Source organism: Gobius niger, assembly GCF_951799975.1.
Source record: "Gobius niger genome assembly, chromosome: 20".
NCBI classification, from domain to species: Eukaryota; Metazoa; Chordata; class Actinopteri; order Gobiiformes; family Gobiidae; genus Gobius; species Gobius niger.
Window position 1 is genome coordinate 28,264,094 of NC_136871.1, and position 72,089 is coordinate 28,336,182.

The 72,089-nt window shown below is 42.2% G+C and overlaps 1 protein-coding gene across 1 annotated transcript; it reads left to right on the forward strand.

Annotated features, from left to right (window-relative positions):
- Positions 1-4,945: 4,945 nt before the first annotated feature.
- slc6a11b (solute carrier family 6 member 11b) lies at positions 4,946-33,061 on the forward strand. The gene is made up of 15 exons (XM_079578870.1): positions 4,946-5,222; positions 6,430-6,657; positions 8,275-8,409; positions 8,522-8,662; positions 9,079-9,160; positions 11,278-11,410; positions 15,293-15,427; positions 22,334-22,437; positions 22,765-22,889; positions 24,317-24,429; positions 24,581-24,718; positions 27,846-27,948; positions 28,566-28,666; positions 30,329-30,499; positions 32,571-33,061. Exons 2-15 carry the CDS (start codon positions 6,444-6,446, stop codon positions 32,712-32,714), a joined length of 1,839 nt encoding a protein of 612 aa, XP_079434996.1. The 5' UTR covers positions 4,946-5,222; positions 6,430-6,443; the 3' UTR covers positions 32,715-33,061.
- Positions 33,062-72,089: the final 39,028 nt, after the last annotated feature.

Consider the following 72,089-nt stretch of genomic DNA (forward strand, 5'->3'; position numbering starts at 1 on the left):
TAAAGGGTATTTACTTTTTAGTTAATCTGGGTATAGTGCCTTTAATTATTTTGTGCTGATACATATTTTCCTGAATTAGACACAAAACAGTCTTTCTGCGCCACAGCTGACTTGAGATAAGGCTGAGACAGGGTCTTTATTTATTTTATCTCCCAAAGTACAACCTACAAAATAAAAGCTGAAATAATTTGAAAAAAGTCCTCCCACGCTCCTGCTTTGTCAGGCCACTGTCACGGACTAGTACTTGTCCTGATTCTATCAAACTCATCTGCTCTGACCCTGAACTGACTGCTCTATGATTACCTGCAGCTCTCTGTCTGTCTCGCTCTCCTCCTCCTCTTCCTCCTCCTCCTCCTCCTCCTCCTCCTCCTCGCTGCACACACTCTTTCGCAGGTGTCAGATGAAGTTGATTGATTGAAAGTGGTGGGTGCTGCCTCTGTCCGGATCAAACTGTCCCTGAGGTAATAGAAGTAGCCATTGACCCCACCCTCCTTCACAGATTGTGTTTTTGACACATTGTACTCGATTCCTTCATAAATAATCTGCAGGTTTAGATAATTGAGAATTGAGAAGATATTGTGGCACGTTTTTGCTTCAGTCACGCAGCTCACGCCCGCCTCAAAGCCTGCTCTGGTTCTGAAAGTCAAACAGCCAATGATTTTTCATGTACACTTTTCTAAAAAGGCAACTATTAAAGTTCAAAGGCTCCACAGAGGCTCTGTAAATAAAGACCAACGTGACATTTGTAATGAAAGCAAAGCATCTGCAAATACAGTGGGTTGCAAAAGTATCAGTGTGTGTCGTTAAGTGAAATGAAATTTACACATGACTTTAATTTTTTATTTTATATGAATAAACAACTGTAGTATCTAACCCCTGAGTTAATACTTAGTGGAACGGCCTTTTGCTGCAATCACAGCTGCAAGTCTGTTGAGGTTTGTCTCTACCAGTCCTGCACATCTTCAGACTGGATTTTTTACCCAGCATTCTTTGCAAAACAGCTCAAGTTCAGTTAGATTGGATGGAGAGCGCTTGTGAACCGCAGTTTTCAGATCTTTCCACAGATTCTCGATTGTATTTAGGTCTGGCTTTGACTTGGCCTTTCTCACACATGGATATTTTCTGTTTTCAGCCATTCCTTTGTTGCCCTGGTTTTATGTTTAGGGTTGTTGTGTCTTGCTGGAAGTTGCACCTGCACCAAAGTTTCAAGTCTTTTGCAGTTTCCAACATGTTTTTGTCCAAGACTGCCCTGTATTTGGCCTCATCCGTCTTCCATCAACTCAAAGCATCTTCCCTGTCCCTGCTGAAGAAAAGCACCCCCAAAGCATGATGCTACCACTATGTTTGGCAGTGGGGATGGTGTTTTTAGGGTTTTGTGCAGTGTTACTTTTACGCCAAAAAGTTCTGATGTGGTCTCATCAGACCAAAGAACTTTCTTCCACATTTTTGCTGTATCCCCCATGTGGCCTCTGGCAAACAGCAAACGGGACTTCTTATAGTTTTCTTTTAAAAATGCCACTCTGCCATAAGGCCAGATTTGTGCAGTGGACGACTAATAGTTGTTCTGTGGACAGTTTCCCTCACCTGAGCTGTCGCTCTCTGCAGTTCATCCAGGGACATCATAGGTTTGGTCAGTAAGTTTAGGACGGCCGGGTCTTGGTAGGTTTGCAGAGATGCAGATGCCTTTCCATTCCTGGATGGTGTTTTTAACTGTACTTTGAGAGATGTTCAAAGCTTTGGAAATCTTTTTATAACCCAATCCAGCTTTATACTTCTCAATAGCTTTATCCCGGACCTGTCAGGTGTGTTCTTGGACTTCATGATGCTTCTGCTCCCCAATAGTCTCTTAACAGACCTCTGAGACCCTCACAGAGCAGCTGTTTTGAACTGACATTAGATTACACACAGGTAGACTCCATTTAGTCATTGGGTTAAGGTGATCATTCAGAAATCATCAGGCAACTTCTGAAGGCAATTGGTTGCACTAAAAGGAAAGGGGTATAGATACTTTTGCAAACCCTACTTTTCAGATTTTATTCATAAAGCAAGGTTCAAAATCATGTATAAATTGAATTTCACAGTGAACATCAAAATCAATATCACATAAAATTCCAATTATATATATTTATCTTTATGGTCCATAGCGTGGCAGAATGTCAAAAAGTTAACGGGGGGGCCATACTTATGCATACCACTGTAAGTGATCAATGGAAATATTAAAATGAAACCCATACAGCTCCTTCCCCTATTCTTCATTCATTTCATGACCCGTCGGTTTTAGAGGACAGCCCAGGGAGAAAGGGAGTGAAGAGAGGGCAGAGAGATATCCAGTTTTTTTTTGTCTATTGGGAAAATGATTGAGAATGTTTTATTCGCTCTTGACATTTGTAATATTTAAGTACAACACGTTCTCCTTATGTGTCATTTCGTTTTGCCCATGTTGCAATGTTAACATGTGAGAAACACTGGAGTTGTGTTTTGCTTCTTTGACGCGTGTTGAAGTAAATCTTCATATACAGCCCATCTCAAGTACTTCTACTGCAAAATATTCCTTTTCCACCTGATGGCACCTAATATTTTACAACTTTATTCCAACTATTTCACCCCACTGCTACAGAAGAGAATTCACCTATTTAGTTATTGGGACTAAATTCCTACTGTACCTGTTTTCTCTTAGGCAATGTGTAGTTATGTTTAAGTAACCACACAAAGTACTTTACAAAGGCAGAAATAGAGTGCTATGGAATGGGAGAAGTTAGACACGCCACTTTGTTGTGTATTAACCCCAACAGTGTAATTGTAAAAGAGACTCTGGTAAATGAATCTACAGTAAATAGCAGCGATGTGAGTGTGAACATGCATATTAGCGGTGATCTCCTCCCCTCTGGTGTCTGTTGTAGCATAAATACAGACTTGACTTGTTTGAATGGCGCGCTGCTGAGGTGCTGCCAGCCTCTTTGGGTGGCCACACTTCTCATGCGGGACGCTTCCTCCTCTCTCTCACTGACGGGTGACCCCAGAGTAAAGGCTTTCCGAGGCTTTCACTGCGCTGGAGACGACAAAACGCGCACCCCAAAAGAAGACATTAGGAAGAAGTTGTTTGAGGAAAATCAACATGGGTTATTTGTTGGTGGTTATGATGTGCCATCGTTCATCATTGGGAGGTGACAGGTGTGATACAGTCTGAATGGGGGCACTTTTTTTTTTTTGGTGATGGAGTGACTTCTGCAGCATACAAAAGCACAGAGTTTGTATTCACCAAAGTCGTCCCAAAGCCACAAAGGAGTCGGACCTCAATAATAAGTCGCTCCGGGTCACGGCTTTTCACCAACTTCCCACCAACAGTAGACAACAAGGGGATACAGGACACTATTTGACTTAAGGACTCAATAATGAAATGTGTGGAAAAGGGATTTTAAAGGTGCAGTTTTTGGTGATTAGGAACATTTGTGATTCCGATTTTTAAGTTAGTGTAACTCCAGCACATCCCAAAGATTCTTAATGGAATTAAGATCTGGACTCTGTGACGGCCAATGTGTGAGAATGATATCACACCATCCCTGTCTCTTTAACAATGTGAGCCCCATGAATCCTGGCATTGTCGTTCTGGAATACACCCATGGCATCAGGGAAGAAAAAATCCATTGATGGAATAACCTGGTCATTCAGGATGTTCAGGTCGTCAGCTGATCTCATCCTTTGGGCACTTTGTGTTGCTGAACAACTGCAGTAACACCAGATCAGAACAGTTCAATCCAGTGCACGTTTGTTTTGGGTCGAGCAGTGTAGTTCCAAATATGAATGTAAATGAGCAATATGGTATGAGCTTAACTGTCCTATAGTCTTATAGGGTGAACGGTAGACTGTGTGTTTTTGTACTTACGACATTGTGAGGACCAGTTTCAGCTTTTAACCAACAGAGTGAGGACATTTTTGCAAAGTGAGTACATTTTGGGTGGTCCTCACTTATTTGAAGGACTGTTTGAGGGTCAAGATGTGGTTTTAGGGTTAGGGTTAGAATTGGATTAAGATTAGGGTTAGGATTAAGGATAGGGTAATAGGGGCTTGGGGTTAGGGTCTGGGTAATACATTATGTCTATTAGTGTCCTCACTAAGATCGAAGTACAAGATTGTATGTTTGTGTGTATTTCAATAGTTAAGACATTTTGTAAATTTTCATTTTGTGTAGTTCACCTGCTGAGAGATTGCAGATGGTTGAACCTATATCTCATGCAACACTACTATAATTTATAACAAGAACGTTTTACAGCCCCCTTTGCCTCACTAGATTTTTAGATTTTGTTTTTTGAGACGAATATCCAATCAGAAAGCAGAATAAGTTCCACATTTTGGCTTGATCCTATTGCTCTATCTAGCTCCACCTTTCCTCTGTCCAGTTCGAATTGGTTTGTGTGCAGGTCTCAAGTAAAAGCGGCTGATTTATTAAGATTGAGCCTGAGGTGGGACTCATAAACTCGCACTTGTGTCCGCTCAGGTTAAGTGGTGATTAAAACATACACTGCCTTTAACCAAATGACATCAAAACTACACATCTTACACCGGAGCACAGTGCCATCTGGTGGATTTATTCTACAATTCAGGAGTGTGCAGCTGTTGCAGCAAGTTTTCTGTTGGCAGATCAATGTGGTTATTTGGCCTAAATCGATTAACGTGACATCAAATGTTCCAAAGCCAAGGATTTGTTAACTTCACCTATGCTGAGGCACTTTACGCACCAGTATCGTTACGCACGTCTTTCTCTTTATATCCCACTTCACGTGATCAAATAAATGAATGGATTCACTTAAAGCAAACCCCTTTAAAAGTTGAATTTGGAGAAGTTGAATCTCTCCAAATGTGTGGGTCTGCTGGTGTCCGCGCGCTGTGCGCCGTCAGTACGCATTGGTCGCCACATGGCGCGTATCCAACTTCAAGCGCTTGAGTGGTGCGCGCAAGCGGGTTTGGAGCGCAGTCGTGTTCTCCATCGGCCCACACAGGATCTCCTCCCTCCGGCTCACACAGGACCTCATCCCTCCAGCTCTTTCTTTTGATGTTTCAAAGACATCCAAACGTCTAGACCATTACGCACAGACGGGTTTTTGGTTGTCGTCGTTTGGACCCTGGTTTCTTTTGACCTCCTGTTGAGCCTCAACCGTCCCGTGGGCTGGAAAAACATTGTTGGTGGGAGTTAAAAGACCTGTCTCTCTAGGACTAGGACACTGGTGAGTACAGAGTATGACTTACAGACTCGGTGAAGTAGCCTAGCTGTCTTCCAATGCTACTTGTTTTCAATCTGTCTTAGTGTGCGCTTATAGGCTTCTATATGACTTTTTAAAGTGAATATAAGGCTATTAAATCAAGCTCTACGTTTTACGTTTATCAGCCACTTATACCTATTTTAAAAGTAACTATCTCCAATTTGGCATGCAGGTTTACACTAAAAACACAGTTTTGATGCAATGTATATAAATCTTTATCTAATTTGAATGTGATGGTGGGATGGTTAAGCAGCTTGTTTGCTTCTTAAAATACGTGTATTTTGCTGTAATGATCAAACTCGTTGTGAGGTAAAAATATATTGCATAATAACATGTTTTTCCTTGACAAATGCATTATTAATGCGCTCTCCAGATGTCGTCTACTGCACAGGTGGCAGAACAGCACATTTATTATTGTTCGAGTAGAAGGGAGACATTTGAGGTGGTTTCTCGTCTGTTTTTCCCTTAGTCGACAAGGTTTCTAACTAAATGTTGATGTAAAAGTACTAAAAGGCTCTTTAGCAATTGATAATATAATTTAACCACTCCTGAATATTGTGTGCAGCCCGACTTATCTTCCCCATTTGACTTTTTCTTTTAAATATTTTAGTTATTCACTTATTATTGTTCTTGGACCCATTTTGTACATGAACATTTTGTAGATTTTGTGGCATTTTTAGGAACAAAAACACATTTCCATACGAGTGAGTGGTCAAGAACTTTATAAGTACATTTCTCGGAACGCCCACAGAACTTCACTTTATAATTCTGACGGGACTTTATACCTTTATTCCTCATCGTGCACATTCACAATGAGGAATAAATACAACTGTGTGTGGAGTCCATCAACAATGGAGAACAAGTGAAACACTCAACATAACTCAAAGGTTTGCTTGAGTTATTTTTCATCTGTGTTGTTGCACTTCACATGGTTGACACTGCCAGTCTGGCCACAGCTGCCCTGGGGTAGACCGTCGAAATCGAGGCTGTTTATCACGCCATCACACACCCCATTCATAACAATGTCTTTCCTATGAACACAATATCGGTTTTCACCAGTTGGAGCCAGGATTTGAAACCACTGACCTTGAAGACCTGTGGGCAAAGGCTCTAACCGCTAAGCCACTGTTTACGAGCCTGAAGTGTGTGTGTGTGTGTGTGTTTTTGTCAGTGCGCGCAGGAGTCATGACGGCTGAGAAGAGCGGCCCGGTGATAAACGGTAAACCCGAGGACTCGAAGGATGGGGACAGTTCCAGCTGCAGCTCTCAGAATCAGAATGTCGGCTACGAGAGAGGCCAGTGGAGCAACAAGATCGAATTCATCCTGTCCGTGGCCGGAGAGATCATCGGCCTCGGCAACGTGTGGCGCTTCCCCTACCTCTGCTACAAGAACGGTGGAGGTAGGACCCAAGACAGGAAGAGTTGTGCATAAGGGCATGTCCACTATAGAAAAATCTAGCACTGCACCCTCATGGTAAATCCTGAAAAGCCTGGAGTAAGGTACATTACCCTGATTTGACTTGATTTTCTCCACTGTAAAGGTAAAAAGGAATCGGTCGTTCTTCGGTCGGCGCTACTGGCCTCAAGAACGTTGTGCGTCTTTCCTTACAAGTTTCGTCTTTAGTTGTCAATTGTTTAGCCAGCGCCTCGTACTGTCTTTTTGCTCACAGTGTCTGGCAGTCTGAAAGTCTTCCTTGTTTTCTTGTTTGTTACTATGCTACAATCTGAAAAACTGTCTGTGATTATGGCAGAATGACCATACTATCATTACCGTTGACTTGCTTACTCCATGTAGTAAGCAAGTCAACAATCCGAAACATGTGAAGACTGTTTCATGCATTTGTGCAGCATGTTTTATGCTGTGTCTGATGGCAGTGATCCCTCCTGTATTTTGCAGGTGTCAGTCAGGTGTCATTACTGCTCAGTGTGGGGTCGGTTCGAAAGGTTAGTTGCGTTGAAAGATGGAGGGAGAGCTGTACCTTAACTTCTTAACTCCCCCCTTAACCGAGTGCATTTTCTCCAGAAAAGCTGACAGCCTATAGGCTATATAACGCCTCATTTAAAAGCTAAGACCTACAAAACTAATCAAAATGGATGGCGTTGTTGCCTTGTTGTAATCAATGTTATTTTCACTTTTTCATCGCTTTTTTGTCACTCTTTTGTTGTTGTTTTTGGGGCTCTTTGATTTGTTGTTACCTTTTTGTCACTTTTTTGTTGCGTTTTTGTAATTTTTTCATAGTTTTTTGTCACCTTAATTGCCACTTTTTGTTGCGTTTTCATCCTGGTTTTTCTTTTTTCAAGGAGTTTTCATATTGGGGTAAAGCCAAACAAGAGAAAATGTGCTCGGTTAAGGTGGGGGTTAAGAGATTAAAAGGCATTTACTTTTTCACCAAAATATATCTTGCAAAATTCTCGTTAGGATTCTGTTTAAAAACAACGACCAATTTCCCCTCTGGTTTGACCTTTTTGTGATGTTATTAATTTCACCTCTTTATTGGACGTAGACGTGACTGTTGCCAAGTTTCTGTTCCATTTAACCTTCCCTCTCCCCCAGTGCTGCATTTCAGACGAATGATGAAAGGTGGATTATTTCCATCTAGGAAGTTTAGAATTCCTTTAGAATTCAAGACATTAAAGCTATGCATCTATGTAAACAACATCCTTATATTAACCAAATGTTTCTTTACACCAGATAGAATTAAAAACATGCTGGTTGAAATCTGGTAGACTGTGGCCAATAACAAATGCTCACATCACTGATGCAGTGAAGTAAAAGTTTTACCATTCCGAAGTATCTGAAGTTGAACCTCTCTGTTTATCCAAGTTAGCAAGTAGTTATTACAAGCTGGAGCAGCGTTCCCATTCATTTGACCCCGTCAAAGCCTGAGTTCCCAGTTGTCAGGGACGGGACATGGTTTTAGCGATCTCAAGTGGAGGTTTTGTAGAGACTGTAGAGATCACAAACTCAAGTTCTTCTATACTAAGATCAATTTAAATCTCTCTTTCTCTTTACTCAGGTGCGTTCTTTGTGCCATACGTGATCTTCTTCATCTGCTGCGGTATCCCCGTCTTTTTCCTGGAGACTGCGCTGGGACAGTTCACCAGTGAAGGAGGCATTACCTGCTGGATGAAAATCTGCCCTTTGTTTGAAGGTATAGGACCTACTGTACAGGTGTACAATCTCGATGAGTTCAGCTTCCTGTTAACTCTTGACTCTATTTACCCGAGTGTTTAAGTAAATAGTAACCAGTAATGTCTGTCTAGGCATTGGATATGCGACGCAGGTGATCGAGGCTTATCTAAACGTCTATTACATCGTGATTTTGTCGTGGGCCATTTTCTACCTCTTCCAATGCTTCACCACTGAGCTGCCCTGGGCCGGCTGCGGACACTACTGGAACACAGGTGGGAAGTGCTACTGCAGCATAGAGCTAAGACTTCAAACGATTTCATGACAAATCATCATCCAATTTAGATCTACTACTATGGAATGTATAAATATAATTTATTTAACTTTTGCCATGTACCAATGGGCAAGTGCCAGTACTCTCCTTCAAACACGGACTGACTTTTATGGAACACGAACAACAATCGAACAATAAAACTATGACTGATACAACAATGGGTTGTCTGATAACTGGAAGCTTTGTTGTGTCCTTGGACAAGACACCTCACCCACTTTGCCTGTTTATAAATGTAGTGTTTGAGTGAGAGTTTAATGGCGGCTGGAGGGGCAGTTAACAGAGCACTGATTGTCTGAGATTAGCTTCATTTACCTGGAAACGTTGCAGTGATTCTATGCAATTCTGTTTTTTCCCCAGAGTACTGTGTGGACTACTATGGAGAAAACGCTACCAACATCACCAACACCAACGCCAGCTCTCCGGTCATCGAGTTCTGGGAGTGAGTACAACTTTTTTTTATACCTGACTCTTATCTGACTCTAAAACTGCAATGCAAATATTATTCCAAAATTCTGCTGCCCCGCATTGCAACCCTGGTACACTTGCTGCAAAGTCAAGTGACAAATGATCTCAGCTTCTGTTCATTATGATCAAAGAGGGCCTTTGTGCTTGCTGATGGCTTATTGGTGTGCTCCAAATGTTGTTATGTAAAACCTGTCGGGCCGCCGCAGACACTTGCCCTGACCCGCCGACCGCTCCATTCTAAACACTCGGCTCTTTCAGATGAGATGGTACTGGCCGGGAGAACAGCTGTCGCCCAGTGAGAGGCACTTCCTCCAGAGCGGCCTGAGTCAGATTACTGGCTCGTGGACCATCGATGATCTCACTATATTCAATACACCATGAACGTTACATATTTAGATACGTGGCTAGTGGTCTTGTATGGATCCGAGCCATGGCACGGCTGGCAAATCTAGATATTGGCTGGGTCTTGGTCAGTCTTTGCCAATTCATGTTTTGGCTGGAATCAGTAGAGTAACACACTGTGCTGAATAAGCAAAAATACTGTAATAAGCTACAATCGGGAACTTTGCAAAGAAGGAGTCTTAATTCAGTTAAAGGTGCATTATGCGTCTTTTTGTATTTGTATGAGTGGTCAGCATGGTGCCTTTACTTTCCATCCCAGTGGTTTCTATGACACTCCAGGATCAATTGATTGGAATGTTTTCACTGCAGACTTGCCAAAAAACCTACAAAACAATTGATCCTGGAGCATTGCAGAGACACGTCATCGAAAGTAAAGGTGCTATGCTGACCATTCAAACAGCCATCGGGTCACTACAAGGGCAACCATGCACAAATATAAACTTTTTTTCCCACATAAAAAGTTGCATAATGCACCTTTAGGTATGCTATTTGTTTTTACATGTCATTTGTGCTATGCTAACACAGATGAACAAAATCCATTCAAACACGACTCTCTTTTGTTTTGCCAGACAGAAGTTCAAGGTTAACCTCTTTACCCCAGTTTGGCATTACCCAAATCTGAAAGCTCCTTGGAAAAAAACGTCAAAATAGCGACGACTAAAACGTGACAAAAAAGAGACAAAAACATGCCGGAAAAGCAACAACAAAAACCTACGAAAACACAACAGAAAAACAACAGAAAAAGAGACAAAAAAAAACCCATGGCAAAAAAACGCTTCTAACATGTGACAAAACCGCGCCAACAACACGACAAAATGAGGCTGTTGCTCTCCAGTCGAGGAGTTTTTAGATTTGGGTAAAGCCGAACTGAAGACAATGCAATAAATGTTAAGGCGGTGGGTAAGAGGTTAAATATTACTATTCTTCTTGATCATTTCAGCCCATACAGTCAGAGGAGGTGAGCCATGTCATCCATTAGCTCCATGTTGCTAATAACTGCGCTAATAAAGCTACGTCTCAAATCTCAGGGAACATTCGTAGATTCTCCACCAAAGTCAAAACTGAATCATCAAGTGCACAATGCATCAAGTCGATGTGCTTATCAAGTGATTTAAGCGAGGTTAGCAACACCCCTACCCAGTAGAACCTGTTTACACCGCTCCTCTCAAAATGTCCTTGATGTTTTTAAGAATCTGTACAAAAGTCGCTCTGACCCAGCGTAGAGGGGACGAGATGGACTACGTAGTTGGACTGATTTTGTGTGTGGCCTCTCACCAAGAACATGTCACAATGATCAATGTCCCTCTGAGCTCGGGGCGAAGGAGGTGAACATTTGGCAGATCCTGAGCTTTGTGCTTTCTCCTGAACTCGAACACACTTTAAAACCATTGTTTCACAGGCGCCATGCTGCGATTCCTCCGTAATATCAAAGTGCAGGAGGGAATTAGGTTTTTGCTGCGTGCACCTGCTCTCACACAGGGCGAGGAGAGGGGGCATTTCTTCACTCTTTCCGTCACCTCGAGAGCAGCATTGCATTTTTTACTACATAAGAAACAGTGGCTAAAAGGCTATGGAAATTGTGACGAGACGTGGTGATCACTTCTGTATCCAAACATGTCCCATGAGCAATAGAAATGTGCTAGGTTAGATTTACCGCAGCTTCTTCTGAGCCTGTGTTTTCTGTCGTAGGCGCCGGGTGCTGAAGATCTCGGACGGGATCGAACACATGGGCGGTGTGCGCTGGGAGTTGGCCATGTGCCTGGCTCTGGCCTGGTTCATCTGCTACTTCTGCATCTGGAAAGGCCCCAAGTCCACTGGCAAGGTACTATGATTCTTTATATGGTTTTATTAGCCAAAATATGCAAGTGAATTGGATCGGAAATCTCAAAAAACACTAAAGAGTTGTTGTTTCTTATTAGTTAACATGGTTAGTAGCAGCAACCTCCCTCTCTTGGTGCAGCTACGTTGTTTGCCTTTTCCTGCGAACTGCATTTGTGGTTTCTGTGCTCCAATCTGTTTTACTGGATGCTTTAGTACGTCTTTGCCGTGTCTTGTGGAGGTTCCATTGATTTTTTTATTGCAAAGAGTTCATAATGGTCCTGAAGAAGCAGCTTTTTAAAAGTAAACAAACAGCTAGCTTAAAAGACATTTGAGACCGACAAATGTCTTCTTCTGAAACACTGAAGAGGCACCAAGAGCCCCCAGACCTGCAGCACAGCGGGAAACAAGGAAGGGACAAACGAGGAGGTATCCGGGCAAGACTCACAGCTAAGACACATAAGCCTCTGTCCCTACTATTGTTCTGGCTAATGGACGTTCACTGGAGAATGAAATGAACTGCTAAGCGCTTCTCAGAAGATGGTGAAAGACTGTTGTGGAACGTAGGGAGCTGCGCAGGAAGAAGAGGAAGGTAGAGGTGGAGCTGACCAGTGCAGGACACCACGCTCTGAAACAGGAACAAACACAGGAGTCAGTTTCAGAGGATCAGAGGAGACTGAATGCTGTTCTCCAGTTTCCCCTATCTCCCGAAACATTCTGGTCAGGTCGGCCCACAGCGGCTCAGGACTAACACCTGAACACAATTGTACACTGTTGTACAATGACAAATAAAGCACTTACTTAGACTTACTTACTGGCACTGAAATATAATACCATGTTGCTTTCAAATATGCTTTCTGTGTGTACATGCAAAAAAAACCATAGATCTCCTGACTGGTAGCCCAGATGGAAGGAGGAAACGCGTGTGGAATTGTATCTGGGACTTTCTTGCTGTGAGGCAGGATTGCTGCCGACCGTGCTACCACAAATTGGTTCTTTTCATTTCATGCATTTTCATGTCAATTAAAATGGTGTAGAGTGAGAAACGTCGATCGATGAAGATAACCTGGAGCATTTGCAACTCTTCAGTGACGTCCTTCTCTTCTCTCTGGTTCTTATAGTAAAAGACACAAAGTTGTTTGCTCCCTCCGCCGCCATCTTACCCTCCCATTGCTCTGCCCTCTGTCAGTGTTGTCTAGCAGCCGCTCTCAGCACCTTCACCAACTCCGCAAACTCCTCACATATTCACCGCACGGGGAGAGGACAGGGGAGAGGAGAGACGGAGAGTCAAAATTAATGGCCCCGGCATTGTACATGACGCTGACAAAACAACTAACGCCTATATTTCTTTGAAGTGCTTTTTGTGGCGGAGCTGAAGTAAAGTGGTGGGAGAAAGCTTCTTCATGGCTCCGATTTAAGATTGATTTGCGCATTCAGGAGAGGAAAGCAGCGCGATCATGAGGCGCATGCAGAGTACCCCCTCTCTCTCTCTCCCTCTCCCTCTCTCTCTGTCTTTGAGAATGAAGCAGAGAAGCCCATTCAGTTGCGCTAAGCTGTTTGCTCGTTGGCCCCTGTTTTTGCAGCCATTCTCACATTCAGGCTCCTCTCTCGGGTGAAATTTACGGCGAGGCAGGGGCCGCGCTTCGACCAGTAAATTTGTGCCGGCTTAAACGTTTGCCCGCGGTGAGCTGGAAGTGAGCACACCAGTTCATGGGGGGAATGAATATTGGGGGTCTTTATCTTCTCGATGGGGAGAAGGATTTGGAGATGTAATGATTTGGGGGTTGACAAATGAAATAAGGGAGATGACTATGAGATCATTGCTTCCGCTTCCCAGGTGGTTCTGAAATCTTTCTTTCAGCGTTTCAAAATTTGATGAAAATCATGATTCCAAAATCATGATTCCACAAGATTCACTCATACGGCCTTTTGTACCATAAATGCACATGTGTGAAACATTATCTGTGTTACCAGTGGAGGGAGCTAATTTTATCCCACGCCTAAGTGTCTGACTTTGGAACAGATATTGCCGTGTTCATAGACAGACAGACGGACACATTGGAGTCACCAACTTGAACTAGTGTGGAGGAGCATTGTGTTTTTTCTTTCTGATTCCAGTAGACATCAGTCATTATCACAGATTATCATTAAATCTACCTATTATAGGGTAGTTTTATGTGAGAAATGGTTGTGTTGTCAACAATAAAGTCTATTAAGCCCAGACTGCGGCTCAGTTCTGTGCCTGTCGGCCTGATAGCCCAAAAGGGAGAGCCCTCAGTCCATTATTGATTTGTTTTTGTTTCCGTACAGCTTTGCAAGACAAAAACGTGAATCAGGACGAACCGCATAGTCTAGACTTATTCAACATCCGCGACTGAGGACAAAAGCACGTGTAACCATTTTCTGCATGTCTAATATAGGAACATGTTGGATAAAAAAAACAAAATCAAAGATCTAAATTGGCAACTGTTTCTTTTCAATGAAGCCGGTAAAGTAATTGTGCCATTATCATCTCTGTAAATGTAATGCTGAGAGTAACGCGCGCTTCAATGGCCGTAGTATGTATTGTGAATGAACTGGTGTGTGGGCTTGTGCTGCTTCAAATAGGGGCACATTTTCCCACAGTGCCACCCCTCTCCTCCGGGACGTCCTGTTTAAGACTCCCCTCTTTTCTCCCCTCACTCCTGCGCTGGCTCCGCTCCGCTCGTTCTGTCCTCAATTGGACTTTGACGGCGTGCCAGCGTAGCAAGGCATGTATGTTACCGCCTCTGCCTTCCAACGGGTCCAAAGCTTTGTTCGGGATGTTTTCTAAGAGTCTTCTTGAGATGGTGCGACACAGCTTCACTAACTTCAGTGTCCGTCCCAAAAAAAAGACAGTTGTGTTGGTTTGATCACCGGTTAAAGCAGATACAGTGGATTGTATTTACGTTAGTACTGCAACATTTATTACAATTGAATCAAAATCGTGATATCACTATTCACAATTAGGAAATCGCTAAGACTGCAGTTATTCGGTTACATAATATATCTCCACGGGGTCTTATTCAGGGCACAGTGAAACAGAAAGCACTGTTTTGTTTACACCAATAGTTTCTTCTCACAGATTGTCGTCCTCCCACACTGATCAAAGGTCAGTGGGTTATCCTAAACTGACCTTAATGACCCAATGTATATAACGGCTAACACTTGGTTGCCTCAACGTGACATAATTACAAAGGGCCTGCGCTAGATTTTATGATAGAATTTACTACTAAACTTTTGCAATATGTGCACCTATGGGTACTATCTCAGTAATTAATGAGCTATCCACATTAAACAAAAACTGTCACAAAGGTGAAACATTTTTCTCACTATAGTAATAGAAATGAATTACTTAATAGAAATAATAGAAAGAGATGATTATTTGATTTTGACCAAAATACAAAATACAGTGATTCCTTTAGTCATGTCAGGTCTTCTAAATTATGATTTTTCTGTGTCATGAATCGGGATTGTCCAAATTTACCCAGACACCAAACCAACACTTTCCAAGAAATACTGCTGCAATTTTGTTTTTGAAAATACTCATGAACAATATTAGTTCTGAATTGTCCCTGTGCTCAAGAAGACGAGAATAGTTAGCAGTGATTGTGATTTCCTAAACTGTTTGATTCAATAGCTGTTATTAGTGTACAAGTGCTATTATGTTCTGTAAGACTTTACAAAGCCCAAAAAGTACAATATAAATATCTGCCTATTTAATTCCTTAAAAATCCAAATACCGTATTCTTAGTCCTGGTGTTTATTCAGCTGCTCATCTCCAGAGTCACAGCCTCGACTCACATTCGTTACATAAGACTTGTGCTCAGAGACTGTCTAAATAAACTGCTGTGTGTGTTTGGTGCAGGTGGTGTATGTGACAGCCACGTTCCCCTATGTGATGCTGCTGGTCTTGTTGATCCGAGGAGTCACGCTGCCCGGAGCCTTCGATGGGATCAAGTTCTACCTCTACCCCGACATCTCCCGCCTCTCCGACCCGCAGGTACGGCCCGGGTGGGATCTGATACAGTGTCTGGTGAGAAAGACCCCGCACCTGTCCCTCCTTTTGGTTCAACTGCCCATCCATTTCAGAAGAAACCTTTTCATTGTGATGCTGATAGCTTTAGTTAATACGATTTAAATGTACTCCTGTGTTCTACATCTTTGATTTGTTTTTAAGGAAGGGAATTTGTCATATTTAGCAGACATTGTACATTCTTATCAGGAAACGGTAATGTCATCTCACAAGTGTGGAATTATCTGCCGAAAACCTTTCTATCGACGTCAACTCTTGCGCGGTCATTTCTCACAACTTTTCTCCTCTTTTGTGAAAACATCAAACCTCCTCGCTCTGTCCGTGGCAGATGCGTGACCTCTGACCCACACACAGCTGAAGAAAGAGACTTACATGGGAAAATGTCCCATCGAAGTCAGCAGGATGTGAGAGGCATCGTGGTCATCCATTATCTCCTGTGTTCTGTACAGGGAAAGCTTTAGCTGCAGAAGTAGGACTACTGGTGGTGTTTGTAGTAGTAGTAGTAGTAGTAGTAGTAGTAGTAGTAGTAGTAGTAGTAGTAGTAGTAGTGATACATCACGCATAGTTCCCGCCGCTATTTTGAATACTGATGTAGAATTATGCAGTGCTACAATATGTAACAATGTCTTTACTCAGGATGAAAATGAAAGACAACTGATTGGCAGTGGCATTTTTATGTACTCATAATCGTTGCTCATGAAGATAACAGTTAAAACACAGCCCCAGAGACACACGTTTACGTGATATAACCAGCAAATGTGGCACAGACGTAACAGCTCTGTCTGTCGAGCTACCACAGGATTTACTAAAGATCTGCTTCACTCCTCAGACTAAATTGACAAAGAGGAAACAGAAAACCTTTCTCTGTGATTCAACAGTTTATCATGTCAACAGAGTCTCAGTCTGAGTCAGTCTTTAAGCTACTCAAGATTTTAGCATGCTACTGGTTAGCAACTGTCAACCATTAACAGGCTTCAACACGATAAACACGAGTGGCTCACATCTATGAACACTGAGGAAATACTGCAGTAACAGCTCAGCTCTGACCTCTGTCATGAGGTATCCAAGGCTAGATGTTAGCTAAATGCTAACCGGTAGCATGCTAACGACTTGAGCAGCTTAAACACTGACTCACTCATTCTTCACATAATACTTTGGTATTCAAAATGGCCACCATGATAATAAAAGTCACATGACTGAAAGGCATGTTATACATGCAATAGTCAAAGCACTTTGTGGGTTTAATAATAGTAGGTGAAATAGTTGGTTTTGTAGTTTTAGTAATGGCGGTGAAATGTTTGATTTGATTAATGGTTGTTGGGTTCAAGAGAAGTAGATTATTTACAGCTTTACAGTCCTTTGTCTGACAGAAGCAAAGGAGGGTAGCAATTAGGGCTGGGCAATAAATCGAATTAATTCAATTAATTCATGCTTTTAAAAACAGATGATTTGGGAAATGGGCTAAATCGTACCATCGAGTCCGCCGCTCCATGACCCCCCAACATGCCACGTGCGGCCAATTTAGTAGCGTTTTAGACGCTCTGTAGCGAAATGACACCAGCGGAGAAGCTAGAGACTTTCTGACGATCTCTGCTGTTGTGCTGTGTTTGAAGAGGACGCGTGGAGTTTTCCGCTGCTAAAACAGAGTTTCTCACTTTCCTCTGGTGAGCTCCTGTGCCTTTCTCTCACTCAGCTCTGACCATTTAACTCCGCCCCTTTCCTTTGAGTCTCCCTGGAGACGGTTGTCTCAGAGAGGCATAAAGACGATAAAACTAAAACACTTTTGAATACTCCATACCTTATAAAGAGGTTTTACTTTTGAGAGCAGACAAGTGATATCTAAAACAGAAATAACACTTTTTAAATAAAGGGTTATGTTATCTTAATGGGCCTAACTGTAGCTACATTATGAAATATTAATGAGCAGAACTCTGAGCAGTTTTGTTCATATGAAAGATCAGGAGACTTTTCAAAGTTTGTTTCAAATAAAATTGATTAAAATTGTAATTGTCCAAACTGAGTAAAAAAAATCTAGATTTTATTTTTTGGCCATTTCGCCCAGCCCTACTAGCAATCATTCAAGTACATGTTTCTGTTGAACTTTTTCAGGTAGCTGTCCATGGAGTTAAGGCTGCACGATCTTGAGAAAAACCTATTTGCAATTAGGGATTTCTATATTTGATATGTTTTACCTCCGACAAACTTTTATGTGTTGCATCTGAACCTGAAATCAGAGGCTCCACAATTCTGATTGATAAACAGCTATCACTCAAATGCCAGAGACAGAAGGAAAAAGAAAAGGTTAGGTTAGGTTATTGCAGTAGTCAAAACCTCGATTGCGATTCGATATCGATAAACCCTGCAGCCCTACATTGACTGCAGTGTGGAGTACAGAACTTTTGAACTTGGAATATCAATTCGAGGTAACCGTACTCTTACATGAGTTAAACATTGGGTTATTACTCTTTACTTCAACTGGAGTGACATTTCTACTTCAATCCATATCCTGGCTCCTTGACCCATCCCTGAACAGAAGGTCGAACCTGGAGCAGAGCAGGAGTTGAATTGTTTTTTTGAGGCTGTCACAGGTGCAGCATTACAATAATAATGTAATACTGGATGAAAGGGCACACTGACAAACTAAAAGTCTCCCTGACCTCAGTTCCAAAAGGCAGACAGTCTCCAGGCAACAGAACATTGGTTTTGTAACATGAAGATATGAGACAGGATATTGCAATTCATAGAGATTATAATGCAATATCAATATTTTTTGTTCACGGTTTGTTGTAATTGAACTGCACTGTGATTTGCGATCTTTGGGGAGCTCCAATTTGAAACTTGTTTTGCTGCGCATTACCCAGATGTAAAGCAGATGCAGTTTGTCTTAGACCAGGGGTAAGCGATTGTCCTTGCACGAAATACAGACCCAATCAGTCTTTGATCGTTATTTGTCACTTTACTGTCCTCTTATGGCTAAAATTTTACCTTTTTTGCGGCGCAATATTACTCGCACAATGTCAGTGTATTGATGCTCGTTTCTCACAATGCTTTCTGATTGAAATGTGGGCAAAATAGCTGTGAAATAATGATGAATCACATATTGCCAATATTTTCCCATGCTTTTTTAAAGGAATACTACAGCTACATCCTGCTTTGTGAATATTTGTCTTGCTTTCTGTGTGTTTTCTTCATTTCTTTATTTTTTCGTTCACATGTTGCGGATCTGTTTGCACCTCTCTTGGCAGCGGGACTTATTTGACACGGTGTGAAAGCGATAATAAGAACAAGTTGTGCCACAGAGAAGTTCATTTGCCACAGTCACTCATGGAGAATATATACCGTAATGGTTGTATAGTATATGCATATTAGTGTTCAAGGGATTTATTACAATGAAAAATTAAAGTAAAACTCTTTAAAAAAAAAAATCTGTTATCAACAAAATATTAAGTCTTAACCTGCTGTTGTTTAGACTTCTTGCAATAATGTTCTAAAATGATTCCTATTTTGGTTTAGCATTTTAAAGCAGCACTAAGTAACTCACACCCCTAGAGGCCACTGCAGGTCTAGCATGTTACGATTTTTTACTCATTAATTGTGCATTTTCACTCAAACTTGGCTGTAAATACTGTTTAAGTGTCTTTAGCCCACAGTTAGCTTCGCCTGCTAGCCTGTTAGCTTCTTCTTTGTGATTCCATTAGTGTGTATTGGGGCCTCCGACCCGTAGGCAGCGAAGTTGCAATTATGGTTTTCTGGCCGAGTCATTTGCACAGTGTGGTTGTGTCTGAATTTTGATTCTTTAAGTCTTTGGTAATGAGTGAGCTTTTTCTGAATCGCTTATTCATACCGGTGTTTTATTAGCTTGGACTATGTGCCAAAAACATTTGACCATTACAATGATTTTAGTTTGTTGTTTTTTATTTCTTTCTTTAAATAAATAAAAAATCCGAGTGCTTGATTCATCTTGTATAGTGGTGAGAAAGCCCCTGTTGACAGAGATGCTGGTAACTGGAGGTGATAAAAGTGCTGTTTGAGGAGGAAGACATTACTCCTGACACTGGTGTTAAATGGGCTTCCCTCGGGACAATCAAACCTCTGTTCTGCAGCCGTCCCGAGCGAGTCCCCCCCTCTTGCACTGTCCCATAACTTTACCCTGCCCTGGGGCTGTCTCGAGCGCCACTCTGCTCCACTGAAGCGCCATACAAACTATACCCGCCCTCTGTAGACAGCGCTCTGAAGCCTGTGACTATACTGTACTCCCTCTGTGTGCCAGTGTGTGGGGAATCAGAGGAGCATGGCTGCATTACGTAAGGCTTTGATGGTGACAAAGGCTAATTAGAAACTTCCTCAGTGCGCTTGCAAGTATAAGTAGCAACACTTAATTGGAGAGAGCTGTAAAGAGAAATAATTGTCAAGAATTCACAAAACCGAGCTTGTGGATACTCAAAGAACAAGAGTACCCAGTGTTTTGTAGAATGAATTGTCTCCAAAAGGATCATTGTCTTTTGGATTTGACCCACCATTCAAGTTAATCACACAACAATAGTGTTCAGTTGTGTCAATTTATTGGACTTTAAACCTTCCTGGATGACTGAAAATGTGGCTTGCCAATGTTACGAAGATAACTTGAAATAACCTGTTTCGCCAGAGTTCTTTTTGCACCTTTATAGACACCTTAGAATAGACAAGACAATGGCAGGCCAGTCAATGCCATCCTGCTGTCAAACTCTGCTGCACAGTCCCAAACAAACATAACCAAACACGGTTCCCTGGTTCCTGGGCCTTTAAGTTCTGCCCTGCTCTGGACGGGCCCGCTCCAGCTCAGGGCGACCCCAAGGGAACATTAGCGAACATTAGCAGAGAAAAGGCTCCTTCTTCCTGCGTAAAGTCCTGTGTTTTGGGGGTCACAGAAGTTACCCCGGTTACTGCAGCAGGGAGACAAGACCGTGCGTTTGTCCATTGTTCCTCGTGGGGAAATGAGATTAGTGCCTGAATGGTGATGTGAGAGCGTTTTCAAAGAGCCATGCTGCATTAGGGCCAGCTCCCCATGCAACCCCTGTGAGCCCTGAGGTGCGGCTACTTCACTCCACTACCAATTTACCTCTGTATTTTACATTTTACTACTAGCTTGGCTCAAAGGGCCAAAATCGAGGTTTTTTTTTAGCCAATGTTGTGTTATATCCTCGTCAAAAAACATACCTGCACTGGTGCTTTGTTTCATTCTTATGAAATTCGTATGTTTCAGTAGTGTCACACATTTAGTCTGTCTCCCTGTCCTACTCTAAAAAAAACGCCAGCCCACATTCCGATATATGTCATACAGAGGCCACTGAGTTTTAGAGTTGAGACACCTTCACCACTTGTTCTGATCCTTCCCATGTAAACGCGCCACACCGGATTGTAGCCTTGAGCTAATTTCCATCCGTCATCCCACACTCTCATTCATCCTGGCCTATTGTACATGTTTTTCGTGGTAGGGAAAAACGGAATACCTGGAGGAAACCTATGCAGACACGGGGGAGAACATGCAAACTCCACACAGAAAGGCCTTATCCAGGTGGGAATCGAACCTGGGACCTTCTAGCTGTGATGCATGAGCAGCACGGTAGCACATTTTGAACTAGATTTTTACCCTCTGCTAATGTTTTATAGAACTAATAAGTTTCAACAAAATACTTAATAAGGGCATTCTAGTTGGTAATGTATCTAAATTATGCTTTCCGAAAGCATAAATGAAACCTCTAAATAAATGAATAAAGTCTAACTTTGCAGGTGACCCTGAGTTTCACCTGAAGACCAAGTGTCAACGGTGGTACACATACCACCGTTTGAGAACCGCTGTTCTAGACACGTAAAATCTCTTAGCTGTTGCCAAAATGCGCTTCTAGCTCTCACAGACCCTCCACACATCCCCATTGTTCGTTGAGTTAATTAGAAGCTATAATTATTTCGAGTTTATAGTGAGACAGAGTTGAGGCGTGAACAGGGCGGACCGCTAATGCTAACACTGTGCTAATTAGCCTCTGACTTCCTGGTTCAGGCTGGGGGGAAATGCGCTATGGGTGTTTACAGTGTGGATCTATGAAGTTTTCTGTACTACAAGAAAATAATTTGATTACCACAGCTTTAAAGGCTACTACAAAAATACCATTGTTTTTGGAGACAAACTGCCAACTGCCCATGTGATGTGTATCATGTACCTGTCTCCGCAGCTACTGTAAAACAACTGCTAAAGTCCAGCTGTTCTACAATATGTAGATCTATAGTTTACATTTTCCTACAGGCTTTGTTTTGAAGTACATAATCACATTCAAAGCAGCTAAACACATGCCACCTCTGTGAGCCCTGTTTACTTCACAGAAAAGGGAATGTGCAGACCTCAGTTGAGTGGTAATTGGATATGCAAAGTAAAGTAGTGAACTAAACCTGAATGTATACAGTGAAGATGGCAAAGAGTAGGCGGTAGAACATTGATGACTGAATATGAATCTACACATTCTGATTGGGCAGTGTGACCGTTTTGGGGTTAGGTTTTCAATGTGCAGCCTGTATAATGAGTGCACTTGCTAATTTACGGTTGCACCTGCATTCAGAGGGCACTCCACGCTGAACTTGTGCCAGATTCTCCCCATATAATCCAGCCCTCTCCTCAGACAAAGAGAACAGTTAGCACTTGAGGAGCTTTACTCGTGAGACTAAAAAGGGAAGGCCCTTACGCAAACTGCACCGAAAATACACCATAATGTATCATTTTTGTTGCAACTCTGGCCCATAAACAAAGAAGGGAAGGCCTAATAAGTTTTGGGATAAAACAGGGCAAATTCCTCTTTTTTATTCTGCTTTCACCCAGACCTTCTCACCCTTTTTGGTCCCCAGGTGTGGGTGGATGCCGGCACTCAGATCTTCTTCTCTTATGCCATCTGTCTGGGCTGTCTCACTGCTCTGGGGAGTTACAACGCCTATGACAACAACTGCTACAGGTGAGGTGCACTGAGTGTGGGATTTCTTAAACAATCGATAGTTTGACATCATGGGCTCATCAATTTGCCTGCTGTCTGTCGATGATGATGATGATGATGATGATGATGATGATGATGATGATGATGATGATGATGATGGTGATGATGATGATGATGATTCCACAGCTTTCAGGGAACAGATCAGAACAGTATTGTTTACAACTAAAGCCTGCAAACAAATGTCTGCAAACACAAGATACTGAATCAGGGGCTCCAGAGTGCGAATAAGTGAATAGCCTATTAACTATTTTACTGGTACGACTAAATGATTATGCTTTCTGTCCATAGGGATTGCATTATGCTGTGTTGCCTGAACAGCGGCACCAGTTTTTTGGCCGGGTTCGCCATCTTCTCTGTGCTGGGATTCATGGCCTTTGAGCAGAATGTGCCCATCGAGGCTGTGGCGGAGTCAGGTACGAGACATACCAGCAGTTTATATGTTTGTCTATATCTTTCCCGAGTTTTATTCAAGAAATGTCAGTGAAGTCTCTTGGATCTGCCGGGGAATGTGTTGAATGATATAGTTTGTCTCTGTTTTCTAATATTGCAACAATGTTAGTATGTAGAGAAAAATCATGATACAAAGGAACTGATTTTATCATTTGAAATGAAAACGGCAGAACCTATTGTGATTTCAGTTGTATAAAACAACACTAATCTCTAAGCTGAAAAATAAAAATGTGATATTTTGTGGGCGTGCTGCACCTCTGATTTAACATTTGAAATGACGTGTATTAAAGTAATAGTGCCACAAATCAAATAAGAAAATGCTGCGTGAGTAAACAATGCACAAATGACTGTGCTGCTGCTGCACTTTTGCACATGCTACTTGTTTTGCACACCTGTCAATCACCCAGTGGCCACACCGCCTTTGCTCTGCCCGATCCTGTCAGATCCTTGGAAGCTAAGCAGGGAAGGGCTTGGTCGGTACTTGGATGGGAGACCATTTGGGACCAGGAAGCCTTGCAAATGTGTGAGTGAGTGGTTGGTGGTGGTCGGAGGAGCCAATGGCGCAGACTGGTTGCCTCACTTCCATCAGGGCAGCTGTGGCTACAATAGTAGCTCACCACTACCAAGTATGGAGTGAATGAATAGTGCAATGTAAAACGTATTTGAATGTGCAAAAAAAAGCGCTATATAAAGCCGATGCATTATTATTATTAGTTAACTAGACAACTTGTCCAATGATTCTTTTCTTGGAGATAGAGGGGGTCCCATCTGTAAATGCATTGTGTATATATAAAAATAAAAGGGTAAACATCAGTAGTTATATAAGTGTGCTGTCATCTTCACCTCCACTCAGAGACCACCCGATCCATGTTTTATTCAAAACTATAAATGTTTCAGAGAAAGCTGGCGAGCAGGAGACTGGGATGTTTGTCTGGCAGTGAAGTGTGCTGAGGGCAGGCTGAATCTTTTATAATTTTGCACCAGCTGTAAGTGCTCTCAGCCTCTGGCACTTAACTCTGTTAAGTTTACAATTACTAAGCATATGATACAATGTGTTATAGGAGATCAATATTAGTTTGATATATGTTCTTGGAGTAGCTACTGTGCTGCTTGAAGGTTCTCAACATGCAATGCTTGTCTAAATTATTTTATCACTGTTCCCTCAACTAATTTACAATCCACTTCATTTGAACAACTTTTGTGTTATTAGCGACTTTAAAATGTTACTACATGAGTGGAAAAGCTTTGTATGTTTGTGTCAGTACCAATAGTAAAAACGATTATAGGCATTTGAATCAGGAAGAGCATTTGGCCTTTTGCCATTTTTCCCACCAACCACCACAGACTCTTCTACCTGATTTGCTCACGTAAATCTATCCCTTTGTCCCAGGTCCTGGTCTTGCGTTCATAGCGTACCCCAAAGCTGTGACCATGATGCCTCTGGCGCCGCTCTGGGCCTGCCTCTTCTTCATGATGCTCATCTTTTTGGGGCTGGACAGTCAGGTAAGACACAAACTATTTTGGTTTGGGAGTTAAATCAGAATCACCCAAGTCCTATTAATCTCTAGTTGACTTCAGCTTTAGTCTTTCTTCAGCCTTGGCTCAGTTCCTTTTCTTCCTTAGACTCACATAAGATCTCTTTCCCTGTGCTCAGTTCGTGTGCGTGGAGAGCTTGGTGACCGCCGTGGTGGACATGTATCCGGAGACGTTCAGGAGAGGATACCGCAGAGAGTGGCTGATCCTGGGCATGTCTGTGGTCTCCTTCCTCATCGGACTCATCATGTGTACAGAAGTAAGAACACAACAAAGTTTAACACCTTTTATTGTCATGAAACAAGCCCGTCTAGCCATTTATTTTACTCTGGCATGTCGTCCTAATTAACAGCCCATGCTCTTCTCCATTACAGTCCACTGTGTAATTTAGGATAGAAAGTCCTTGCAATCATGATAACCCGGACTGTGTATTTGACTTTTGCAGCTTTTAATGATGTTGTAATGGCGTTTCCTTGCCAAAACTGCTTTTCACTTATTTATCAGCTTAGAGGCCGGACACTTTATGGCAGTAAACATTTTCTGTTCAGTAGATCACAGAAGGGTTGCCCACACTAAGACCTACAAATGTGTTTGTAGCTTTTTTGTCACGTTTTCGGCACATTTTTGTGTCACTTTTTGTGTCACGTTTTTTGTTGCTTTTTCATTGCTTTTTGTCGCGTCATTGCCATGTTTTTGTTGCTTTTCCGGCACATTTTTTGTCCCTTTTTCGTTTTGTTTTCATCCTCTTTTTTGTTGCAATTTTGATGGTTTGTTTATGAAGCTTTTAGATTGGGGTAAAGCCAAACTTGAGAAAATGTGCTCGTTTTTAAGGCACTATACGGAGTTTGTTAAATGAGTTAAATGTTAAAATTATGTATTTTCCTCCCCCTACATGTTCCAGCCATGTCCTAATGTGTAGAACGAGCTCAGACCTGTTCACCACAACGGCCTCTAAAATCCTGCACTGTCGCTCAAAAAGTTGTTACTTCGGGTCTGAAGTGCCGTCATGCACGAGCTTAATATAGAACCTGCAGTTACACGTATGACCTGAGGTGGCAGTAGTGAGTATAAAATGACCGACTTGCATCTAGTCCCTTTAAGATAACTTTGTGCTGTTAGCTGGATCTGAATCTTCAATGAAATCCATCTCGGAAACGCTCATATCAGACCAATCATTACACAGTATTGCCATGAGTGGATGGGTTTCTCATTGGTTAATAACAACAGGCACTTTTACCAAAAGCTAGTTAACAGCACGGCGAAAACCGAAACACATGCTGCTATAAGATAAAAACGCTAATAATATTTTAGAATCCTCATTTTCATCATTCGAGGCACACGGAACCACAAGGTCCATTTTGTGTTTCATTCCTGTGTCGTCTTTCTGTCTGTCTTCATCATCTGATTTCTGGTGTGCGCTTGTCTCCAGTGTATCCTCTTTCAAACAACCGTCTTAAATGTATTGCCACAGCAGACTCAGAGTAGAGTAAATCACTGCTCTTTAGGCTTTTCTGGACAGGACAGTGGCATTCCTGTTGGAGACAGTGCTTCTGAGATAGCAGCACTGAAAGATTCATCTGATATTCTCCGGATATTCTGAGGCCATGGACGTAATGTAACCTACTCTCAGATTTATGTGTGGCTTTATTTATGAAGCGCTTTCTCCGGGAGCGGGAGCGGGAAAAGTGGTGTCCTCTGTGGAGACGGAGGTGATAACACACAGGGTCAAAAAGAAGCATATTAGTCTAAAATGTCTGCCAGGCTGCCAGTGCTGAGAATAGCTGCAGAGTATGTGGCTAATGTTTGGTTATATCAGCAAACAGAGGGGGAAAAAATCGCATTAATCTCCCATCTGAAAAAAAAGAATGTATTTATTTAGGTAAGACTCTAATCACTTAAAGGGGCTGGATGCAAGTTCGCTATTTGATACTCACTACTGCCACCTCAGGCCACATGTGTAACTGCACCTTCTATATTAAAGGAATAGGCCACCGTTTTTACATACTGAGATATGTTCTTACCTAACCGTAGCCGAGTTAATATATCCCCGTCTGGTCTTTGTCCGTGCGCTCACACATACGCAGCCTCTCCCACATGTCGCATAGCTCCAAAAAAGCTCACGATAGAAGCTACCAAGCTCTTCCACGTGTTCCCTATTTAAATAAAGTTACGTGAAGTGTTTTCATGCAAAGTATATTTACACAGAAATGTAAAATGTTGATTTTATAAGCAGATAAAAAGGGGTACTATATTGTGAGGCGTAATGATACGAGGAGCAAAACGTCCGCGCAGTAACTCCTAAAGACTTCCCCCGCTCACTTCCGTCAATAGAAGCTGTGTGACTGTGTGTACAGAGCCTTTTACAACAAGCAGAAAATATATTTTGGTATGTGCTCCGTTTGCGTGACAGAGCGCACGGACAAAGACCAGACGGGTATATATTAACTGGTCTAAGGTTAGGTAAGAACATATCTCAGTATGTAAAAACGGTGGCCTATTCCTTTAAGCTCGTGCATGACGGCAATTCGGACCGAAGTGACACCTTTTTGAGTGACAGTGCAGGATTTTAGAGGCACTTGTGGTGAACAGGTCTGAGCTCATTCTACACATTAGGACATGGCTGGAACATGTAGGGGGAGGAAAATACATAATTTTAACATTTCTAAACTCCCTATAGTCCCTTTAAAGTACATATGACTCTTTCACCTGAAAAGGTAGAATTTTCCTTAATGGTTGTTGTGAAACCAGACTTTAACATTAGGACATGAGCAAGTCCTACTTTCTGTCCTTGGAATGTTGCATTCTCCCTTTATCTATGACAAGTCTTACTCTTTTAATTTAATTTGTACTTTTATTCAACTATACTCACCTTTTTTCCAACTTTCCAATCTTTATAAAAATGTCACTAGGGCTATTAATAGTGTTAACTATGATTAACACTATTAATAATATGAAACAACACAAAAGCTTGTCATGTACACTTTAAGTCTGAACATTTTCTATTAAACAGAAAACAGTTCAAAGTGCATTAGGTCCAGTTCGGCTTTACCCAAATGTAAAAGCTTCTCCACTGGAGTTTACAGCATGTCTGATGCCTCATTTGAAAGCCAAGGTCTACAAAATTGGTCATAAGTTTTTGTTGCGTTGTTGCTGCTTTTCATTCCCCCACATTTTTGAAGCGTTTGTCGTGTTTTTGTCACTTTTTGGTTGCGTTTTCGTCACTATTTTCACCATTTATCCAAGAAGCCTTTAGATTCAGGTAAAGTCAAACTGGAGAAAATGGCGGGCTAGTTGTTTATTAGTTTGGTGCTTGTTGTTCAGCTCTAGTCCTGGGTTATTGTATGTGTGATGCTTCTAACTGTGATATAACTGTGTGCTTCTCACAGGGCGGGATGTACGTATTCCAGCTGTTTGATGCATACGCTGCCAGTGGGATGTGTCTGCTGTTTGTGGCTATATTTGAGTCGATATGTATCGGCTGGATCTACGGTAAGAACAAAATCAACCTCTAGTTACACCTTTAGGCTGAACGACCCCCTCAAAAACGGTCTAGATGCTGCAGGTGTTTTGGTGAAGTCATCATGTTCTGTCAAAGGGGAACATTGCATAACACTCTTCAGTTAATTTCTTTTTCTTGTGTGCCCTCTGCTGGAGATGAGGGTTAAGCACATACAGTGTAAATAATATTTCTGAGAAGCCAAACACCCAAAGTCAAATGTTTTAGTATCATCTTGGGACACAGAAAAGTCATGTTCATGAAATATATGGAAGGAGTTGACCAAAAAAACAAAAAAACAAAAACATGACTCAACTGCATAACAAAAGCATCAATGAGATGGTCTCTAATCACAATACATAAATAAATAGTAAAATGACAGATGATCTTGAAGAAACCCAAGTACCGCCACAGTCTGAGCACCGCTGTGTCTATAATTATTACTTTCATGACATATCTATCAGTCTGTTTTCAGCCCACCTAACTGAGTCGTCTCCTCCTTTCTGCAGCTCTGATTATCTCCTCAAACTCTGTCAGGAAACATCTGCCTCTTCATTATTTCGCCTCGTCCTGTTCCTCTGATGGCTGACGTTTGTTTTTGGGATTTCAGGAAGTGACAGATTCTACATGAATATCGAGGACATGATCGGATACAAGCCCATCTTCTTCATCAAATGGTGCTGGATGTTCCTGACCCCCGGCATCTGTGCTGTGAGTGCCCTCAACACTGATCAACAACACGGAGATTAGAATAATTCAGATTACATTCCATTATCTGGAGATTATATCTGACACCTAATGCCAAGAATAATTAGGGTGCTGTGCCGCAGTTGTCATTGACAATCAAGTTACCTCAAGCCACCTGGATTTTTTTTCCCTCCCGGTCAAAAATATAAACAGTTTATCTTCTTACTGAATGTGGATATGGTTTGTAGATCAGTGTATTGTCCTGTCCTTGCCAAATAGAGAGTATATCTCTCCTATTTGGGCTTCTCTGTTGTTGTTATTCAGTTTACATTTGCAGAGACATAACCCACTTGACTTAAAGCCAAACCACGTAACATTTCATTCAATAAATGGAATAACATACAATCATTTATTTTATTACAGATATATTCATCGTTGAAAAATGCCTTTTAAAAAAAGCGTGTGTGTTTGCTGGGAGTGGCTCACCTCTCCTGAGACCTGACTGTAGCATTCCTGAGAGCGGGACGTCTCCAGCTCGTCTCCATGGAGATGTTGGCTAAAGGCCAAAGATGAGATTTCAATAGGTTAGGTTTTGTGTTGCTGGCAGTGTAATCCAGAACTTTACGCAGTGTGCCTTTAAAGCAGTACTAAGTAACTCATTTACCTTAATAAATCCTTTCCGTCGTCCCTGTGGGGGTAATACAAGTGTTTATGGGATGATTGGAGGGTCTTTCATCGCCCCCTGGTGTCTCTGGCCAGAAAACCATGTTTGCAACTTGACTGCCCCCGGTGCGGAGAAAGCAATACACACTAATGTAATCACGAAGAAGAAGCTAACATGCTAACGGGCAAAGCTAACTGCGGGCTAACGTCACTTTAAACAGTATTTACAGCCAAGTTTGAGTGAAAAAAAATATTTCTATTGTATAATTGGATGTACAGTAACCCTCTGTCCCTTCGCCTTTTCCTGTCAGCGTACTATAGTATTTACTCTCCAAGACAATTAATAAATTAAAAAATCGCAACCTGCAGTTGCGCTTATGGCCTCTAGGGGGAAGAGTTACTTAGTACTGCTTTAAAGGAGACGCACCATGAAAAAATGTACTAGGAAAAAAAGCTTGTTCCCTCATCCAAAATATTTCCTCAGTTTTGAGTTATTGGCTTCTTCCTCTGTTGAAGCTCTCCAATCTGTACTTCCTTCATTGTGTCGTTTGCGGATAGCTTCAATCCAAAACTGTCTCCCACATTTTTAAGCCCATAATCCAACATTGTATTGGTTCTGAGCATTTCTGCGCTCAAAGTGTGTCCACAATGGCGCCATGGAGGGGCTAACACACTGTTACCTGAAACTGTATTATGTTCCCACTGCTGCCAGCAGATGGAGCTCCAAGCGAGATCCTGACCAGACATGACTACTGTGTCTCATTGTCATCATCACATTTTGTAACATTGAAGTAACACATATATGCTGAGATACAAAAGAATGTTTTGGCTCTCATGATGATGCGTCCACTTTAATGGTTTCATGGTTTTGAGATGTCTATGGTGAGGATTCTTTCAAGGCTCACCGATTTAGTTCCAGTGATTCTTGTTGCCCATGGTTTTGGTTATAACCCCAGGACCTTTAATCCTCTCTTTTATGATGTGGGTAACATTTTCAACCCAAATGCCGCTGTGTGTTGACAGGGGATTTTCCTGTTCTTCCTGATTAAATACAAGCCTCTGAAGTACAACAACGTCTACACCTATCCCGACTGGGGCTACGGCATCGGCTGGTTTATGGCCATGTCCTCCATGGTCTGCATCCCTGTGGGTATGATCATTAAGATCTGGAAGACCCCCGGGACCTTCTCTGAGGTAACAGCCACACGGGACACGATAATCTACACTTACATCGATACATGAGTGTGAAGGTCTGGCAGCTGATGTGTCTCTGAGCTTTGTCACAGTCTGTGGCTTCACATTTACTCCGAGATGTCGTGGGACTGGTGTCAGCTGTGGGGGTGGGCTGGGGGTTGGTGATCCGGTTTTGTTGTAAGGGTTTCAGCAGCATCTGTTGACTGTTAGAAAAAAGCTATATAGTGTTCATGCAAATCTTTTATACAGGTGCTCGTCATATAATTAGAATATTGTGGAAAAAGTTCACTTATTTCTATTATTCAACTTCAAATGTGGAACTAATGATATAGTGATATGAATGATATAGACTCATTACATGCAAAGTGACATATGTCAAGCCTTTGTTTGTTATAATGATTATGTCTTACAGTCCATTTTCAAAATATTCTAAATTTCATGAGATTATTTTTACAAGCTGAGCCATAATCATCAAAATGATAACAAATAAAGGCATATCTCGCTTTGCATGTAATGAGTCTATTATATTAGTTTCACAGTTTAAGTTGAAGAACAGAAGTGAATGCACTTTCTCATGGTATTCTAATATATGACGAGCACCTGTAATTACAAAGGGCACTTTCATGGAGATCATGATAAACTAATGAGTTCATATTTGCTCGTAAGTTTATACGAAGGTAAGTTTACACAAAGGTCCTTGCTCACATATGTACCTACATCATAAATTATGCTTCATTCATGTAGCTTGATTACCGGATAAAGCGTTACTGCCCCTAATGATAATGATAATGTTTTGAGATGGGTTAGGTATAGGTAACGCTTTATATTAAGGTGTGTTTGTTATGTGTTAATGTCAACATACTAATAGGCCATTAATAATTGGCTTATTATAGCCAACCCTTAACCTAACCCTGACCTTAAAGGGGCTAGATGCAAGTTGGCCATTATATACTCACTACTGCCACCTCAGGTCATACGTGTAACTGCACCTTCTATATTAAGCTCGTGCATGACGGCACTTCGGACCCAAAGTTACAACTTTTTGAGTGACTGCAGGATTTTAGAGGCAGTTTTAGTGAACAGGTCTGAGCTCATTCTACACCTTAGAACATGGCTGGAACATGAAGGGGGAGGAATTTTAGCATTTTTAGACTCTGTATAGTCCCTTTAACCCTTACCCTAACCCTAAAATGATTACTAATGCGTATTAATACTTAATGAGCACACCTTAATCTAAAGCAATACCAGATTATATTGCTAGGTAGAAGAATTCAATATTTTATTCCCTCCTTCGGTAACTTGTAAATGTTGGCGCCTGTTGCCTGCATTATTGTGACGATGCCATGAAACGTGCTTCTAAACCCTGTGAAGAATTATTATTATAATGTGATAGGAAAGTCTTTAGACAAAACTAAATATAGGAACTTAAAGTCATCATCTTAAAAGTGCATGTGACAGGTTTTAATGCTTTTGAAAATATGACTTATTTAGAAAGATAGCATCAGTTACATAATTATCATTTTATTTCAATGAAGCAGCAAATTTAGTGTTGGGCAGAAAAGTTATTTTTATTTTGAAGCTGCTCACAGGAAGTGACATAGATAAAGAAGTTCCATTTGACTCATTTCCCATTGACTTAACATGGTTGGCATGGCAACAGTTTAAAATTGTTTGCCTTCATCTATGTCACTTCCTGTCGGTGTCCAATAAGGAAGTGAAATTATAAACTACACAAGAATGGCCAAGCTAAAGAAAGCAGGGTACAATCTTCAGCAAAATCTTAAATATGTGTTATTTATATATATTGTGTTAACTATGTTTTAGCAAAAAATGTGTCTTATGCATCATATATGCACGTTAATAGTTGTTTAGAGTAGTGGAGGTTTGGAAGGCTTTGTCAACACTGAAAGATTGGTTGGGTTGAACTTCATCCTGCTACTTGGAATTTCAGTCTTTGTGGTGAAAGGCTGAATAACCAATACAGACGACAACTTAGATACTCTCTCTTCTCACCTCACTCCTGCCTGTCCCTGATCTGCCTGTACCTGTGTGTCCCCATGTGCTTTTGCAGAGGATAAAGAAGCTGACCACCCCCAGCCCCGACCTGAAGATGAGAGGGAAACTGGCCGCTCTCAGCCCATACGCCTCCAACGACGCCAAGACCAAAGGCGACGGCAAAATCTCCACCATCTCAGAGAAGGAATCACATTTCTAACCCTCAACCGCCCCCCCGTGCTTCTCTCTCCGATTCATGCAAAAAAAAAAAAAAAAAGTAAAAATATATTGACAGCCAACCAGCAACGGTGTCCCCATCATCAGTGCATAAACCCGGAGTGAAAGCAGAACCCACCTGTGTCACAGGGGTGTGCGATTTGGCAAAAACATTCATATCATGATTTTCACACTTTTTACTTGCATCTGTTTAGTGGCTTTTTAACCTCTTTAAGCCCACGCGAACCGAGCACATTTTCTCCACTTCAGCTTTGCCCAAATCCGTAAGGCCTATGCGCCAGTGTAACGCCTCATTTGAAAGCTAAGACCTACAAAATTCATCTAAATGGATCTTTTCCTCACGTTGTTGTCAGTTGTTTTTTTTTGATAACCTATTTTTTTTTCCAGTCACTGTTCTGTTGCTATTTTTTGGCTTTTTTTGTTGCATTTTCATACTTGTTTTCGTCTTATTTTTATTGCTATTCTGACACTTTAAGATTTGATTAAAGCAGAACTGCAGAAAATGTGCTCGGTTCAGGTGGAGATTAAAGGGTTAAGTAGTGAGTACTGTACCATTTTTTTTCCTCCCATGAGCCACATTTATATATAAATAAAACATGTTCCAGATCTATGTCTTGCTTTGTGGACTCTGGAACTAAGATAGTGGCCATAAATATGACATTTCAACACAGAGAAAGAAGGCTAAGTCTTTGCACACTATACGTTTATTAGAAACAAACTGCCACCGGGTCACACTGCGATTCCACTTCCCTTTGTCAGACCGCACACCCCTTACTGTGCGATTTTGTCTTTTGTAAAATATGATGAAAAGTTTATCGCAGGTATGTAGGTTTTGTCTGGCATATTTTGATAACATCTTTATTGTGGTCTTTTTCTGATAACCCTGTGACTTAAGTGGTCGTGGTTTCGTTTCTAATCACTAATGTTTTCCCTGTCTGCTGTTTGTTTTAAAGAGTGAGTATCGGTCGCACTAGTGTCTGTGCCTTTCTCGGTGCAAAAGGTTCACATGTACATTTGCAAAGTACGTGCAAAGTCCTGAAAACGGGATCCACAATGTCGCACCTACAGGGCGCTGTCCACTGGAGCAACATGACACAGGCCAGAGACGCTTTTATTGAGTGAGGTGTTTGTTTCCAGTTTGGCCTTTAAGTGTAATGCCTCATTTATACTTAACGTATAAATGTATTTAACCCCTGAACCCTCGCCTTCAACAAGCACATTTTCTCCAGTTCAGCTTCACTCAAATCTAAAAGCTGCTTGAATGGAGAGTTCACAGCCCATTGGCCTATCATTTGAAAGCTAAGACCGCTTTGTGTTTAGTGTTTGTGTTTAGTTACCGCGACGTCACTTTTTAGTTGCATCTTTGCCGCTTTTTTGTCGTGTTGTTTTTTTGTGTTTTTATTGCTTTTTGTCGCTTTTTGTCAAATGTTTTTATTGTTTTTTAATTGCATTTTTGTTGTGTTTTTGTTGTTTTTTGTTGCTTTTTTGTTACTTTTTTGTTTTCTTATGCTTTTTTGTTTTCTTATGCTTTTTTGTTGTTTTTGTTGCTTTTTTGTTGTTTTTGCTTTTTGTCAAATTTTTTATTGTTTTTTTATTGCATTTTTGTTTTGTTTTTGTTGTTTTGTGTCGCTTTTTTGTTGCATTTTGTCTCTTTTTTGTTGCTTTTTTGCCTCTTTTTTGTTGCGTTTTTTATTTTAATTTTTTGTTTCTTTTTTGTTTTTTTATGCTTTTTTGTTGGTTTTGCTTTTTTGTTGTTGTCGCTTTTTTGTTTTTTATGCTTTTTTGTTGTTTTTGTTGCTTTTTTGTTGTTTTTGCTTTTTGTTGTTTTTTGTTGCGTTTTGTGTTGCATTTTTTATTTTTTGTCGCTTTTTTGTTGCGTTTTCATCCTCTTCACGTTTTCATCTTTTAGAAGAATCCAAACTGGAGCAAATGCGCCCGGTTCAGTCGAGGGTTAAACGGTTCATATTCCAACAAAACTAAAGGAATGACTTTATCTTCCACTTAACCCTTCACTGCATTCACCTTAAATGTCTGCAGTCGAGTTTATGTTTTGTTTAGGACAAAAAGAAAAGTATCTAAAATGGTTTGAGATCCCTGACATACAGGAAGTTGTTTCACCACATGACTCCAGATGACGACGCACAACAAATCGGATGAGGGAACGAAACGCATGTCCGGACTTTGTCTCGATGCCTTTCTTTTATTTCCTTCTTCAGAATCTGCCATACTGCCCTGGTGGACGTGTGCCCTGTACGTAACGTAGCATTTTGGGGGCCTCTCTGAATAGCTGTGTGTAAAATGTTGTTAATCTTAGCCGCGGACAGTAGAGGGCACTGTTAAAGAAGTCAAACTTGTAAATATGAAGCCGTCCCACTATAATCACTCTGAATGTGCTCATGTGGCTGTGAGGGCTGTACACTTAGTCACTTTAGTTTGTCTGCGTTTAGTCACGTCGTGTCCCGAGGGGCTGTCTGAGCCTCATGCCTTGTGATTCTGCGGCAATGCACTGTTACTGCTTTGGGAGAATAACATCATCATGAGGAAAGTCTCTGAAATTTGGAGGGGGGCGGCTCAGTGACGGCAAATGAGGTGCAAAATCTAATGTTCAATCGTGCTTTGTGTGAATTCCAAGTCAAGTAAAACAATTCTTTGGCCTTATTTCGTGATCAACCAATTCTCGATCATCCCCAAGTTATTATTGTTTGAAAAAATAAAATATCTACTTCCAGGTTACTATTTACAAGTGCACTTTGCCTCAAAACGCTGGTCTTCAGTGCCTCATTGTACCCCAGCCCCTGAGCTGTCCCCATGGAAATAACACACAGTACTGTAAAGTCGTGCTATTTTTACACGTGTACCGCTTCAGAGGTACAGTCATGACGTCTTGCTGGCTCGAGTCCGCTCTCACCTCTGCTTCCTTCCTCCACTTCGCCTCCGTCTGAAAAATCCTAGATCTGTGTCATTTCACAGTAATTATGCTGAGCCTAACGCACCCTGACAGACAGACTGCTCCTCCACTGTGCTAACTCGCTCGCTCGCTCGCTCTCCCCTCCTCTGCAGCACAAGATGGACGTCTCTCACACACGACCATTTCAAAAGCACGGGTTTTGGATCCTGTGCAGAGTCAGTGCTATTGATTGAAATTATTGCTCGAAGGGGGAAAGATTGCCTCAGTTCTAGGGATATCCAACTCTCGCAATATTAGGGTGATGTCACAGTGTTCATCGCACGCTGTGATATTATGGTGATATTGTGGGGAGACTGAACGCCAGACAAAAGGCCAGATGTGTATTTTGTGCTGTCACTATATTCCTAAGAACAGAAATGAATGAATGATGCAAATGGAGCAATGGACCGACATTTCATTTCATTTTTTTCATATAATTCATGAATATACAGTCACATCCCTGTTCTAGTTGGTGGCTTTTTCTTGCTTGCGCATATCCGTTCAAAATCTAGAAAGGACTAACAAAATAAATCCTTTTGAAGCTCCTACACTTTTTTTTTTTTACATGTTTTCCAGCACAAAAGTTTGGAGTCACTTAAAATGTCCTTCTTTTTGAAGAAAAGCACTGTTTTTTTCAATGAGGACAACATTAAAGTAATCAGAAATACAGTCTAGACATGCCTATTCTAGCTGGAAACAGGGGATTTGAATAGAGTACCTACATAGATGTGCAAAGGTGCATCGCTCCAGTGTTCTAATGGTACATTGTGTTAGTTGTGTTAAAGTGATGGTCTGTAAGTTTTAATGTACTACAAATTTAATAGGTTGTATTCAGGTGAGCGCCTGGATCTGAAATTTGAGGTAACATAAGTAAGATCAAATAATAGTAACTTCTCTAAAGTCCCTCTCTTTGCTGATTTCAGACACTAATCAGAAACCGCGGGATACCCCTTTGACCAATGAGACGAGCTTTCCCTTTGAACCGGCCTGTCAGGACCAATCAGGAGAGAGGAGGCGGGAGCTAAATCGTATCTTTTTGAACATTCTGTCCTGCTCTACTCATTTTGTTTTCTGGTCCAAGAGGGGAGGAATGTGATTGTTTACTCTCACTCTATCTCTCCTCACTTTGCAAACTTACAGACTATCACTTGAATCGTGCGAGAGAGAAAACCCTTGTGCAATTATGCTAGCACTGCTGAAACCAGAGAAACTATAGAACTGGCCTGGGTGACCCCAAACTTTACATTCGCTTTTTACCAGATTTAGACTGAAAACATCTGCAACCCTTTTTCTACCATGTACTAGCGATGGCATTAGAACGTTCATACTTCCAGACCCATTTATTATCAGTAATGTCAGTTATGTCAGTTAAAGCCCTTAAAAAGTACATTTCTGCTGAATAATCCCCCATGGTGGGAGCGCAGTCTGTCTCCGTCATCTGTCTCATTGAGCTGGTCTCTTTCAAAACCACTCTTTCTCCTCTTCACCCCTTTCCCTCTCCCCCACTTCCTCTCCCAATCAAATGCAATCACGGAACCACATCTCAGCAGCTGTAAGGATCCAGATCTTCTTTCTTTCTTTCTTTCTTTCTTTCTTTCTTTCTTTCTTTCTTTCTTTCTTTCTTTCTTTCTTTCTTTCTTTCTTTCTTTCTTTCTTTCTTTCTTTCTTTCTTTCTTTCTTTTTCTTTTTTCTTTGAGAGTTTTGGGAAAGAATCACTGGTTTACAAATTGGCCAAAAGCGAGTTGAGGAAGTGCAAGATTGAGTCAGCAAAAAGGGGAATGTAAGAGGTATTGACAGATTGAAGCTCCTTGAAAAAATGGTCTTAAAATGTGTAATCTGGTGCACTGATACAACCTCATGTACTGAAATCTCATTTGCATCACACAATAAGGCATAACAATATGGCCACCATGAGGCGGTAAGCTGACTATCATTTAGTTCTCGAAGTTGATGTGTTAGAAGCAGGAAGAATGAGAAAGGCTTTGAGTTGTCGAGGGAAGAATTGTGATGCTATGGATAGTTTTCATGTGGCATTCTTGATGGTCAAAAGCAGAGAAATAATAGAAATGCCTTTAGCTACCTGAGCCTGGTCCTACAAATGCGCCAGGCCCTACGTAAAATCTTGTACGATGACGTTTAGTGTAAAACCCCACAAGAAGCCGAATCATGCCTGAATGATTTAGCATTTAGCTCAGAGGCTACTCGTCTACGCTAATTCTCATCGAGAGTAAAATCTAAAAAGGTCTGTGCATTCATGAATGAATTATAACATGGCTTTGACCTCACCTAAATGTGGTCGATGTGTTGACAACAGCTGAAAACATTTAGATCTCTCATAACTTTGGAGGTTTGATCGCTAAAGGCTAACGGTTTTGGGGAAAAATACATTGGGCAGGCTAACGGTGAACAGTTTACGTTTCGTAGAGCAGCCGGCTTGCTAACTATTCGCAAACTCTAGGCTCTAACGCCGCTTCTCTTTTTTAGGTCTATGTTCAAAACAAACAATACCAAGTGCCATGGTGATTAGAAGCCCAGAAGGTTTCTGCACTGTCTGAAGCACTGTTTACTCAAACAAAAGTCTGGACTTTCTCTTTGACTTAAGAAAGAACTGACTCGGGCATACAGGTCAACAAGCCTGTCACTTAGTAACACTTTTATGTTGCCATGTATGAACGCAATTTGGTCACTGTACTAACCTTCAGTTGATGACAATGAAAACTATCTATAGGCAACATGGTTTGAGAGGATTTCTAAAACTGCAGTTCTTGCTGGATTGTTCCCAGTCTGAATGTGGAGAGTGAAGGTTGAGACAGAAAAGTGCAAAGTACACACACATATATATATATATATATATATATATATATATTTACAGTATATTCCCTAATTGGTAGGCAGGTATGGTCATGTTGTTGTGCCTTATTAGTGAAGTTCTCAGTGTGTATTTCTACAGGAAACCTGTATACCGTATGCGTGAATGTGTGGAAGTGAAAACTGTTTGCTATGATATAATAATAAATAAAATCTCTTTGACTTTTGATACGCCGCTCAAATGATGTAGAAATGTAATCAAACGTGTTTTACTATTCTGTACACAATTTGGTTTTCACAGGACACACAAACTGTCGGCTTACTCATTTTTAAAAATAAATATGACGAGAAGAACTTGCTTTGTTGTTTTTTCTCTTTAATAGCGAAACAGAAACGACCAGATCAACAAATACATTCATAAAGTACATATAGGTCATTATCAAGCAAAAATGTATTCAGTAAATGCAAAAAAGTGATATTTTGCAAGTGCAGTTTTCATTGAAGTTTTTAGATTCTACAAACCTGCAGGTGTTCTGTCTTGGGAAACATTTATTTTCAGATTTTGTGTGATTTAAAGCCATGCCGCGTAGAATTTTACCCAATAAATAAAATTCAAATGCAAGCATTTATTTTATGACAGATCTTTTCATCATTGAAAAATACCTCATGAATGTACAAACAAACATGAGCCTTTGCTGTGAGCAGCTCAGCTCTCCTAAGACATGACTTTACCGGGAGTGGGTACGTCTCCAGCTCGTCTCCATGGAGATGTGACTAAAGTCAGCTGAATTTGAGATTTAAATAGGTTAGGTCCTCATCCAAATCCATTCTTTGATTACGCACTGCAAAATAGTATTTTCTGTGTCGAGCTGCTCATTAGGAGCATGTCTTGTACTGATGGCATTAGTCCAAAATGTTACACAGTGTGCCTTTAAAATGAAACCATCCTGCTGCTCTCTGTTGGGCTATCAACTTAAAAGTTGACATTTACAGATTCATACAGATCATTTTCCTCGATACAGTTCAAGATTTGACAAATGTCTCCATCGTCACTGCTCATACAGCTGTGCAAGAATGCCTTAAAAACCTCAAAGTGCCGGACTATAATTCAAAGAAATGGTCGAAATAAATGTATTTTCCACTTGACTAAATGTTACCTTTGACATTTTCAACCAGCTTTGCAGCGTTTTGATAAGAACCTGCAGGCAGTGTGCAGATGATTCGAGTGTGCCATTTGTGTCATCTTTTAAAATCAGCTTTGCTTCCTCCGACCGTGACACCACGACTTGATCCAGTCGACGACGGGAGTAAATCTCTTTTCTTTGTTGTGTCACAAGAAACTTCCAAAAATCCATACTCAGAGCTTGAAAAGTTTGCAGGCTGCAAAGCCAAGAAGAAGCCATTTCAGAAAGTAATTTGCAGGTTAAATAGCTGTCAGAGATATTGTGACAGGATTCAGATCGGAGAATAGCTCAGAGCGATGGTGGATGGATGGAGATGTTTGTGATGAGGTGATATTTGCAATGGAATGGAGTCCGAGTGATGATAAATATGGGCAATCTGTAAAAGCTCTGATGCATAAACATGACAATTTCAAGAAGTGTCATAGTGTAAAGTCCACAACACAAATATGTATCTTTTACTCATTCATTCAGCTCAAATGATCAGACTTCTGATCTAAAGCTGGAGTACCGGATTATTCCTCTTCAAACTGTGACATTTTTAGTTTGGGCCCAAACTAATTTCTAGCTCTCTCATTCCCTCCTGCACATCAGAATTGTTCAGGCAAATTAATCATACGATTGTTTCATGCATGTGCAGCTTTGAGCAGTGGTAAAGTGAGGCAACAAGACAATGCAACAAGGTCTGTTTTTGCTGTGTTTACAGCATCCTCTGAGGTAATCCCATTGTCCAGACCTTCTTTAGTTTTGGGTTTATTGAGCTGAGTTGCTGAGTTGCCTTATTGACTCCATACCCAGTGGTGGTATCCTAAGAAGGTGGACAGTAAAAACAAAGCTGCCAATCAACCCTGTCCCAACCACTTCCGATCAGGTAATGAATTTAGCTACACACTGTGCTCATCCTTCTTTTATGATCTTACTGGAAGAATAGCATTTTGGGCAGGTGACCTTGCGCACAATCCGCTTTATCCGGGGCCGGGTCGTGGACGCATCAGTCTCAGCAGAAATGCCCAGACTTCCCGATCCACACACACCTCCTCCAGGTTTTCGGTGGGGACCCCAAATCGACACCAGGCCAGCTCGGAGACACAGTCCCATCAGCGTGTCCTGGGCCTTCCACGAGGCCTTGTCCCAATAGGACATGCCTGGAACACCTTCCGCGGGAGGGGACCAGGAGGCATCCGAAACAGATGCCCTAGCCACCTTAGCTGGCTCCTTTCGACATGAAGGAGCAGTGACTCTACTCCGAGCTCCTCCTCATTTTGGCTGCTTGTATCTTGTCCTTTCAGTCATTACCCAAATCTCATGACCATAGGTGAGGGTGGGAAGGTAGCTCGATCGGTAAATCGAGAGCTTTGCTTCGTGAATAAGACCCTGAGATACTTGAACTCCTCCACTTGAGGCAAGGACTCCCCACCGACCTGAAGAGGGGAAGCCACATAAGATCCGGTTCATACAGATATATAAACATAGATTGAAAGACTGCGTGTTTTAAGAATTGTGCTGTTGTCGTCAAACCAAGTCAAAGTGAATGAGCCTGAATGTGCTGCTGCAGCATTTGTGATCTGAACTTGCGACAGCTTTTAAAATCGCCAGCAGCATTTTGGTTGGAGAGTGTTCCAACCGTAATCTTAATATTTTGACTTCAATACAGTTAAAAATGTCATGGAGTAAAGCCAAAAGTATTTATCCAAACATCTACTGAAGTAAAGTTCAACTAATTTCGCCATCTGTTTTCAAAATACCATCAGTGTTTTAGATCTAATCCCAGTGTTTCCAATCCACTTACGTAATGCATTTTCTCATCTCATCAACACTAACCCGGCTCTAACTCCAGTCCACAGTCTGCGGTGTGTAAACAGTGTTAGCAGGAGCCCGATACTGATGCTATGAGACAGATGCAGGCGCAGATAAGGCTGAGGCGGCAGCAGCAGCAGCGCCTTTCTGCCTGTGGGCTGCATTTTGTGTGTTTGTGTTGGGAGATGGGGCCTGGGGGCGTCAGGGGGAAAGAGACGTCTAATTCTGATTTCATGATAGGGACAGAGGGGAGAGATACAGGAGAGGATCCTTCCCAATGCCTCTGCGCAAACAGGATTCCTGTCGTTTGAAATAGTCTCTTTGTTCAGCAGGTTGTGCTCAAACCTGCTCCTTTGTGGACAAGACACTTCATCCACGTTCCAACCCGAGAGTGAAGACGTGAATATGGGTTTCTTGTGTGAAGCGTAATCATCATGAGTGCCCAAGAGAAATCCATGATAGGTTTTCTATATGAAGTCTTCTGTTCTGTCTGAAACCCTTTTTATTTTAGGTATACTTAATAGAACTCAGGGTGTACTTTGTTGTCTTTGGATGTGAATTTAAGGCAGGTTCAAAGTCCAACTTGAGCTACTGGCAAACTTTCTGACACAAAGGCCATATTGGATTCTTGCCACTTGCCGAAGGGAGGCATTCACTGTTTGGGGCTTGTCAAACAAATACAAAATCGCCTCAAAACAACAACGTGGCAGCAGTTATGTTTTGCCTTTTGTTGTGTCTGCAAGAACAGTGTTGTTAGTCGCCTTTCTTGCCAACGCATTAAAGTTTGTAGATAGTCTTAAAACGTGTGAAATAAGTGAAATAACTTTGTGGGCCTGGATTAAAAGCTTGATTTAGCACTTTGACCACTTTACCACTGGAGGTTTGACTTATTGCACATTATTGCACTACACCCAATTACAGACACACTTTTGACCGTGGTGGTGCAGATTTGAAAATGTCATCGAGCCCACAGAAACATTGTAGAAAGTGCTTTGCATCTGACTAACCATTCTACTGTTTTTCTTCATAAGATTGTACACATTTGTTTTGATCTTGAACATGAAGGCTCTGATACGTTCAGCAGGGGGCAGCACAATTCAAACTACTGCACCTCGACAGGTAACAGCCTCACTTTGCATTCACATTTAGAACTTCCTTTTCAATATGTTTTTGACTATGACTATACAATCCAAGATCAGATAACAATATTTCAGCATGTTCATATCGGTTCACTGTGAGGGCCTTTGTGCTGTTGGCCCTTGTCAGACCTGCCACTCAGGGGCATAATACAGAGAATTGCTGTTGAGAGTGGCTCCTGTCTGCACCAAAATGACAAATGGCTTCAGAGCAATGAGGTAGATGGAGTGGGGAAAAAAGAAAGAAAAGTTATGGATCTGGCAACACAAAGGAGGAGGAGAAGGGGAGGAGTGAGAGAGAATCAAAGTCACTGAACCAATGAATGTTGGTGTTCGTTTCTATTACATTATTTATAGCTGGAGGTGATGGAGGGAAGATGGGTCAAACAAATGCATTAATATATCAATAAAATATCACTTAATAGATATGGTTTGAAAGCAACAATTTTGAAATCTTATATAGCCTACCAAATGTATCATTTTTATTGTATTTAAAGAGGTTGTTTATTTGTAGTAGAGTAAAAGACATTTGTGGGGACACTGGCATTATTCATATGTTAATGGTGAATAAATAATCCTTCTGTTATGGAGATCTGGGCACTGACACATCTGTCTGTACCTTCATCTTTTTTCATCTTTGATTCCAATTACATTTGGAAAACCCGGAGCTTGATGTTTGCACCTTAGCGGCTCAGACACGGATGACTTACCATGAAATGGCCAAACAGCTCCAGTTAAAGGTCAGCGCAGCCTCCCGCAGATGCAGGACACGCCTGAGCGAGAAGCCATTACAGATGTGGCAATTCCTCTCATTGATAAAGTATTACATGGAAATAGTTAAAACAAAACTGAATAAATGTTGCATCGAATATGCTGAAGGAACAGTCGATTCAAAAATGAGTTTCCTTCTTTCTCAATAGACGTTTTGAGCTTTTGGTCTGCATTCTTATCTTATTTCACTCATTAACAAGCCAAAAGAGCGACCAGATTATGAAGAATAAATTTGTAATCTGCAAAAAACTAGAAACTTTTGCGGTCGACAGCGGAATTGCAGACGCAAATGCAGAAATTGCTGAAACATTTAAATTGGATAAATGGTCAAAACTGCATATATTGTTTAATTTGCATAATCGAATTAGCATAAACTTGTAAATGCATAAACTGTTCAAATGTATAAATTGACTCATTTGCATAATTTATATACTGGTTATATTGCATAAATCCTAAATGGCATAAACTTTTATGTTGCATAAACTGGTTAAAAGCCATAACCTGTTTAAATTCCATAAAGTGGTTAATTTGCATGAGTTGTTTGCATTGCATAAACTTTTTTAATTCCATAAACTGGTCAAACTGTTGAAATAGCTGAACTGCTGAAATTGTAGAAGCTGCACAAATGGTTGAAAGACCTGGAGTCCCTGAAATCCTATTAACATGCATGGGCCAGATTCCCCATACACATGAATGGGAAAAAAATCCCAATCTCGTGGGAAAAAAATTGAAAACTGACAAATTGCGGAAACTGAACGTGCACAAACTGCAGAAAAATCTGGGGAAATAATGAAAAAAATGTAAATAGAAATCCCAAAAGTAATAGCAATAATCTCCCAAACATGCGGAATGTTTTGATGTAAAAATTGCAGAAAGCGGTGAAAGCTGCAGAAAATCCAGAAAAATATATAATAATAAATCGCATGAAAACCAATTATTCAATCAATAATAAAATGAAAGAATAGTCAGGGCATAGGGGCTCAGTGATAGGGCATTTACTCATGTTGATCCATTTAATTGTATTATTTTTACTGGGGTGATCCAACAAGCAGATTCAATTTATTCTATCACCAGGGCCAGTCAGTGTTTTTAGTTAAGAAAAAAATAGAAAAAAGAAATGAAACTTTGGACAATGGGTTTGTTCCTCATGTTTGTTATACTTTGGCGATAAAAACATAGGCACAATTTAGCATTTTAGCGACATTCTAGACATTAATACTCCTCCATACTAAACAACACCCTCTGAAATCTATGAATGAAGTTTTACAGCTGAAACCATGACACACATAGCTGCTCACATGATTCCTATGGGCTACTGTACTAAATCAAGTAATAACAAAAATGCAATGAAATAACACCTGAACTGAACACCATCACCCTGATTTATGGGTATTTTCCAGTTGTGTGTCTGCGTTAGCTTGTTCTTATGCTGCTGTGGTGGTGGAGTAATGCTTTGTGACAACCGTATAATTCCTGTTGATTTATGAGAAACCTTGGAGAGCCCCACTGTGCAGGAGTCACTTACAACGCCAAACCAACAAATTCATACAAACAATTTACTGTTTTCTATTTGTTTTTGTTCGGGGTCACCACAGTTAATCATGTTTCGGCATTTAGATTTGTTTAAAACACACTCAACAGTTAATATCTATTAATTTTGCGACTGGAGTGGCCCCATAGCGTTACTTCTCTGGTGTTAGCAGGTCACCAGTCAGGAAACCAGCCTCTCTCTAGTCTATAGTGATGTTGACTGGTTGAGTAGCGGGGCATGGGACCGTCTCTGCATTTCAGCGATGACACCAGAGTCCACCCCCACAGTGCCTCACTGTGCTCTCATAACTATGCTGTCATGACTGCTATAGGCTGATATGATGACCTAAGCAACCTGAGCAAGTATAATCACCAGGCTAAAGTTGCATACATTTCTACAATTCAACTTAGACAGCAAACAGAAAAGAATAATATAGACGGACTTAGGTGGTCGCCTTGTTTTTATTTTAGAGTTTGATGTGTGTATCTTATTGTGATCATTGCAAGTTATTTGTTTTGATAATTCTAAACTAATTTTTGGAGCACAATGAATGTATGTTTGCACAAAGTGACCTGCCTGTTTTATCAACTGACAAAGCTACACTTAAGTCCATTCGTGTAAAGCAGGGCTGGATTTGGCCTGCGGGCCGCCAGCTTGACATACCAAGAATCTGGATGTGTGGGATTGTGAGAGCTAAAAACGTTTCATTTTGAAACGTTTCACAGTTTCAAAATGTGAAGATTCAGCCACCCGAGTTATACAGCGTAAAATGTAACTTAAAACACAAACAGGGGCATTGCAAATTTGGAGTGATGGTTAGTCATTCCAAACAAACAGTGAGCAAGTAGCATGTTGCTAATTATGATTATATTTTTTTGAAACGTGAGCCATACATAGCCCATTGAGTAGCCTCATTGGGAGTAAACAGAGTCGTCACAGTGATCTAACGAAAAGAGCCGTCCAATGTCATGTGGCAGCCGTTTCAGCTAATGCTAATGCTGCCTGAAGTTTGTTATCTCAACAACAGGCTAAATGCGGCCTCTGTGGTTGGCATCTGTCAGCTCCGTGTCAGCTCGGAATACATCACCTTCTACTTTCAAGCTCGTTCATATCCCACTGGGCTCTAATTAATGTAAGAAAAGCAAGAAGGACTCACGTCAATGTAAACATGTACATAGACATGTATTCTCCAAACCCTATCAATAAAATTATGTTCCAGAATGAACTGAACAAATTTTTTTTTTTTTTAAAGGGTCAAATTCAATGTTTTCTCTAATAGTTTCACCCTCTTTTTTATGCAGCCAACACATTTTCTGCGATCTTTGTCAATTGACTTTGATTGCAAGGAGGCGGAACAAATTAATGCAGATTATATGCAAATTGGGTGATATTTAGCCATGCAGAAAACCAGGGCCGAACTAACATATGCAAAATGAATAGATTCTGGAACGAGTCATTGTTAATTATTTTGGGAGAATTTGTATTTTAAGTGATACAATCGTGTAGGAGCAGTCGAAGTGCTCTTTGTTTCAATCTGAGATAAGGGCCATGACATGGAGCCGTAGGAGCCTGCAGGACTAATTGAGAGCATCCAAGAAAATTGTCCTCTCCCCTCTATTCAGGACATTAACTTGCATCACCTGCAAACTCTGTGATCTTCCGGTCCGTGCAAATCATAACACAAAACACTGCACACCACCTGCTTTATGACTGAAAAAGCTTTGATCAGCGTCAAGTCTAACAATGAGAAAAGGACTGAATCACAAAAGGAGAGGGGAGCGGGAGACAGTGCCTCACCAAAAACACCACACAAAGCAAAGCAAAAGTCTAAAACGTAGCGTTATTGCAGCGTTGACCCCTGGCCCCTGTCATAATGCACAGGATAATTGAGGTTAACAGTGTAATTCAACCTGGGAGGCCTCCGTGGAAACACACAGTGACTAAGTGTGAAGAATTGTCCTTTCTCGCACACGCCATGATAATGACCTTCTGAGTGTGACACATTAAAAGGCACTCAGCGGCTGTCGTTACATCAGTATTACAAGAAGAATTATCTCAAATGGCAAATAGAGTGCAATGAATGACCTGCCTGCTTTTCAACTCTTTGACCTCTGTCTACAATGTTTTTGGCTAACTTCCAGTTTACCAGCATAGGGCAGGGGTCCCCAACCTTAGTTCTGCGACCCATAACCAGGCTGTGGGCTGTCCGATACTTGGCTGCCGACCCACCCAAGCCCGTTCACATTCTGTCCCAACCATTAGGACGCATGAGCCCGACCTAAACATGCTGGTGTTTTGATCACGTTTCTGCTGGGGTGTAGTTTGCCCAGAGCTTTTTAATACTAGCACTAGAGTAGGGCCATCAATATATTCTCTCTCTCTCGAGACCTGGACATTGTTTAACTCACAGTGAGAGAAACAGTTTGTAGTTTGCCCAGCCGGGAGCTTAATGAGATTTGCAAGGCTTCACGTGATGTTAATGTAAAGAAGAGGAGAGAGAAGAGGAAACAGCAACCTCAGCACCTCAGCTGACCCCTATTTTCTCTAAGCGACGCCCTCAGGGTACCAGTGAAAGCACAGGCGCTCCGTTGTAAGTAAGTAAGATAACAACTTCATCTTGAGCAATGCTGTTGTTGCGCCAGGTAGAAGATTGGGCCTAAACAGTTACGTAGAAGCCTCCTCTAGTGAAATGATCCATCCTGAGTTCAGTTTTTAACATGCTATAAGGGCTAACTTTCCAAATGAAAACACAGACAGGAAGTCGTTACCCTTGGAAGATAATGTCATGTTGCTATGAAACACAAAGTCTATAAAGTATCTCAAAGTATCTAAGACTAGATAATTAGCTTTATCTAAATGTACTATAGTTCATGCACAAACTATTGTACATTTATACACCTCACCAAACAGTGGTTATTATCAAAGCAAACCTGTACGCAATGACTGTGATATGAACGCTGTAAACTGTGAGAGAGTGAGTGATAGACGCATGAAGTAGAAAGTGCTTTTATGGTGTGAGCTTCTATGTATTTTTCTGTATATATTTTATGAACTTTAGTATATAAGTATAACATCAACCTGTTCAGGGACTGTGGGTGGCAATTAGCATTTTTGCTATAACCTGCTGGCACATGACATCTCTTCTCTCTTAGACTCATGTTGTTTGTGCACTGTCCCTGATCAAATAAAGACAGTACATTGATCTATAGTGAAGTCTTGTGACACTACAATGCTTTCCTTGCAAAAGGCTCGGTAAAGATTCTGAGCTTCAACTCTGCTTCATTCTATATAAAATATAAACATAATCATTGCGACATCTCATAAACATGACTGATGCACAGTCAAAATCACAGCCAAATTGATGTGTGCAATATTCTTTGCAATGTTTTTTGGGGGGAGTTTGGGAGTGCATGTTACAACATACATACAACATACATGGGACTCATGCATGTAAACACGCCACGCCGGATTATAGCCTTATATCCTCAAACACACTTCCACTCATCCTGACCTATTGTACATGTTTTTAGTGGTAGGCAAAACCGGAGTACCTGGAAGAAATCTACGCAGACATGGGGAGAACATGCAAACTCCACACAGAAAGGCCCCACACAGGCTCCAATTGACATGGCACCTTCTAGCTGTGCTGCTCTGAGGCCAAGGCAGGACATCAACACTATTTCACTGAGTCAGAGCTAACTCAGGCAACAGTATGATGTAGATTTCACTCCATACGTTTTGTTCCCATGGCACATAAAACTTGAACCATCCGAATGCGGTTAAATGGGAAAAGGTGTAAATGCAGCACATGTATTTATCACTTTACATCGCCAAAGTAAGGACTAGAAAACATCTGTGGTTTTGTGCCTCGCCGCTCAAAGCTGTCAACACCCTGAAACGCTCTGAGCCAATGAGACACACACTGAGGCAATGAGCCGCTTTGACACGCTGATACACAACTCGCAGAGTGAAGCCCTTTTACAATTGACAGTTTAGTCACATGACTAGTTGTAGTGAAACAGGCTCCGGTACAATCTGCTTCAGGAAGAGCGATACAAGCTCTGGAGCACTGAAACAGGTCATGCAGTATCGTCCTTACTACCACTTTAAGTTGGGTGTGGGTCTTCTTGTGGGTGTGTTTTGCTTTGCAGTGGGCCAATGGCCATGCTTTTTTTATGTTAGGTGGGTAGTATTAGGGGCGGGACTCCAATTATAAAGCACCTGTGCACCTTCTGCTCTCTCTCTCACTCTGTCTCCCTTGGTGTTCAGGTCAGTCTCCTCCAGCAGCAGCACTCACATTCACATTAAAAGCACAAATAATAGTAAATGGGATTGTTAAGCTATTTGTTGACTCTCTCTCACACTCTGTCTCCCTTGGTGTTCAAGGTCGTCCAGGCTGTCCGCAACGAGTCGGCTCCTCTGCAAGGACCAACTGGGGCACGCTGGGGACCAAGCACCACACCAGCTGTGCCAGCCGTTACGCTGCAGAGCCCCACATTGCAGACCAAAGCCTGGACCCCCAAACCAACTGGCCCGCCATCCTGTAAGCTCCTCCTAGCCTCAACAACAGTTGGCCCATCATTCCACCAAGCTCCTCCTACTCCTCAGGGCACCAGCTGAACAACATCTGCCTAACCTGCTCCTCAATTTTAATAGTTGTGATTTTATGAAAAAAACAAAGCTAAACTTTCTCTTGGTCTTGGTCTCCTTGTACCCTGGTGATCGACCCATAGGGGGCGTTACAGCACCAGCATATTTGCCCTTCACTTATAGGTTCTGATCTTCAGGGTTTGATAACTCAAACTGGAGCTAAAGACATCCAACTTTAGGGAACATTATACGTAGCATGGTAAACAACTAAAAAAACAAAACAATAAAACACCATAGATTATACATAACATGCCACCTTTAACTTCTTAAAGAGGGGGTATTATGCTTTTTTTCAATCACATAGCACCAGTCTATAGCACACTACAATGATGAGCAAACCTTCTGTTGGTCTGTAAATGCAGTAAATCAGAATAACTGCCTTGTATAAAATTGCTCTCTCAAAATGGCTGTAGTGAATGTCTTGAAATAGGCCTCTGTCTCTTTAAGAACCTCTGACTCTTTCCGACACGCCCCCTCCACACTCTGTCTGTGGCATCAGTGGGGAGGGGGTTCTGCTGAGGAGCAGTGGTTGGTTACTCGGCTGGTGACGAAAGCTCGGAGGCGTCTCCAGGAGGTGGGGGCGTTCCTAGGAGGACTCAGGCAAACCTATCCCTAAAATGGCCGCCCTCAGAGTTTTTACAGATGACTCAAAACGTGAATGATGTAAAGCTTGAAAAAGTCGATTTTGCATGATACCCCCCCTTTAGGAGAAATGCTGATACTGTTAACTTGCTTACTCACGGTCACATCCATACCAGCCGATACACCGCTTTTGGCTTGCATCTCTCTGCTCCCTCCGCCTCCCCGGAGAAGGCCTCTCAGGGGGACACTTCAGCACCATTGGCAAACATTAAAACACAGGAGTGCAAAAGCATACACCGCTCACACTTGGCTAAAACACGCATATTGATGGGTTTTGCTTGGGGGCACCCACACACCCCATGTAGTGTAGCCGACCACTCCACTCCCACACCATTCCAAAAGGTCACCCCATAGAGCCACGAGCAACAGAAATAAATGAAAAGGCTCCATTGGGCGACATCTGTCTTGTGGTTTGGTACAGTGGGAATGTTAAGTTGATGAATTAGATTATAAAATGGGGAGGGCTTTGTTGGTATAAGTAAAACAGCATTGCCAGAGGGTATAAAAAGGCCCATGGGAGTAATGGCTGCGATCATGTAGATTGCAATACAATGCTAGTGAGTAATGGGGTGAGTCTAATGAAAACGTAGGGATGTGCAGTAATAATTGCACAATATATTTGCAAATAGAATAAAAAGTTACTCAAATAGCATACACTAATATAGACACATCAGCTTTGTGCAATTTGATTGGGGCTTGTTACACAGCTACAAAAAGTAAACTGATGTAAAGAATATAATTCAGCTACAGAAGCAGATGCATGGTGCTGCAAATATGGAGTTGAATAAGTACATTTCTTCTTCCTTTATGCCCTTCACCCTCTTCCTTCCTCTTCTTTTGCCTCTATTTATATCTGGAAATGTGTTTGAATGAAGTGTGAAATCAAATCCATATCAAGGAGAACATAGCCCTGGAGCCTTTGGTCTGATCGAAATCAGCTCTGCTTAACATCTGATAAAGCCACGATCTGGTTTTCAGCACCACACAGGAACACACATGCTTCCAAGAGAGGTGCTTTTGTGAAATAAAAACGACACAGAGCTACTGACGGCATGCTGTCAGGATACAGCTATGGGACGCCATGAGTATACCGTGCAGATAAGTTGACAAGATGACATTTCATTTGCAAAACATTTTCATAATTAGTAAACTCATCTTGTGACTTGACTCATTACATGTAATAAAGAGGTTTGACTTGTCAAGCTCATGCAGGATTGTAGAAAGGCTTTGGGAGTAATAGAGACATCATAAGGAGATAGGGGAAACCATAGCACCCAGAGGAAGCCTTCAGTCCTCTTCTGATTCTCTGAAATGGTGCAGCCTGGATTTTGTCCCTGTTTCAGAGCGTGGTGTCCTGCACTGGTCAGCTCCACCTCCTCCTTCCTCTCACAACAGTCTTTCACCATCTCCTCGTTTGTCCCTTTTTTGTTAGCTCCTCTTGCCTCTTGTGACGCCTCCTCTGTGCTGCAGGTGTGGGGGCTCTTGGTGCCTCTTCAGTGTCTCAGAAGGAGAAATGTGAAGGTCTCAAATATCTTTAGCTGATAGGCTAGCCGTTTACTTAAAAGAAAAACAGTTTTCTTCAGGACCATTATGGACTCTTTGCAGTAAAAAAAAAGAAAAATCCACCGATCAGCACAAAGTTTGATTGATTGATTAATTGATAGATCTTCCAACGTTTCATGGTATAGAAATCCGCCATGTTAGGGCGTCCATAGTTTAACATTAGCTAGTAAAAACATTAGCTGCATGTTGTGGGTGAGTTTATAATAACAATATCAACTGCAAAGCAACGTACAATTTAAAATAAAAAAATTTGCATTATACATATTTTGTATCTGCGCCCTCCCCCTTTCCTCTTTCCACTTCAGATGTTTCTCTCTGTGTGTCTGCTCTCGTTTTATCCACAGTGATTCATACCGGCCCCTTTTGCTGCCTTGGCACTGTCTTCTTGTATCATCAATCACATAGCACCGTCAAGAGAAACAAAGCTTATGAGCCTTTTTTTCTTTTTTTTACTGCAAAGTGTGTTTTGTGTTTTTTTCCCCCCACTAATAAAAACAACATGCATTTCCATTCACTGATGATGACGCCCCATTTCCTTTTCAGTCCCGTGAGAAGCAGACGGCTGCTCCAAATCTGCAAAAAAAAAAAAAAATGCCGCTACAGGACATTAGCTAAACTCACTATGTTTAATGGCGTGTTGATGTGGAAAGGCGGCTAATGCTAAGGATGTAGTTTGTGATAAGAGCGGATTATTTGGTCGGTGCCGTGAGCAGCTGCGCGAAGAAGAGGAGGCTAATTCTGTCCTAATTCAGTGCCTCGGGCTTTTTATCCATTTCATTCTATATGAAGTGTCTATTCAATCTTCCTTGTGTCATTTGGTGCGAAGCTGTTTAGGGCCGCATGCACGTGGAGCCCCATCTCCAGAAAGTTACCACATCATAAAGCCTGCTCTTGATATTTATGTTTTATACAGTGTGCTCAAGTCTTATGCTTTGGCTGTGAGACGTTTCACCTCCATCACACGCCACACCTTGCATTCCCCAAGCTGAAAGCCGAATCGAATCAAAATTACAAGATGTCAAGTCACACAAAAGTGGCCAATCACTCGAGGACGGTGGCAACTATACGCAGCATGAATGTGAGTCTGAAAAATGCAAATTGTCTTCCTCGTAGTACTTACCTTAAAGTGACTCTGGGACCACTCATCTGCGGGCTCTTCTAAGGTTAATTGCTGTAAAAATCATATGGGACATTATTATGGAGACAGGCCTCTAGGTATCAAAGTCGTGCATTAATGAAAACTTAATCATTTGAATATGCCTTCTCAGGGGTGAGCGGTAAAATAATCTCCTGCACATTTTGAAATCTTCCAGTAATGTAGGACACGAGGCTGCGAGGTCTGTGCGCATGCCGACCAAGCAAACGTGTTCAGGGTTTTGCTCCTCACTGTAAAATCTGTAGTCCATTGTCTGATATTAAAACAGCTGTCAGTCTCCAGGATACGGAGAAACACATTGGCACCTATTCACATCTCTATTTATGTTCCCCATCTTCACTGTGGACGGTTTCACCTCACACGCCTGCACTGACTGACACATCTATTGTAATCCGTGTCCTCCGGGCATCCGCAGACGTCACGCACGGACAAGACGGACGAGATGCAAATGGTGCTGACCACGAGTTTCGCTCATTCCACATCCGGGAGCTTCCAATTTCCTGGATGTAACAATAAGTCGGTTAACTGTGTGCGGCAGCCGCTTCAGCGAAGCCCTGGGGCCCATTGTGATCGCGTGTGACTTATTTCCGCGTTTTATTCAAAGACCCATTAGAGAGAAGCAGTTGTAAAGCAATGGAGTAATTTGGTTTCTTTAAAAAGACTGCAATGTGTTTAAAAATATACTATTCAACTGCAAATATTATTCATGGGTGTTTGAAGAATCTGTCACTCGTTTGAAGCCGTACTCTTCAGTCAGTTGGACCTGTCATTGGTCGGGACTCTGCAGTTTTTTCCCTGAGGCAGGACTGAAGAGGCTGTGACATGGGTGTAGTATATGTCCCCCTCCGCTCTGCAAATCAGATGCGAATCAGTCTTTGTTAATGGTTTCTCAAGGATGACGACATTCTGAGCTCTACACAATTATATTTCCCTTTTTCCCGATGTATATCTGTCTGCTCAGCGTGTTCCTCTTTCTTCATGCTGCCGTTGCCTCATTGTGCCAGTGCTCTGAGTAAAGCGTGCCAGTCACAGCCCATGGGCACAACTGTCACTGCAGCTCATGCTAACCTTTGAAGCACAGAGTGAAGCCAGCAGCAGCAGTGGTACTGGCTGGTGCTAATCATTAACTAATGGTAACTAATGGTAACTAATGGTAACTAATGGTAACTAATGTTAATGGACAACTATTCCCAATGTGCCATCCTTAACTTGGCTGTCATCATAAATAACACTGCTCAAAGCTTCTATCTGTTCCTTAAAGAGGGGGTATTATGCTTTTTTCAATCACATAGCACCAGTCTATAGCACACTACAATGATGACATAATCAGAGTTTTTACAGATTACTCAAAAATACGTGAATGTGCCAAGGCAACACTTCAGGCATGTTTTTAATGAGGGAATGACAGAATAACATGATGTAAAGCTTGAAAAAGTCAATTTTGCATAATACCCCCCCTTTAAAGGAGGATGTGAAAATACATATGCGTGTACAGGCCATATCTTATAGTGAGTGAGTGAGTGAGTGAGTGAGTGAGTGAGTGAGTGAGTGAGTGAGTGAGTGAGTGAGTGAGTGAGTGAGTGAGTGAGTGAGTGAGTGAGTGGTTGGTGGTAATCAGAGGGGCCGATGGCGCAGACTGGTTGCCTCGCTTCTGTCAGTCTACCCCAGGGCAGCTGTGGCTACAACAGTAGCTTACAACCACCAAATATGGAGTGAATGAATAATGATGACAGTGTAGCGCTTTGAGAAACTTCGTCATACAGGTTTAGGTAGGTAGGTAAAGTGCAATACAGGTGTAAGCCATTATTATTATTATTATTATTATTATTATTATTATTATTATTATTATTATTAGGCCCGAGCAACGGACACGCAGTGTCCCGCGAGGGACTAATTAAAACCGTTAACGGGGGACGAAAACGCAAGAATTCACGTAGCAAACGTGAACCGATTCGCAAGTAACAGGGGTCAAAACGTAGAGCTCCGCAAGCTCTAATTTGGGGTGGGGTTCGCGAGAGAGAATAATAAAAGATGGCTCTGTGGCGCCCCCTCAAACAGGCAGTTTACATTGACCCAATGGAGGAGGGGTCGAAAAAAAAATCATCGTACAAAAGTGACATTGGCCAGGGACATAGACCACGTCAGGACATGTCAAAAATGATATTACGACCCCGCCCTAAATGCTACAGGAAGTCGGCCATCTTGGCCCGAACCTCAAACCTTCAAAATCGTACCTCTTGAACTTCTGGCCCCTGATCCCCGAGTTTTCAATGGAAAGCCTCCAATTTTGGCCAACATGTCCCAAACCCCTGTGGCTTTCAAAATCATCAACTACATTTTTTCTAAACTATTGGGCGTGGTCATGAAGAGGCCGCAACTGAGAGGCCATTTTCAGCAAATTTCACAGCCTCATATCTTTCACAGACTCGGCCGGATTGGAACGGACCCAATCCGGCGCGCGTGCACATTCCCCACCTGGACCTAATGGTGTGCACACGCAGCCGCTATCGCCAAAAATGCCTTTAAATGGCTTGTAAATGGCTTGTAAGTGGCTTGTAAGTGGCCCGCCCATCCTCCGTGAAAATCGCCAGAGGTCTTAGCCTGGCAGTATGCTGGCTTCTGTCAGAGGTTTCTCCTGAAATTCGCCAGTTTTCCAAAATGTCCCCCTTTCTTCACAAAAACTACACTTTTGGACTCGTATATACTTATACTACCCCTCTGTCACAGACATCAGCTTTAATTTGGACATTTTTGCCTCCAAATTCACGTTTCTCTCAACTGTACAATCACAGGAAGTTCAATTCGACTGTTTCCTGTCCGTCTCTCTGTGTGTTCCTCATACTATATGGGTCTTACCAAATAATTGCTTCAATATCGAGGGTGCTGCAGGGCTGAAACCCCCTCTCAACGATTCTTTGGGCAGCCAGGAATGTACCCCAATTACAAAATGATACAATATATTATTTTCTAAACTGTTAATCCGTTTCCTGCAAACACACAAGTGCGGAGTCTCTCATGAAATTTATTTCACATCCGCTGTTTTTTTTTCAGCCGAAGTAGCTCCGTTGGTAGAGAGCTGGGTTAGTGTACAGGAGGTTGCTGGATCAAATCCTGACTTTGACTCTTTTTCATTTTTTTTTTCTTTTGGACTCAGCACTTTCTGGTTAGAACATGCATCGTCGCCGATGGTTCCACACTCATTAAAAACAGGGAAATGACCCCTCCAGTGTGTTGCTGGGATCAAATTTCAGCCTGTGAATTTAGAAAACCCAAGCAGTCATCAGGCCCATGTTTGCATGGAATTACAGCTCAGTGATAGCATGGTTGTCTCAAGTGAAGGAGGTAGCTAGTCCAAACACAACCTTGACACTTTAATATTGTCTTCACCTTTTCCATTGCCCGCAGCACACATTGTCACAGTTTAAAACACATGATTGCGGGACGTTTCCCAGAAGTTCCTGTGCCTGTGTGGCATTGTAGCTTTAGTGTTGGATTCCCAACCATTAGGTTGCTGGATCAAATCTGACTTAACTGTTTTTTTTTTTTTTTTACCGCGCTTATGGTCCCACCCTCATGAAGAACGCTGTCAAAATATGCGTCACTAAAGAGAAAGAAATGTGGGGATAGTAGGGAGACAATTGAGGCAACACTGGGGAAAATGTCGAAAACAATTGGGGAAGTGTCGGGGGGTGTGAGGTGGGGGGTTGGCGGTGGGGGGGGGGGACATGACCTGAAGAATTCTAAACTGTAAATCCGTTTCTTGCAAGCACTCAAGTACGGGATCTCTCATGACATTAACTTTACATCTGCTGATTTATTCACTCAACCTGAGTAGCTCCATTGGTAGAGTGCTGAGCTAGTGTGCAGGAGGATGCTGGATCAATTCCCAACCTAAACTGTTTTTTATTTCCTTTTTCTTTTGGACTCAGCACCTTCCGGTAAGAACATGAATCATTGCCTATGGTCCCACACTCATTAAAAACGGAAAAAAACCTCTCGTCCAGTGTATTGCTGGTACAAAATTGCATTCTGGGAATTTAAATAAGCCAAGCTGTCATCAGGCCCATGTTTCAAGTGAAGGAGGTTGCTAGTCCAAACACAGCCTTGACACTTTTCTATTGCTTTCACCTTTTACATGGGCCACTGCACACATTGTCACATGAGTACAGCACGTTTCATAAGATTTGCTGTGCCTGTGTAGCGTTATTGCTTGTGCATTGGGTTTCCAACCATGAGATTGCTGGGTCAATTTTGACCTTTGCTCTTTTTTTTTTTTTTTTTAACCGCACCTACGGTCCCATTCTCATGAAAAACGCTTTCATATGCGTCACTAAAGAGCTAGAAATGGGGGGATCGTAGGAAAACAATTGAGGCAACACTAGGGAAAATGTCGAAAACAATCGAGGAAATGTATGGGGGAGGGGGGCATGACTTGAAGCTACCTCTCTCCTCCAGTGGGATGCTGGGAATTAACTTCTGCTCGATAACTTAGACAAAAGTAGCCCACATCACAGTCCAAGTACCATGGAGCTGCAGCTCAGTGATAGTGTGCTTGTCTTTGGTGTAGGAGGTTGCTGGTTCAAATATGGCTGTGACACTTTTCTAATGCTTTCTCTTTTCTTGCCGGCATTTTAATAGGATTATGATACAGTGAAGTCTGTCTGTGATTTTAGCAGTTTATACAGTGTTAAGAGTTTCTGCAATTTCAACAGTTCTTACAGTTTCTGCAACAAAATAGGGATTTTTGCAATTACAACACAATTATGCCACTACATAGGGATTTTCACAATAGCACTATAACGCAATTAAAGGGACTTTCGCATATAATGCACTGTAATGCAACTTAAAGGGACTTTCGCATATAATGCACTGTAATGCAACTTAAAGGCACTTTCGCATATAATGCACTGTAATGAAACTTAAAGGGACTTTCGCATATAATAAACTGTAATGCAACTTAAAGGCACTTTCGCATATAATGCACTGTAATGCAACTTAAAGGGACTTTCGCATATAATGCACTGTAATGCAACTTAAAGGTACTTTCGCATATAATGCACTGTAATGCAACTTAAAGGGACTTTCGCATATAATGCACTGTAATGAAACTTAATAGGGATTTTCGCGTCAAAATGAGCGAGTTCAATCATAAAATCGCAAGGACCTAGTGTGATGAAGAGTGGTCGCAAGGGACGAGAGCGAGCGGGGTGGTCGCAAGAGACGAGAGCGAGCGGGGTGTGCGCCAGGGGCGAGGGCCTTTATCGCCGCGCGCGGCTTTAATTATTATTATTATTATTATTATTATTATTATTATTATTATTATTATTATTATTATTATTATTATTATTATTATTATTATTATTTGGGTTTGTTCCTCCACAAGGCATGTCTTTGTTGCAAGGGTTGCAAAAATTAATTTGAATTCAGATTTGGTACTTTAAAGAAGAGATGTCATTTTGAGAAAAGAGAGTGTGTACCGTGGTCCCGCTCTGTAACACGATGAGTCTATCTGATCAATTTAGCTGATTACGTTGTGATCGTGACAGATCAAGGTGACCCTTTACCCAAATCAAAACCCTTGAAGAACATTTGGCCTGCGTGCCCCACTTTCTGCACCCTGTTTTAAATCATCTTTTAAAATACGGTGTACAGTCTTGTATTTCACTCTGTGCAGGCCAGTGAGGTAATGAAACAACATTCGGCGGTGCAGTTCACGCTGGGCCTCTAATGGACCGGTAAACAGCATAGCAGCATCATCGCGGGCCTCCGCTGTGAAGCAAGTGCAGAAAAACACACTCGAGCAAGAAACACCACGCAAGATCCAGTTCAACTATGCAAATCAGAGACTACTGTACAACTGTTTGAACTCAATTCTTGTTTTACAAATGTGTGCTTTTCCAATTGGTTGTAAAGGAACAAAACTAATTTCACACTATTGCTAATACTTATTTGCATGATATTTTAGTCTTTGACGCATGTGTTTTTAGCTCAAAGAGAACCCACAGCGATCTCCCAAACAGAGTATCAGAATGACATCACAGATTTTAAAATGTGCACTGTTATTTAAGTTTGTGCCTTGGCGCCTCACCTCTGCCCCGGCTGGACCCCTGTCTGAGGCTGTGCGGTCTTGAGGCAAGGTTGACTGCCCCCCATGTGCTGCATGACGGTGCTCATCCTCCAAACAGCCGCTGGAATTTTTTCACTTGTCACTGTCCCTCTGTGTCAGACTGACCCAACAAGACCGTCCTGCTCAACACTTCTCCCACTTACTGCACCATCATCTACAAGACTTTACTGTCCGCTGAAAGTGCAGACATCTTGGATTTTTTTTTTTACTTTGTCACAGTCTGACTTTATTCTGTTCTTTAATATTGTTAAAAATTACCCTATAATAATATACACAAAATAAAAAGGTCTGAAGAAAAACAAAATGCTATGGTGACATATTACCCAATACATTAACTGCAGACCAATGAATGTATTACATGAAATGCATATGTGGATGAGTTTCTGAGATTCCTACAGTAGTTTTTTGAACCCCTTCAGGTCAACACTAAACCAGGCCTTGACCGACAGAGGCAATTGTGTGTTTTCTGACTTTAACATACTGATCACTCATCTGCCCTGTGCTCATTGTCACATGCAGCTGTCTCACTAAAGACAGTCATTTTCTGTGGGCACTCTACAATCCACCGTGGACAAGTGACAACATCCAGATGTCAATAGTGCTTGAACTTTGACTTCTTCATACTTCTCTTTGCTTTTTTTCTTCATGGTATTATGTAAGTTTAGATCTGGCTGACTTTTGCTTCACGGCTGGGTTAGTCTTGGTTTAGTCCGGCGCAGGCCTGGGATCTTTCTCTCTCTCAGAGTTCATTAGTCTGTATCTCGTTGGTGGAGTGACTGGATATCAGCAGGAGCAGGTGTCACAGTTTCTCCATTTATCCCCTATTCACCCGGGCCGTCTCCATGGCAACTGATGAAAGGCTCAGAGCGCGGATGATTGGCGCCGATTCACAGTCCGCGGCTTCATAAAGGACTCGCGCCACAGTCAAATAATAGTACATTAAAGGGCTAGAGAAAGAGACTCGGATTGGACAGATTGGAAGCTGGGAGGTTGCGACTGGTTGTGAGGTTTCAGTTTGTGGCATGAAAATTCATCTGCTGAGTAATGTCAAGGAGATATTTCAGAATGAGCAAAATACACTTCATCGGACGTGTTAGCAATAAGCATATGCAGGAACATTTTTAAGGTATTTGGTGCATGTCAACAGATTGGATGGGTTGTTTTTCTGACATTTTGCACTCAGAAACAAAAACACCAGCACACACTGACTGAGGATTTAAGGGCTGGGCACCGACAATATTTTATAAATTCACCTTTAGAAGCATTGAACACATGTGAAGATACATAAAGGCCAGTATTAACCAGCTAACAACCATTAACTGTGTGGCCAAATTCTACATCTGAGGTCAGTAATATTGACCGACCAAAAAGGATTGGGAAAAGTGCTGATATGAAACATTAAAAATTCGTGGTGGGACTCGATAATTTTTTTTTATCGAGTTACTTATGGCCTTTGTAATTAATTAATCGCAATTAATCGCATTTAAGGGTTGTATTTATTATTTAGGGGTATATTTTAGATGCTTCTTTGTATTTTCCGGCATTTGAACTCATCTGAAGTAGAGAAGTGAGGCCTTTGTGAACATTTCAAACACTTTTTGGAGAATGATCTTCTTAAATAGGTTTATTTCGGCGCTTAACTATGTGAATAAACAACTTTGACACTCAAATTGTTTTTGACTTACGTGTTGTTTGTGCCTAAGCAACGTATGCAGAAAAAAAAGAAACTGAAGTGTTGAAAGTTAAGTGCGATTAATTTCGATTCATATTTTTAATTGCACTAAACCTTATCGTAGTTAATCAAAAAAAAGTCCCGGCCCTATCAATAATGTAATAATGGGACACAAAAGCATGAACTTTAGTCATTCAATTGAGAAAATGTTAGTAAGTATAAGCCATTATCATCATGACTATTTATTAATGTTGTTTGTTTATTCATTATGCAGCACATAATGAACTTGTGACTTCTTTAAAATAATAATAATACCAATACTACTACTACTACTACTACTACTACTACTACTACTACTACTACTACTAATAATAATAATAATAATAATAATAATCATAATAATCATAATAATAATAATAATAATTGTCTATTTCGAGCTTATTGTGCTGTGGAATTCACGGGTTTATCAAGTTGGCATTTTTTGTGTTTGATCCTATCACTTGTAGCTAAATTCTGTGCCTTTGGGGTTCCCTGTGGATCCCAGCCCTCTGCTGCCTGTGCTAGTGCCGCCCCTGCACCAGCGCACACTACCGCCTCAGCCTCAGAACAGTCTGAGAGCCTCTTACACAGCTCGAGGCTGTGCCATGTGCAGAGGCTTCAGAAACTCTGAATATTAGTTTTGGACGGGAACTGCTCTCCTGACTGATAGTGCGTGATGTGTGCAATGCTCCTACATACGTGTTATTGTTCCCGCCTTTTATTTAGACATGATGCTGTGAACGATGAGGAGCAGATGACCTCGGCCTGTCCAGGGGTCTGTCACAATCCGCCCTCCATGGCTTTTGACGACTGCCTGGTCTGATCAAAAATGTTTAGCCTAAAGGCTCATTCATACTTCACAAGACGCACCCGAGCTGCAGAACAAAATGAAGTCATTATTGCCTTGTCGCCATGGAACTGTCCTCGGTTCGAAAACATTTCCATGGTTGCAAGGCAAAAGGGACTAAATTTTGTTCTGCAGCTCAGAGTGTAAGAACAAGAAGTTCTTGCGTCTTGTGAAGTATGAATGAGCCTTTACAGTCGTATTATGTACAAAAGATCAGGATGCTGCCTGTGTTCTATTCTTGTGTGTTTTGCAAACTTTCTAAAAGTTCTGCAGAGCGCTCTGTCTGCGTCTGCTCGTAACCACCTGACCTGATGGGAGATAGAGAGACAGAGACAAGGGAAGAAAAGGCACAATGTTTCAGAGAGAAATGTGAGGTGTAGCCGTGACAGAGGTGATAACACATAACCTTATGAGAATTGAAAGCATTCATTTGTGCGGAGTCGGGACACATTGGCTCTGGCTGTACAGCGCCCTGGGCCGGGCCAGGGGGGGGGCCACTCTGACAAAATGGAATGGAAGCTCATCTGTAAAGGATTTTTTGACTCATGTCACCCAACACGCTTCACACAGTTTTAGGGGATTTGCTTTTCATTCTCTCCACACACGAGAAGGAAAGGCCAAGGTGGGCCTGTTTGTTGTTAAGTCACTGTGACTGTCACCTGGTCATTAAGTTAAATAGCTATTTTTAGCCTATTGGTTCATGCTGTGCGGCCATACCGTCTCTGTAGTGCAGCCATAATAAATGACTAGGCTCATCGCAACGCACTCGCTAACAGTTCACCACGTTTTTGTCATATTTTTGTTGCATTTTCATCCTTGTTTTTGTTGATGTTTTGACACTTTTTGGGGATTTGGGTAATGCCAAACTGGAGAAAGTGTGCTCGGTTCAGGTGGGGGTTAAGAGATTACCCCAAAATTAGCTGAATAACCTTTATTCTTAATAGTTTTGATGACACATTTCACAAGCTCTACACTGCGTTCCAAATTATTATGCAAATTGTATTTTTGTGTCAAAAAGGTAAAAAAAAAATAAAAAAAATAATGAAACTCATGGATGGTATCGTGTCTCGGGGCTCTATGAATCACTGACATTAATCTCAGAGACCTGGGATAATTAGTTTTCAGGTTAAGCCCAGTTAAGGGAAAAACTACTGAAAAAGGATGTTCCACTTTATTAAGCAGATCATCATTTTCAAGCAATATGGGAAAGAAAAAGGGTCTGTCTGCTGATGAAAAGCGTGAAATAGTTGAATGCCTTGGTCTAGGTATGAAAACCTTTGATATTTCATGAAAGATTAAGCGTAATCATCGAACTGATAAGAGATTTGTGGATGATTCAGAGCACACTCGGGTTTATGCAGATAAAGGCACAATATGGACAGTTTCTGCCAGACAAACACATCAGATTATTAGAACAGATGCTACAAAGCAGCATACAGGTATTTCAAGCTGCTGGTGCCTCTGGAGTCTCCCGAACATCAAGGTGTAGGACCATCCAGAGGCTGCAGTTGTGCATAAACCTTCTATCCGGGCCTCCCCTAAACTGTTAATTGAAGCTGATGAACAGAAACGGCTGTAACGGGATCAGAAATACATGAAGACTCATTTTCAAACAGTCTTGTTCACTGATGAGGCCGTGTGACCCTGGATGGTCAAATCAATGGAGTAGTGGATGATTGGTGAATGGCCACAATGTCCCAACAAGGCTGTGACGTCAGTAAGGAGGGGGCGGAGCCATGTTTTGGGCCAGAATCATGGTGAGAGAGCTGGTCGGCCCTTTTAGGCTCCCTGAAGGTGTGAAAATGACCTTTGAAAAATATGTGAAGTTTCTGACTGACAACTGTCTTCTATGCTACAAAAAGAAGAGCCGTGCTTTCCTTAACAAGATCATCTTCATGCATGACAACGCACCATGTCCTGCTGTAAAGAAAACCTCTGCATCACTGGCTGCTATGGGCATAAAAGGAGAGAAACTCATGATGTGGACCCCATCCTTCCCTGACCTCAACCCTGTTGAGAACATTTGGAGCCTCAACAAAAAAATACTTCTATGAGGGTGGGAGGCAGTTTTCATCCAAACAGCAGCTCTGGGAGGCTATTCTAACATCCTGCAAAGAAATCCAAGCAGAAACTGTCCAAAACCTTACAAGTTTAATGGATTTAAGAATTTTGAAGCTGCTATCACACAAGGGCTCCTATGTTAAATATAACTTGACCTGTTAATATTTTTTTGATTGAAATAGCTTTTGATTTCAGTAAATATGACCTCCTAATGCTACAAATTCAACAAATGACCATTTTCAGTTAATTACAAGCTTTAAAATGTATTGAAACGATGAGTTGCATAATAATTTGGAACAGTGGATTTTGAGGTTTTTACTATATTTATTTTTGAAAAAAATACTGTTACACTGGGAGATTTTTTCAACCACATTAAATTGATCCTCTACGCAGTGTATTAGTTCGTCCGCTCCAGTGTCAGTCTACAGTCTTTCAGCCTCGAACATGCAAATTCTCTAACGTTTCCTGGCTAACATTGAAGATTCCACCCACTAACAAGATCCATGAGGAAGAGATGATTCTCACCTGTCTGTGGTCATAATGTTGCGATGCCCCTTCGAGTAATTGACCATTCCTGACCCCTCGCAACATCAAGTCCAATCACGTTGTCATTGGCGAGAGAGAAACCTGACTTCATTATGTGCAGCTATACCGTCATTAACATAATTACTCATCAGAGGAGCATGTCGAACCTGGACGTGACCTTTCTGTGACCTTTTCATGTATGTCGACTTGAACCCAGCAAATGAAGCGCTGCAGAGAAGGATGGTCGTTAGAGTGGAGAGGTGCGTCACTGGATCATTACCCTGTCAATTACGGCAAGCAAGCGACAAACTCCTGAGCAAACGAGGCGACTGGAGGAGAGCCACATGGGAATATGAGGATGGAGAGTGACCAAAGAGTGTGCTATTATTTCATTATGTCTAGTCTGAAGGTTGATTAACACTGCGTTCCAAATTATTATGCAAATTATGTTTTTCTCAGATTTTCTATACTGTGAACTCAAATGAGAGTCAGGATAATTTTCAAGTCTTTAACTGTTAGAGGATCATTTAAATGTGGTTGAAAAAAGCCTCCCAGTGATAACATTATTGAAAAAAAAAATGTACTAAAAAACTCAAAATCTACTGTTCCAAATATGCGTTTCAATACATTTAAAATAAATAATGATTTGTTGAATTTGTAGCATTAGGAGGCAAGGCAAGGCAAGGCAAGTTTATTTGTAGAGCACAATTCATACACAAGGCAATTCAAAGTGCTTCACAGTTGCATAAATATAAGAAAACAAATACAATCAATAAAACATCAACATAGAATTAATCAATTACAGTAGGAGGCAAGAGTGTAGATAAAATACTTTCAGTTATATGCATTTTTAAGTCTTGTTTTGATTCGCTCTGTCTTGAGCACTATTTTTAAGTCTTGTTTTGACTCGCTCTGTCTTGAGCACTATTTCGCTCTGTCTTGAGCACTATTTTTAAGTCTTGTTTTGACTCGCTCTGTCTTGAGCACTATTTCGCTCTGTCTTGAGCACTATTTTTAAGTCTTGTTTTGACTCGCTCTGTCTTGAGCACTATTTCGCTCTGTCTTGAGCACTATTTTTAAGTCGTGTTTGGACTCGCTCTGTCTTGAGCACTATTTCGCTCTGTCTTGAGCTCTATTTTTAATTCTTGTGACTCGCTCTGTCTTGAGCACCATTTTTAAGTCTTGTTTTGACTCGCTCTGTCTTGAGCACTATTTCGCTCTGTCTTGAGCACTATTTCGCTCTGTCTTGAGCACTATTTTTCTTGCTCGTTCAAAAGTAAGTTACCTAACCTCTGTTTTTGTCGCTCCTTCTCCTCTGGACATCAATATAAAATTAATCAATTACAGTAAAAGGCGAGAGTGCAGATAAAATACTTTCAGTTATATGCACGGGCAAACAGAACTGTTTTCAGCCTGGATTTGAACATATGGTTCAAATCCAGGAGGTCATATTTACTGAAATCAAAAGCTAGATTGAAGGTTTATGCACAACTGCAGCCTCTGGAGGGTCCAACACCTTGATGTTCAGGAGACTCAAGAGGCACCAGCAGCTTGAAATACCTGTCTGCTGCTTTGTAGCAGCTGTTCACTTAATCTGATGTGTTTGTCTGCCAGAAACCGTCCATATTGTACCTTTATCTGCACAAACCTGTGTGTGCTCTGAATCAGCCACAAATCTCTTAACAGTACGATGATTAAGCTTAATCTTTCATGACATATCGAAGGTTTTCATACCTAGACCAAGGCATTCAACTATGTCATCAGCAGAGAGATCCTTTTTCTAACCCATATTGCTTGAAAATGATGGTCTGCTTAATAATGTGGCACGTCCTTTTTCCCTTAAAGGAACAGGCCACCGTTTTTCCATACTGAGATATGTTCTTACCTGAGCTTAGACGAGTTGATGCGTACCCGTCTGGTCTTTGTGCGTGTGCTCAGTCACACAAAGCGACCAAAGATGTTGTTAGCATTTGGCCTCTCCCAATGTATTCCTATAGCTCCAAACGGGGGTGAAGTTAGAAGCGACCAAGCTCTTCCATGGGCACATATACAAAGACCACGGAGAGGTACACATCAACTCGTCTAAGCTCAGGTAAGAACACACAACACACTTACCTGACAACTAATCATCCCAACATCCCAGGCGTCTGAGATTGATGTCAGGGATTCAAAGAGCCTTGAGACATTATACCATCCATGAGACAGGCAGATAATAACACTGATCGATGACAAGTTGCCAACAATCATTTTATTCATTTGTGTTGTGAGTTCTGACAATTCACCTTATTCCGGAAGTTCTAGTTGTAGTAACTAATAAAATCAGTTACTACATGAGAACAAAGCCGTTTTTTGGCCGCGCTGAGAAACGGTGCAGTGTCGACATGTTGGTGCAAATGAACATTGGCCATTTTACACAAATCAATCGACTAAACATCAGATTTGAGCGGAGAATATTTTCCCTCATTCTCCGTTTAAATGAATGGGCTTCACGCTCGACTGGAAGTGTCTGTACAACGGAAGTGCCAAGACAAAGCAAAAAGAAAAAGTAGCAAAAGTGGGCAGGGCGGAATAAGGTGAAGAGAGTTTGGGAAATTCCACAGTTACCATGGAGATCCGCCATCTTTGCAGCTGTCAGCATACATTTCCATTGACTAACATTAGCTAAAAACAGTATAAAAAGTGGAGAAAATAGCCGTGGAACAACTCCTGAGTTACTGCTCGTAAATACATACACACTGTGGTGTCCAAGTGTTTTAATGTTTTAACAGTAACTCCAGTATTTTAACTTTTAAATCTCCATTAGTTTACAATTGCTGCTAATCCCATAATGCTTAGCGATATGACATCACATTCCTGAACTCTATACTGTCGGCATCGCGTCATGAAGGAACACACACAATATTTCACAATTTTTAGCAGTTAGCATTAGCATGTAGCACGATGCTAACATTGTGTTAGAATTCTCTATTATTTATGTATTTATGGGTTGTTGAACTACTTTGCTCCTCTCCATGTCTTTGTGCCTTTAATAGGTAGAAAACTATTCATAATTCAGTCATCCATCATCATGTCTTCATCAGCAGTAGCCTTTTACTGTTGCACTTCCTCCAATGATCACCAAAGCTTTTGCAAAAATCCTCCTGTTCTCTATTTGACCAAAGACCAAACACACTCTTCGGTTTGATATCGACAGCACTATTTTCACAAGTGGGTCAAAATGAACTTTCTGGAAAAGGATTTGTTTAAACTGAATGTTTGGCTACACCTGAAGAGAAGACGAGTTGTATGTTTCTGGACTGTGAAAAAGTCTGCTCATGATAGAAAAGACACATGACAGAAGAGAAAAGACACAGAAAAAAAAACCTCATACAGCCAATCTCTCTGGGAACCAAAGCCTTATATCGCAATATTAAAAAAAGCATACTGCGAGTTTATTAGCAGTAATAGCCTCGAACAGCGTAATATTAAGTCTGCGCTCCTCCAGTGTGTGTCTGTGGACCGCTGCTCTCTGCCTCATTACGTTTTATAGACGCCACAGTCGTTTCTCTAATGAGCTGCTCGGGGTTAATTCAGATTTGCTTTTACTGCATCAAAACAAACTTGATGTTGTTTTGCACTTGGCCAGTCCCCGTACTGCAGAGGCCTCCTTTGTGTCAAGTGGCTGTGGATGTTGTGGCTAACAAAAATGCTAAGAAAAATGCTAAAAGCAAAGTAGTTCTTAGAGCCTTTATTAGCACAAGATGACAGAGTGAAGACAGTCGCAGGAGAGTCTGCCGGTTTAACAAAGCAGCCAGCTTTTATACCAAGTAGGCTGGTTTACAACAAAGCATTCTTTACCAGGACACTAAAATAGATGTCTTTAAACATGGCTTTTAGCAGTGCTCTTGATATACTATAGGTTGTCAGACTGCTGAGTCGAACCTACAGCATAGACTAGTATATTCACCTTAATATTTGCATCGCCCGGAAGTAAGGGATGCCGTCAAGCTGAAGAAGGAGTCCTACCTGGCCTTGTTGGCTTGTGGGACTCCGGAGGCAGCTGAGAGGTACCGGCAGGCCAAGCGTGCCGCAGCTCGGGCGGTCACAGAGGCAAAAACTCGGGTCTGGGAGGAGTTTGGAAAAGCCATGGAGGAAGACTATCGGTCGGCCTCGAGGAGATTCTGGCAAACCATCCGGCGCGTCAGGAGGGGGAAGCAGTGCTTCACCAACACTGTTTACAGTGCGGGTGGGGGGCTGCTGACCTCGACTGGGGATGTCGTCAGGCGGTGGAAGGAGTACTTCGAGGATCTCCTCAATCCCACCGTCATGTCTTCCGATGAGGAAGCAGAGGCTGGGGACTCAGAGGTGGGCTCATTCATCACCCAGGCTGAAGTCACCGAGGTGGTGAGAAAGCTCCTCGGTGGCAAGGCTCCAGGGGTGGATGAGATTCGTCCTGAGTACCTTAAGTCTCTGGATGTTGTGGCTGACACGTCTCTGCAGCATCGCGTGGCGGTCGGGGACAGTGCCCCTGGATTGGCAGACCGGGGTGGTGGTCCCTGTCTTTAAGAAGGGGGACCGGAGGGTGTGCTCCAATTACAGAGGGATCACCCTCCTTAGCCTCCCCGGTAAGGTCTACTCCAGGGTGCTGGAGAGGAGGATCCGGCCGATAGTCGAACCTTGGATCCAGGAGGAACAATGCGGTTTTCGTCCTGGTTGCGGCACACTGGACCAGCTCTATACCCTTCATCGAGTGCTCGAGGGTTCGTGGGAGTTCGCCCAACCATCCACATTTTGTGGATCTGGAGAAAGCGTTCGACCGTGTCCCTCGTGGTGCCCTGTGGGGGGTGCTCCGGGAGTATGGGGTCCGGGGCCCTTTGCTAAGGGCTGTCCGTTCCCTGTATGACCGCAGCAGGAGCTCGGTTCGCATTGCCGGCAGTAAGTCAGACCTGTTCCCGGTGCATGTTGGTCTCCGCCAGGGCTGTCCTTTGTCACCGGTTCTGTTCATTACTTTTATGGACAGAATTTCTAGGCGCAGCCAGGGGCCGGAGGGTGTCCGGTTTGGGAGCCTCAGGATCTCATCTCTGCTGTTTGCGGATGATGTTGTTCTGTTGGCTTCAACAGGCCAGGACCTTCAGCACGCTCTGGGGCGGTTTGCAGCCGAGTGTGTAGCGGCCGGGATGAGGATCAGCACCTCCAAATCTGAGGCCATGGTTCTCCACTGGAAAAAGGTGGCTTCCCCTCTACAGGTCGGTGGGGAGTCCTTACCTCAAGTGGAGGAGTTCAAGTATCTCGGGGTCTTGAGCGTGAGATCGACGGACGGATCGGTGCGGCGTCAGCAGTGATGCGGTCGCTGTATCGGTCTGTCGTGGTGAAGAGGGAGCTGAGTCGGGGCAAAGCTCTCGATTTACCGATCGATCTACGCTCCCACTCTCACCTATGGTAATGAGATTTGGGTCATGACCGAAAGGACAAGATCGCGAATACAAGCGGCCGAAATGAGTTTCCTTCACAGGGTGGCTGGGCACACCCTTCGAGATCGGGTGAGGAGCTCAGTTACCCGGGAGGAGCTCGGAGTAGAGTCGCTGCTCCTTCACATCGAAAGGAGCCAGCTGAGGTGGCTAGGGCATCTGTTCCGGATGCCTCCTGGCCGCCTCCTGCGGGAGGTGTTCCAGGCATGTCCTAGTGGGACAAGGCCTCGTGGAAGGCCCAGGACACGGTGGTGGGACTATGTCTCCGAGCTGGCCTGGTGTCGCCTCGGGGTCCCCCCAGAAAAGCTGGAGGAAGTGTGTGTGGATCGGGAAGTCTGGGCATCTCTGCTGAGACTGCTGCCCCCGCGACCCGGCCCCGGATAAAGCGGAAGAAAATGGATGGATGGATATTTGCATCAACATTAGTGGCCTGCTCCGAGGACTGCATTAACTTCATTAACTTCTTCTGAACAAGATACCTAATCTTCACAATAACATGTTTAATTATTGTCTGACTCGATGTTTCTCCATAGGTTTATATGGAAAATTGTAATTTCAAGAGCCATTTTCTCAAAATGCATTTCAGAGGGATTTTTTAATATTTAATTCCTACCCAGATTTATTGAGTTTTGATTTTCTATTAAAAACGTCTTATTTTAAAACTAAACAAATATCCAATATCCAATCTGAAAAAGTCTTGGTAACTCATGTCAACTAAATAAAACCATACATTTAATCCTGGCTCTATCCATTACTCAGATTTTGTCACTGAAAATATGTGGAATTTCTTATTTTCTTCATTTTTAGGTATAAAAGGCCATGAAAACATAAAATGACCAAAAAGCTTGCAATACATTTTTTTCTCATATTTATGTCAGTAATCTACAGTAAAGGTTTCAAATCGATATCTCCAAATTAAAAAAAAAAATCTCTATTCACCTCCAGTGTCTCACCTTAAAGGTACACTGTGTAACATTTTGGGCTATGCTGTTGCCATCAGTACAACACAGAAAATGCTATTACTGCAGTGGGTAATCAAAGAATGGATCTGGTTGAGAACCATCCATCCATCCATCCATTTTCCTCCGCTTTATCCGGGGCCGGGTCGCGGGGGCAGCAGTCTCAGCAGAGATGCCCAAACTTCCCGATCCACACACACCTCCTCCAGCTGTTCTGGGGGGACCCCGAGGCGACACCAGGCCAGCTCGGAGACATAGTCCCACCACCGTGTCCTGGGTCTTCCACGAGGCCTTGTCCCACTAGGACATGCCTGGAACACCTCCCGCGGGAGGCGACCAGGAGGCATCCGAAACAGATGCCCGAGCCACCTCAGCTGGCTCTTTTCGACGTGAAGGAGCAGCGACTCTACTCCGAGCTCCTCCCGGGTAACTGAGCTCCTCACCCGATCTCGGAGGGTGCGCCCAGCCACCCTGCGAAGGAAACTCATTTCGGCCGCTTGTATTCGCGATCTTGTCCTTTCGGTCATGACCCAAATCTCATGACCATAGGTGAGGGTGGGAACGTAGATCGATCGGTAAATCGAGAGCTTTGCCCTCCGACTCAGCTCCCTCTTCACCACGACAGACCGATACAGCGACCGCATCACTGCTGACGCCGCACCGATCCGTCTGTCGATCTCACGCTCCATCCGTCCCTCACTCGTGAACAAGACCCCGAGATACTTGAACTCCTCCACTTGAGGTAAGGACTCCCCACCGACCTGAAGAGGGGAAGCCACCTTTTTCCGGTGGAGAACCATGGCCTCGGATTTGGAGGTGCTGATCCTCATCCCGGCCGCTACACACTCGGCTGCAAACCGCCCCAGTGCAGCTGGAGGTCCTGGTTTGTTGAAGCCAACAGAACAACATCATCTGCAAACAGCAGAGATGAGACTCTGAGGCTCCCAAACCGGACACCCTCCGGCCCCTGGCTGCGCCGAGAAATTCTGTCCATAAAAGTAATGAACAGAACCGGTGACAAAGGGCAGCCCTGGCGGAGACCAACACGCACCGGGAACAGGTCTGACTTACTGCCGGCAATGCGAACCAAGCTCCTGCTGCGGTCATACAGGGAACGGACAGCCCTTAACAGAGGGCCCCGGACCCCATACTCCCGGAGCACCCCCCACAGGGCACCACGAGGGACACGGTCGAACGCTTTCTCCAAGTCCACAAAACACATGTGGACTGGTTGGGCGAACTCCCACGAACCCTCGAGCACCCGACGGAGGGTATAGAGCTGGTTGAGAACCTTTTTTTTTAAATCTCAAATTCAGCTGACTTTACAGTAGTCCCATCTCCATGGAGACGAGCTGGAGACGTACCCACTCTCGGTAAAGTTGCAGTCATGTCTCAGGAGAACTGAGCCGCTCACAGCAATGGCACATGTTTGTTTGTACATTTATTTTTATTTGTCAATGATGAAAATATCTTGTCATAAAATAAATGTATTTCGATTG

What these genes read in the sequence shown, in the direction of transcription:
- slc6a11b (XM_079578870.1), top strand. Translation starts at nt 6,444, where the DNA reads ATGACGGCTGAGAAGAGCGGCCCGGTGATAAACGGTAAACCCGAGGAC. An exon ending in CCGGTCATCGAGTTCTGGGA is followed by an intron (nt 9,161 to 11,277) that starts GTGAGTACAACT and finishes TTTCTGTCGTAG; the next exon opens with GCGCCGGGTGCTGAAGATCT. An exon ending in TGACCCCCGGCATCTGTGCT is followed by an intron (nt 28,667 to 30,328) that starts GTGAGTGCCCTC and finishes GTGTGTTGACAG; the next exon opens with GGGATTTTCCTGTTCTTCCT.